Raw genomic sequence first — 71,588 nt, forward strand, 5'->3', positions numbered from 1 at the left:
TCAATTCAAGTTTATTTGTATAGCGCTTTTTACAATACAAATCGTTACAAAGCAACTTTACAGAAAATTATGTTTCTACAATATTTAGTAGTAGCTAGTAGTTTGTGCACGTTTGACAGGATTTTAGAAAAATAAAAATAATAATACAAGACGTAGTCAGCTAGATGATGAACTATCAATATTATTAATTAATAGTAATTATATGATGCAGTCACACATGTAGCAATAATTGTTAGTTCTGTTTGTTGATTCAAGGTTAGCGTCATCTGGGGTCCTCTGAGGGTCAGCATCATCTCTTCTCAGGTGTTCTGGATCCAGACCCGTGGCAAAACATAGAAACAAAATAGAGACATCATTAGCATAGCTGCTGAAACTGAAGTAAAATTAGTTTAACCCAAGCTAAAGAATAAAAATGCAGATGCAACTACACTCACAATTTAAGAGATACATTATTCGAATGCTTGGCGAAAGAGATGCGTTTTTAATCTAGATTTAAACAGAGAGAGTGTGTCTGAACCCCGAACATTATCAGGAAGGCTATTCCAGAGTTTGGGAGCCAAATGTGAAAAAGCTCTACCTCCTTTAGTGGACTTTGCTATCCTAGGAACTACCAAAAGTCCAGCGTTTTGTGACCTTAGGGTGCGTGATGGGTTGTAGCGTGGTAGAAGGCTAGTTAGGTACGCAGGAGCTAAACCATCTAGGGCCTTATAGGTAAGTAATGATAATTTGTAACTGATACGGAACTTAATACGTAGCCAGTGCAGAGACTGTAAAATTGGGGTAATATGATCATATTTTCTTGACCTGGTAAGGACTCTAGCTGCTGCATTTTGGACTACCTGTAGCTTGTTTATTGACGAAGCAGGACAACCACCTAGAAGTGCATTACAATAGTCCAGTCTAGAGGTCATGAATGCATGAACTAGCTTTTCTGCATCAGAAACAGATAACATGTTTCGTAGCTTGGCAATGTTTCTAAGATGGAAGAATGCAGTTTTTGTAACATTGGAAATATGATTTTCAAAAGACAAATTGCTGTCCAATATAACACCCAGATTTCTGACTGTAGAGGAAGTAACAGTACATCCGTCTAGTTGCAGATTGTAATCTACAAGATTCTGTGTGGTGTTTTTTGGTCCAATAATTAATATCTCTGTCTTATCCGAATTTAATTGGAGAAAATTATTTGTCATCCAATCTTTTACATTTTTAACACACTCTGTTAGCTTAGATAATTGGGAAGTTTCATCTGGTCTCGTTGAGATATATAGCTGAGTATCATCAGCATAACAGTGGAAGCTAATTCCGTATTTTCTAATAATATTACCAAGGGGCAACATGTATATTGAAAATAGAAGGGGACCTAGGACGGATCCTTGTGGCACTCCATATTTTACTGATGATAAATGAGATGACACCCCATTTAAGTAAACAAAATGGTAGCGATCGGACAGGTAGGATCTAAACCATCTTAGAGCCTGCCCTTGAATACCTGTATAGTTTTGTAATCGATCTAGGAGTATGTCATGATCTATGGTGTCGAACGCAGCACTAAGATCAATTAAGACTAGAAATGAGATGCAGCCTTGATCTGACGCAAGAAGCAGGTCATTTGTAATTTTAACAAGTGCAGTTTCTGTGCTATGGTGGGGCCTGAAACCTGACTGAAATTCTTCATACAGATCATTTTTATGCAGGAAGGTGCTCAATTGAGCAGACACAACTTTTTCTAATATTTTAGACATAAATGGAAGATTTGAAATAGGCCTATAATTTGCCAGTACACTAGGATCTAGTTTTGGTTTCTTAATAAGAGGCTTGATAACCGCCAGCTTGAATGGTTTTGGGACGTGACCTAAAGATAACGACGAGTTAATGATATTAAGAAGCGGTTCTTCGGCTACAGGTAACAGCTCTTTTAGTAATTTAGTGGGTACAGGATCTAATAAACATGTTGTTGGTTTAGATACAGTGATAAGTTTACAACCCGAATTCCGGAAAAGTTGGGACGTTTTTTAAATTGTAATAAAATGAAAACTAAAGGAATTTCAAATCACATGAGCCAATATTGTATTCACAATAGAACATAGATAACGTAGCAAATGTTTACACTGAGAAATTTTACACTTTTATCCACTTAATTAGCTCATTTAAAATTTAATGCCTGCTACAGGTCTCAAAAAAGTTGGCACGGGGGCAACAAATGGCTAAAAAAGCAAGCAGTTTTGAAAAGATTCAGCTGGGAGAACATCTAGTGATTAATTAAGTTAATTGATATCAGGTCTGTAACATGATTAGCTATAAAAGCTTTGTCTTAGAGAAGCAGAGTCTCTCAGAAGTAAAGATGGGCAGAGGCTCTCCAATCTGTGAAAGACTGCGTAAAAAAATTGTGGAAAACTTAAAAAACAATGTTCCTCAACGTCAAATTGCAAAGGCTTTGCAAATCTCATCATCTACAGTGCATAACATCATCAAAAGATTCAGAGAAACTGGAGAAATCTCTTTGCGTAAGGGACAAGGCCGGAGACCTTTATTGGATGCCCGTGGTCTTCGGGCTCTCAGACGACACTGCATCACTCATCGGCATGATTGTGTCAATGACATTACTAAATGGGCCCAGGAATACTTTCAGAAACCACTGTCGGTAAACACAATCCGCCGTGCCATCAGCAGATGCCAACTAAAGCTCTATCATGCAAAAAGGAAGCCATATGTGAACATGGTCCAGAAGCGCCATCGTGTCCTGTGGGCCAAGGCTCATTTAAAATGGACTATTTCAAAGTGGAATAGTGTTTTATGGTCAGACGAGTCCAAATTTGACATTCTTGTTGGAAATCACGGACGCCGTGTCCTCCGGGCTAAAGAGGAGGGAGACCTTCCAGCATGTTATCAGCGTTCAGTTCAAAAGCCAGCATCTCTGATGGTATGGGGGTGCATAAGTGCATACGGTATGGGCAGCTTGCATGTTTTGGAAGGCTCTGTGAATGCTGAAAGGTATATAAAGGTTTTAGAGCAACATATGCTTCCCTCCAAACAACGTCTATTTCAGGGAAGGCCTTGTTTATTTCAGCAGGACAATGCAAAACCACATACTGCAGCTATAACAACAGCATGGCTTCGTCGTAGAAGAGTCCGGGTGCTAAACTGGCCTGCCTGCAGTCCAGATCTTTCATCTATAGAGAACATTTGGCGCATCTTTAAAGAAAAATACGTCAAAGACGACCACGAACTCTTCAGCAGCTGGAAATCTATATAAGGCAAGAATGGGACCAAATTCCAACAGCAAAACTCCAGCAACTCATAGCCTCAATGCCCAGACGTCTTCAAACTGTTTTGAAAAGAAAAGGAGATGCTACACCATGGTAAACATGCCCCGTCCCAACTATTTTGAGACCTGTAGCAGAAATCAAAATTGAAATGAGCTCATTTTGTGCATAAAATTGTAAACTTTCTCAGTTCAAACATTTGCTATGTTATCTATGTTCTATTGTGAATAAAAGATTGGCTCATGTGATTTTAAAGTCTTTTAGTTTTCATTTTATTAAAATTTAAAAAACGTCCCAACTTTTCCGGAATTCGGGTTGTATTTAGCTCTTCCTGTCCTATATTTGTAATGCACTGCAGTTTATCTTTGGGTGCGATGGATGAAACTGAAGTGTTAGACGCTGTAGAATTACATTCATCATCAAAAGATACATCACCTCCAGAAATACATTCGCTATTGTATTTCTAATGTTATCTATTTTATCAGTGAAGAAATTCATAAAGTCATTACTATTTAACGTTGGTGGAATATTTGAATCAGGTGGCGTCTGGTAATTTGTTAATTTAGCCACTGTGCTAAATAAAAACCTTGGATTGTTTTGGTTATTTTCAATGAGTTTGTGGATATGCTCTGCCCTAGCAGTTTTTAGAGCCTGTCTATACCTGGAAATACTGTTTTTCCATGCAATTTTAAAAACTTCCAAGTTAGTTTTTCTCCATTTGCGTTCAAGACTACGAGTTACTTTCTTGAGAGAGTGAGTATTACTGTTATACCATGGCACAGTACGTTTTTCTCTAACCTTTTTCAATTTGATGGGGGCAACAGCTTCTAATGTATTAGAGAAAATAGTGCCCATGTTGTCAGTAATTTCGTCTAATTCATATGTATTTTTGGGTACAAATAGCAGTTGAGATAGATCAGGCAGGTTATTTGCGAATCTGTCTTTGGTGGCTGGAACAATAGTTCTGCCCAGACGGTAACGCTGAGACATATAGTTAATATCAGTTATACGCAGCATGCACGACACAAGGAAATGGTCTGTAATATCATCACTTTGGGGTACAATATCTATAGCAGTAAGATCGATTCCATGAGATATAATTAGATCTAGTGTATGATTAAAACGATGAGTGGGCCGGTGACATTTTGCTTGACTCCAAAAGAGTTTATTAGGTCAGTAAACGCAAGTCCTAATGTATCATTTGCATTATCAACGTGAATATTAAAATCTCCCATGATTAGCGCCTTATCAACTGTAACTAGAAGGTCTGAGAGGAAATCTGCAAATTCTTTTAGGAATTCTGTATACGGCCCTGGTGGTCTATACACAGTAGCCAGAGCAAGAGATACATTAGATTTCTTTTGCATGTCTGACAGTGTAACATTTAGCAGAAGTATTTCAAAAGAGTTAAACCTGTATCCTGTTTTCTGGGTAACATTGAGAATATCACTATATATTGTTGCAACACCTCCACCACGACCAGTCTGACGGGGCTCATGCTTATAACAGTAGTTCGGTGGAGTAGACTCATTTAGACCAAAATAATCATTCGGTTTTAGCCAGGTTTCAGTCAAGCAGAGTACATCAAAACTATTATCTGTGATCATTTCATTTACAATAACTGCTTTGGGTGTGAGTGATCTAATATTTATGAGCCCAAACTTTAAAAATAGTTTTTGTTCATTTACTTTACATTTTTCTGGTTTAATTACGATAAGATTTTTTCTAGATCCTACATTATATTTTGACCTCACTATTCGGGGAACAGACACAGTCTTAATAGTTTTTACAGCGCACGTACTTTTATCATTTAAGCGGGTGGAACAAAACTCATCATAATAGTTATTAGAGAATTGTCTTACTAGTCACATGGAGCGAAGTGTCCTGGAGATGTTGTCAGAGAGCAGCTCCGCTCCGCCTCTGCTGGGGTGCAAGCCATCAGCGCGAAACAGCCTAGGACGCTCCCAGAAAAGATTCCAGTTATTAACAAATAGCAGTTTCTGTTCTTTACACCATGACAACAACCATTCATTTAAAGCAAAAAGTCTACTGAACCTTTCGTGTCCTCGTCGATACGTGGGCAGTGGTCCTGACACGACGATCGTCGCCGCGGGCGTCGTGCTGCGAACCGTCTCGATCAGGCTGCTGAAGTCCCTCTTCAGCGTCTCCATCTGCCACAGCGTGGTGTTGTTAACCCCGGCGTGAAGCACGACCGCTCTGGGGCTCTCGTCGGCCTTCACGATCGCGGGTATCTGCGCAGAAACATCGAGAACACGAGCACCAGGCAAACAGTGAGTGTGCACTTTACCTTCGGCTAACGTAGCACTTACGTGTCGGACGATGGAGTCTCCGATGATCACAGCGTCGCGTCCTGTCTCGCGGAGGGGAGCGAAGCGGTTCCGGATGGAGATGTCGAAGGCAGGAGGGGGAGAAGTCGTCGCCCGGGACCCGGCTCGCGTCCTCCGCTGTGGATGCACCCAGGGTCCGTGGTGTCCCGGCGTCGCAGTGAAGGACATCTGGGAAGATCGCGTCCTGGGTGCACCGGGCCTGTGCAGAGAAACACACGGAGTAGACGTGGTGGGACTGTTAGCAGATCGCTGTATACTTACCCCGGACTTGTGAGCGTCAGCCCGGGATGATTCCAGCGCGGCTCTCCGCTCTCTCAGCTGGGCCTGCCTCACCTCCAGGTCGCGAATCTGCTTTCCCACGGCCTCGAGCTCGAGCTGCACAGAGTGGAGACATTCATCTGCCATTAAAGCAAGTAACAGTGAGTACAGCAGTGGTAATGTGTGTGAATAGAGTATTAGCAATGTAAGCGCAGTTAGCTGCAACCACGCCGCTGATGCTAACGGGCCATAAGCTAATAGCGGACCCGGGAGATCAAAATAAAACTAGTGATAGCGAGGCGCTCTGATTGTTTTTGTTGTAGAATACAATAGAGGATATATTCACACGTTATATAAACGGAAACGATGATGTATAAAATTGATTTTTGAGTTAAAAATAGTCAATGAAAAGAATATAGTGACGGTGCTCAAACGCAGTACAGCCGCCAACAACAAACAGGAAGTGAAACAGGACCTTGATAAGAATCTGTCACTCCTCTGAAGATGATAGACATGCAGGATGCTTGATTAAATAAATAAAAAAACAAAGACAAAAAAGCATCTTTACAGATGAAACTGACGTGAAACCCTGAGCAGTAGTTCTGCTTCTCTGCTCCAGCAGTCCTCTCTCTCTCTCTCTCTCTCTCTCTCTCTCTCTCTCTCTCTCTCTCTCTCTCTCTCTCTCTCGCATTGATTACTCTGAGTCTAATCCAAACCGTTTGGCGGAGGCGCGGAGAGCGCGCGAGTCATGACTAACACTTCATGATTTATTAGAGATTTAATTATCAAATGGCGGATTCGCAAATGATCGCTTTAGTATATTCGGCAGGCATTTATACAATAATGATATTAAATAGTGGGGCAAAATCGGCTGCCAGGCCACCGGGAATTGTCCCGGTTCTCCCGGTGTCCTGTTCGCGCCTGATTTCCACAGACACGCAGAATGTGCAAGTCATATATTGCATTTTTGGGGCTTAATATTCACAGACACTAGTTGATGTCATGTTTTGATTCAAGTGTACTGACCTACTTTTGATTTAGTCATCCAAAATGTGGCATATTCCGTCCATTTAAGATTTCCGTTTTTATTCTACGAACCAGACTGTATTTCCGCATCCCGGAAATTATTAGGGCTCTATGTCTCAGAATAGTCAGTGCAATTTGGTAAAGAAATCAGTTAAATCTGTATGTGGATGTGTGTAAATATTAAAATGTAATCCCCTTTGTAAAATTTCATAAGTAACTGTAATTTAATTACTCATTTTTTCGTAGTAACTGTAACTAATTACAGTTACAATAATTTTGTAATTAAATTACGTAACGCCGTTACATGTAACTAGTTACTCCCCAACACTGGTTGTAAGTAATCTTAAAGATTCCTAAATGCATCTACTTTCTGAAGGCCAATTAAAGTGCTTTTGTTTTCTCCTAGATACACACAGCATCTCCCTGACATGACTGCTTCAACACTAACTGTTACTGAAACCACGCCTTCTTTCTTTGCTGAACATTTGGGCGGCATTAAGCAAATATTTCAAGATAGTGACGTAGACACGTGGGGTGTGTTTGAGCGAGCCGTTTTAGGGGGGCATGGCAGAGTCTTAACTTTGATAAAGAATATCTCTTTGGATTTGAGACTTTAGTCTTTGCAACTTTACAGATCTTCTTTATGCATCAAGAGCTTGTAACTCTCCAAAAACAAAAAGGAAGTTTTTAAATCGCATCATATGACCGCTTTAGTGATCAGCACTCCATGACGGGTTTTCCCATGATTTCCAAGCATGTGTCGGCCTCATTTGTAGTCAGCGCTCACGTCGTGCCACACTTGTATGCAGCTTTCGCCCTTTGAGAATGACGGCTGCCGTGGTCATGGTGGATTGTTGAATGTTGACAGATGTGGTGGAGGTGTATCAATGCACAGCTATTGAAGAGATTGTCTCTGTTGTGACTTCAGTGTTTTATATTTAAAGAACTCCTGATTGAGCAAGAATCAGTGTAGTCAAAGAGTGTGTGTCGATAAAGTCCCCAGAGAAGGGAGAAGGGGGGGGTTCATGATGGTTAACCCAACAGCGGTTAAGCATTTTCATGTGGCAGAACCTTGGTGTAGTGATTGTAGATGATAATGCAATGGCAATTTGATGTGTTGTGCAAAAGTCCAAATCTGGGACTCAAAAACTAATTTAAAGGTTACCCAAAAATAAAAATGTACACAAGCTGAAGTTGTTCCAAACCTGTATTTCATTCTTCTACTGAATACACAAAAGAAGATATTTTAAAGAATGTTGGTAACCAAACAGCTGACAGTAGCCATTGAATTGCATTGTATTTTTCCATACTAATAATAGTCACTGAAAAAAAGGTAATTTCTATTTTTTCTTTTTTTCTCTCAGAATTGCATAATACAACCTCGAAGTTCTGATTTTTTTTTCTCTGATCTGTGAGGTATAAACTCAATCATTAATTATAAAGTCAGAAAATGCACAATTATGAGGAAAAAAAGTCCCAATAGCCAGCTATCATGCACTCTTTTTCAAGCCTTCTAAAGTCATATGATGCTTAGTGTGAGAAACAAACAGAAATAAGGAGTAAATCGTCCCTCAATTAGCTGTGAACCTCTTCAAGCAGATCAGTGAGTCATGTACTGAATCAGTCTGACTTGAGGACAAATCATTCAGACCTGGTTTGTGACCTGGAACAACCGAATCACTGAAAAAACTGACAGTAAATAGTGATTCATTCCTGAATTGGTTTTTGATGCCTTTCACATGAACTTTTATGAGAACTGAGCTGAATCATCAGGGAATGGCAAAGCTGGACCGCCTCAGTCATCAGTCATTTTCACTATATTGAGAAAAAAAAAAAAAAAGCTGGGGCATTCTTCAAATTCAAATTATTGAACTTTCTTGGACATACTCATGCTAATATATAATATCTATCAATGTTGCTATTGTTTATTTATGCCCATATACACTAGTTATTTTAAGAATTATATATTTTGTATTTTAATAATTATATCTATATTTATTGTATTGACATAAAACCTCCATTTACATTTAGTCATTTTGCAGATGCTTTTATCCAAAGCAACTTACATTTGGGGGATACATAAAGCGATTCTTCTTAAAGAGGCAAATAGATACAGGAAGTGCTTGTAATACCAAGTTTAAGACATTGTTCAAATAAGTACAATCTAGAAAAATAAGGAATAAATAAAGATTTAATCCTATTTTTATTTTTATTTTTATTTTTTTACAATGAATCCAAGTAGTTTCGAAAGAGATGAGTTTTCAGTTATCACTTGAAAATCATAAGGGATTCAGCATTCTGGAGAGGGGTGGGGAGATCATCCACCGGTCAGGAATGGTGAACGAGAATATTCAGGAGAGTGATTTTGAGCCTCTCTGTGATGGTACCATGAGGCGTCGCTCTAGCAAATCTCAGATTTCTGGAGGGGATGTAGATTTGTAATAGTGAGTGGAAGTAGGCAGGTGTTGAGCCTGTGGCTGTTCTATAAGCATCAATGTCCTGAACTAGATGCGAGCTGAAACTGGTAGCCAGTGAAAGGAGCTAAAGAGGTATAACACAAGCTCTTTTGGGGTTCCTTGAAGACCAGTCGTGACGCTACATTCTGAATCATTTGTAGAGTTTTGATTGTACTTGATGGAAGTCCAACCAGAAGAGCATTGCAGTAGTCCAGCCTAGAAATGACAAAACCCTGGACAAGAAGTTGTGCAGCATGATCCTTTAGAAAGGGCCTGATCTTTCTGATGTTGTGCAATGCAAACTTGCAAGATTGAGCAGTCTTTGCAATGTGGTCTCTGAAGGTCAGCTGGTCATCAAAGGTTACACCAAGATTTCTGACCGAAGTTGATGGGGTAATTGTAGAAAAGCCTAGCTGGATGGAGAAATCATACTGTAGAGTTGGAGAGTCCGGGAAGACAATAAGCTCAGTCTATGCCAGGTTGAGCTGTAAGTGATATTCTTTCATCCATCTTGATGAAAGCTACCTTTGGATCATCTGGTTGAAATGAAAGATAGCGCTGTGTGTCTTCAGCATAGCAATGGTAGGAGGATTCATGTGCCTGTATGATGGGACCCAGTGATGTTGTGTATTGTAAAGAAGAGGGGTCCAAGAACTGATCCCTGAGGAACCCCAGTGACAAGTTGATGTGCTTTGGATACCTTGCCTACCCAAGCCACCCTGAAAGACCTACCAGTAAGATAGGATTCAAACCAGTGAAGTGGAATCCCAGTGATGCCCAGTGATGAGAGGGCAGACAGAAGGATCTGATGATAGACAGTGTCAAAAGCAGCAGATAGATCCAGCAGAATAAGAACTGATGATTTGGAATCAGCTTTTGCGATCCGCAGGGCTTCCTTGACTGACAGTAGCGCAGTATATATTCAACAGATATGTGTTGTGTTCTAGTGTCCTTTTATGTTTTATCTATATATTTAATAACACACCATGAGACTGTGTAACTCTTGCGAGTGCATTCTTTTTACTGAACTTTCCAATAACAGCCCGAGACATAAGCAATCAACAGATGATGAGTCTAGCTCATCAGTCATCTTAATCAGACACAGAGAGTGTCAAACCAAATACACCACATCCCCCTTTTTTACAAAACTACAACTTAACAGTTATATTCAGATAGGTTCACTCAAATCTCCCCATGTACATGTTCAAATCTATCAAACAGAAACATTTGACTAATTTAACTAAACAAAACACCTTATAAGTAACATCAATAGTCCAAGAATACTTTGTGTCTTCTGTTTCGAAATCTTGTTCTTGTTTTCTGTTTTTTTTTTTTTTTCTGTTTTTTTTTTTTTTTTTTTTTTTTTACATGTCAACAAGATAATCATCATATTTAGTTGGCCGTTTTACTTCTCTACCACTCCTAGTATGGCTTGTTGGCTGCTCTTCCACTCTCACCGGAGAACTCACAGGTGATTGGTTTGCAGGTGGGGGTGTCTGAGTGGAAGTCTCCTCAAAATGCTCATCAGGATCAACATCTTTAAACAGACTCTGATGGACCTTCCTCAAGTGGCGTCTATTTCTCCTGAATGTCTTTCCTGCTGGCGTTTGCACAGTATAAGACCGAGGTTCATCTCTCTTGTGAACTACCACTGCAGGCTCCCATCCACGTCTCATCTGCATATGTACGGTGGATCCTGGAACAAGCTTAGGTAGTGTTTTGGCATTACGGTTGTACTGATACCGCATTCGAGATTGCAAGTCCTCCAGTCTCTTGTGTATATGTGGTGGGGTCGACTGTTGAAGCACAGCACTAGAGCATGGGAGTGTACTCCGCAGGACTCTGCCCATCAGCATTTGTGCAGGAGATTCATTCAGGCCTGTCACTGGTGTATTTCTTAGTGACAGCAGCACTAGATGTGGGTCTGTGTCAGTTTGTATTGCTTTCTTCAATGCATGTTTGACAGTCTTTATTGCTCTTTCAGCAAGTCCGTTGGACTGAGGGTATCCTGGACTGGAAAATGTGAGCTTAAAGTCCCATGATGCCACAAAAAACTTCATCTCATAGCTGGCAAATGGTACGTTGTCACTCCCTAATTCTTTCGGGATACCGTGTCTGGCAAAGACTGATTTCATCTTTTGTATTACTGAGTGGGCTGATTTGTCTGGTAAATTCAGTACCTCTGGAGATTTTTTCAAATAGTCCACTAGCAATAGATAAGACTGACCTCTCAGCTCAAAGATGTCTGCTCCAACTTTCATCAACGGGAGTTCTGTAACGTCATGGTTGATGAGTGGCTCTTTTTGATGTAATGGCTGGAGTTGTTGGCATGGCGCGCATTTCTCCACCATCATCACTATGTCTCGTGCCATTCCAGGCCAGTACAGGGATTTTCTAGCTTTGGCCTTTGTTATCTGGATACCTTGGTGAGCTATGTGTAGCTTTTCTAAGATGACATTTTTGAAGCTCTGAGGTATGATTAACTTGTCTCCTACCATCACAATGCCGTTCTGCACGCTGATATTGTGCCGCATTGGCCAGAAGCTGTGTAGGCTAACTTTCACACCGCGTCTTTTCTGTGGCCAGCCAGTCTCTACCTTCTCACGCAGATCTTGCAACACTTGGTCTGCTGCAGTGGCCTCCTTCAATTGTTGGAGTGTCTGTGGACTCTGTAGCCTCTAAACCATACACAACTTTCTCGTCATAGAGCTCTTCGCCATCATCAGCCTCCCTGCTTACAGTGGCACGGGATAGTGTATCGGCAATGTGCATGTGCTTGCCCGGTGTATATACAATGTTCAGATCATACTTTTGTAGTTGTAAGAGCATTCGCTGCAACCGTGCTGGGGCCTTGCACAGCTGTTTCTGCATGATGTTCTCAAGGGGCTTATGATCTGATTGCACTGTCACTGCCTTGCCATATATGTACTGATGAAACTTCCTTGCTGCGAAGACTATGGCGAGCAGCTCTTTCTCTATTTGAGCATATCTTTGCTCAGTGTCGGTGAGTGCTCGTGATGCATAGCACACAGGGTGTCCTTCTTGCAAAAGACAAGCTCCCAAGCCATCTTTTGATGAGTCAGCCTGTATTGTTAGAGGTTTTTTGTGATCATAGAACCGTAGAACAGGCGATCGTGTGAGAGCAGATTTCAAGCTTACTAAAGCTGTGCTATGATGTGGATTCCACTGCCATGTAGCATCCTTCCTCAGCAATTGTCTTAGAGGCGCTGTGAGTGACGCTTCATTCGGAATATACTGAGCTAAGTACTTAGTCATGCCGAGTAGACGTTGCAGGCCTTGCTTGTCCACTGGGGGTGGCATGTCAATGATCGCATTCACTTTTGCATCATGAGGTCGCAGGCCATCCGCTGTGATGATGTGTCCCATGTATGTCACAGTATTGACCTTGAACTGGATTTTATCACTGTTAAATCTCACCTTAGCCGTTTTTGCTCTCTCAGTGACCTTACTAAGGATTTCATCATGCTCTTGCTCTGATGAGGCTGCAATGATCATGTCATCGGCAATGATGTGTACTCCTTGTATGTCACCAAAAGTCTCACAGTTTTTCTGTTGGGAGTCTCAGAAAACGATATCTGCCCCATGGCGAATTGAAAGTGCACAGTTTTGAGGACGGCTCATCCAATTTGATCTGCCAGTATCCATCTTTTTCATCGAGAATTGTGAAGATAGACTTTCCAGCCAGGTTACTGCATACATCCTCAGGAGTGGGAATGGAATAGTGCTGCCGTTTTATGGCTTTGTTCAGGTCACGAGGATCCAAACATACCCTCAGTGTACCGTTTTTCTTCTCCGTGATAACGAGGCTGTTTACCCATTCAGTGGGCTCCGTAACAGGGGATATAACACCTCTTTGCACAAGATCTTTAAGTGTTTCTTTCAGCTTATCACGAACAGACAGTGGAATATTTCTGCATCCATGGATCACCGGTGTTACTGTAGGGTCAACATGTATATGATGGACGTAAGGGAACTCACCTAACCCAGTAAAGACTGATGGATGCATCTTGACCAGCTCATCTTTGGTGGACACCGACTTTTTCGCCAGCAGCTCAATTCTTTTCACTAGTTGCAGCTCCTCACATGCTGCTCTGCCCAGGATCGGCATGTCTGATTGATCGGACACATAGAACTGTAATGTGGCTGTGGCTTTTTGGGTCTTGCATTTCAGGGTCGCAACACCTTTTGGTGTGGAGCGGGTTCCCCCAAATGCTATCAACACTGTTGATGTTGGCTGTGGCTTAACGGGACCGGGGATTTTCTGGACAATGGACAAAGGTAACACGTTTGCCTCTGCGCCTGTGTCCAGTTTGAATCTTATCACTATGCCCCGGATGGTAGCTGTCGTGTACCATGCACTGTCCTTTATCTGTTCCATCTCATTCACTTGTGCGTGACTTAACGTGCCAATGTACATGGAATCAATTTCATTCACTATTTCGTGCACTGTCTTTGATCTGCTATCATTTTGACTAGCTGCGTGGCATACCTTGGCAAAATGATTACCTTTGCCGCACTTATGACATACTGCTCCGAAGGCTGGGCATTGTCGTGCCTCATGACTCTTTCCACATCTGCGACAGTTTCGTGTTGCTGGTTTCGTATAACTTTTACTCCTTTGACCAGGTTTTCTCTGTTGTGACATTTTTCTATAGCATTTACTTGAGTGTCTTGGACAGCAGCAGTATTTTGCATTGCCTGTATCTGTGTTTTAGCTAACTCAGTAGCCCTGCATATCTCAATTGCTCTCTGTAATGACAAATCATTTTCAATTAATCTTTCTTTGAGAGAAGGGTTTGTTATGCTAAATACCAGCTTATCTCTAAGCATGTCATTCTCACCTGGGCCAAACTCACAGTCTTTGCTTTTTTGTTTCAGCTCTGTGATGAATCTGTCCACTGAAATACCATCTGCCATGGGGTGAGACCAGAATTGATGCCTCTCAAACACAACGTTTTTTTTTTGGGCTGCAATAGTCTCTGAATGCTGTGAGCACGTCTTCCATCGTCTCATTTTCTTCATCTACGAGATGTATGGAGAGTGTATTATACACTTCTAACGCCTCCTCTCCAATGGTGTGAAGCAAAATAGCAATTTTAACCTGCTCTTGCTTATCATTCGCTCCCGTAGCAGTCATGTACAGCTGAAAACGCTGCTCCCATCTCCGCCAATTTTCCGCTAGATTGCCCGTCAGCAGTGGCGAAGATGGCTTGAACTGTTCCATGTCTGTCGGCCGTTACGTTACATGTAAACAGTCAATTTAAGCTTGCGGTAATCAATTCGCGTCAACAAAACTGCTCGCGGTACTTACACCACTTTCACTTCTGACACCATGTTGTGTTCTAGTGTCCTTTTATGTTTTATCTATATATTTAATAACACACCATGAGACTGTGTAACTCTTGCAAGTGCATTCTTTTTACTGAACTTTCCAATAACAGCCCGAGACATAAGCAATCAACAGATGATGAGTCTAGCTCATCAGTCATCTTAATCAGACACAGAGAGTGTCAAACCAAATACACCACAATATGCAGGTCTAATAGTTTGTTTACCGTGTCATTTTTTTTCCCTTTGCCTAGTGGACTCAATTTCCCATCATCCCGCGCGCTCATTGCACCGCCCTTGCTGGGGCGCCCCGTGTGTCGCGTCAGTGTTGCGCAGATTCGGTTTGAACCGAAAGCGGAGTGTGACCTTCCCGGGCGGCGGAGACCGGCAGGAGACCGAGCGAACGGACCCATGTCAGCACTCCCGTCCACAACCCTCGCCACGGAGATGAACAACAACACAGCTGGAGACGAAATCGGGTAAGACACGGTGTGCTGTATGACAGTGTTTGGATGTAGCGTACACGTCCCGTCCCGGCGGAGTAAGATGCGCAACGGGCCGGTGCCGAGCTCCGCACTAACGCAGGTGCACCAGTGAACTCCTTCAGTTTGACAACGACATGCTCTCGCTTCATTTAACTGATGAAATGTATGAATAAATTAGCAAAGAGCTAGACTGACAGAAAAAGCATCAGCTGTCAAACTGCAGGCTTCTGTCACTGTTTTTATGCGGTAAGTTTCTATTAAACAAACTGCAGTGTTTTATCACTCTCCTTTTAAAGAGTACGTTTTATAAAACACAAACTGGAGGTTTATATCGCTTTCTTTCTTTCATATCGTACGTTTTATACTCGTATTATAACTTTGTATGTGCTCTTTTTCTGTTAGTTTAAAATCACAAACTGAAGGCTTGTAGCACTATGTTTTAATGTCAAATCAATTTTTTCGTTTTTTTAATAGTAATCATATTGGAGGATTTCATGCTATAAGATGTATAATCAGACCAGAAGAGAAAGTCCTGCATGCACAGCCAGGTAGATCTGTCTGAGATGGTCTCGGAGTGGATCTCTGGGTTATTCAGATGTATGGTTGATTTCTGCTTTGACTCGTTAGACCGCACAGATCAGTCAGATCAGACTTTCTCTGCCAAGGGCCAATGTGTTTTCTCTCCTTCAGCTTGACTCATGTTCCTTTATGAATGAACACAAATGCATTGTGACGTTCCCTCATCGTTGTGTTGCAGGAAGCTGTTTGTGGGTGGATTGGATTGGAGCACCACCCAGGGTGAGTGTAACTGTTGTATTAACCTTCTTATAGTCTCATATGGTAACATTAGTTGCTTTTCAATATTGCAAGTGGGTGCACTACAAGTCTGTATCACCATAGTGTGTGTTGTTTCGCACTGCTGGCTTGATGCATGCTTTAATATTCTCCATTAAACTTATATTTGCTCTGCATGATCCCAGAGTAGAAACCAGGCTGTCACTCAGGGGCTGAGCTTGTCTTTTCAGTATGTGGGTGCAAGTGAGAGAGCCGGTTAGACGCGAGCTCCAGAAATCGGATAAAGCCTGTATCAAATGGCATGCGTAAAATGCAATGAGGAAATCAATGGGAAAATGATCTAATATAGTTTTTTTTCTTCTTAAATATGCATTTCATATAATGTTATACATTTCAAAGCTGTGTTAGTTGTACTTATTCCTGTCATATGATGGTTTTATGTAATGTCAGTAATTCTGAGAATACATTACTTGTATGTCATATCAGCTTGCTCAACTGAGATATGTAATGCTGTTTAAAATTCATAAACTTGTTTAAAAGTTTGAGGTTTGTACCGTTTTTTTTTTAATGTTTTTGAAACAAGTCTCAACCAGGCTGCATTTATTTGATCAAAAATAAATGTTTTTGTCAAAATATTTTATATTGTAAAATATTACCAAAATTTTAAATTGCTTTCTATTTTAATATGTCTTATAATGTTATTTATTTATATGCTGAATTTTCAGCCTCATTACTCCAGTCTTCAGTGTCACATGATCCTTCAGAAATCATTCTAATTTGCTGATTTGCTGCTCAAGAAACATGTATTTTTTTTATCAGGGTTGAAAACGGTTGCTCAATATTTATGCAGCGCAGCTAAGACATTTTAAGGCACAGTGCTAATGCTGATTTCTAATAACTGAAATAACAGTATGTAGGCAGGTATAATTTATATAATACATCTGCGCTGCATTGGGCTGTTGTGCATGTGTTGTGTTCTCAGCTGGTGTTGCTTCAAATCCCAGATATTACATTGTTTTTTTTTAAGGCTGAAGGCATGTAATGCCAAGCATTAATATGTCTGGTTTGGCTCACTTCTGCCAGTTATCAGAGACCCAGCAGCACCAGTGAAGAACCACAGTTTTAAATGTATCAAACGTTCATTATTCCTTTCTGTGTTTTATTAGAGATGTTGCGAAACTACTTTTCTCAGTATGGAGAGGTTGTGGATTGTGTCATCATGAAAGATAAAAGCACAAATCAGTCCAGGGGCTTCGGCTTTGTGAAGTTTAAAGATCCCAACTGCGTACGGGCCGTCCTGGACACCAAACCTCATAACCTGGATGGAAGAAATGTGAGGAGAATTACTGAGAAACCTATTTTTTTCCAGTTATGATAAATGCATCATATTTTTTATTTTTCACTTAAAACATCTGCATCATTTGACCTCGAAATCAAGTGTTCTAATGGCATGCTGGTTTGAGGTGTTTATTTATTTATTTATTTATTTTACTAAATAAGTGTTATGTGTTTATTCTTGTAGATCGACCCAAAGCCTTGTACACCAAGAGGGATGCAGCCTGAGAAGACTCGGGCAAAAGACGGCTGGGTAAGAACTTGAAAATGTAAAACCACTTGAAAAGGTTTTTTTTTTTTTTTTTTTTTTTAAATACAAGTATGCTCATTATACAGACGATTTCATTTATTATTGATTGTCCAGTCTTTGCTTAACTCTAAAGAAGCTCAAACTTTTTTTGTGTGTGTGTGTGTGTGTGTGTGTGTGTGTGTGTTTTAGAAAGGAAGCAAAAGTGACGGCAATAAATCTAAGAAGATATTTGTGGGTGGAATTCCTCATAATTGCGGTGAAGCTGAACTCAGGGATTACTTCAACAGATTTGGAGTGGTGAGATGGACACAGATGCAGAAATGTACCATTTTAATTTAATCAAGCCTTATTAATATCTAGATAAATTCCATAGTAATGTTGAAATGGTGTCAGAAAGGAGTCAAAAGGTTACTTGGTCATGTTATTGATAAGTAACCTAAATGTGCAAAATCATAAATATGTCCTTGCATTTGTATTTTCAGCTTTATATTAGGTAATTTTCGCACCTTTGAACCCCACTGAACTGAAATATGTTTTATATATGATGCAAGGTCGGTTTGGTCGTTCACGGTCCTGTTCTCTATTTTGAAGGTCACAGAGGTGGTAATGATCTATGACGCAGAGAAACAGAGGCCTCGAGGTAATCCACACATTCATATTCGCTCCCATTGAGTCTTTCTCTCACATCATGCACAAGACAAACTATTCCCACCCAAAGAGAAGAGAACATCGCGCAGGCCATCTGCCCCTCTCATGTGTGTAATGCTTGGTTCGGTGTGCCTCGACTCTTGCATGGTGTCAAGGCAAATCAGCGGCATCCACATGACACGCAAACATTTGCATCAAACATGCTCAGTCAGTTCAGAGTCTTGCACATCTGCTTGTGCCTTAAAGGAATAGTTCATCCAAAAAGTCCCTTTTTTACTCAATTCAAAACTGTATGATGTTTTTACTTTTGGAACACAAAGGGAGAAATTATGAAACTATCTTTGCGTTTGTGTGTGTTTTTATTATTTTTTTTTTTTATAACTGATTGCGAGTGCTGTTTTTGAATAGATGCTTGCTAGATATGTTTATTGAAAAGTTCTTAAATCTTAATCTATTCAAAAGACTTAGAACATAATGCTTGACCTGCATGTTCTGCTTTTTAATAGTGTTTTTTGGAGATTAAAAAATAGCAAGGGCCTCAATGTGCCTTTAAAGACCCTTTATAGCTGCACCAATTTCATCATTATAAAAAGAAAAACAAGAGTAGTGTGAATTTTTTCACTAGAGTCCAATTTTGTGTTCCATGGGAAAATTAAATAACTGGATTTAAAAAATCTTTATTTCAGTTTTCCAATACAGTTCATACCTGTTTTACATAACAGCACTTATTATCTTCTGAAAACACACTGTGGCCATGACATGGTCCAGCTGGAAAGTTAAAGTAGAAACAAAGCCATTAAAAACAACAGCTATTTCATTTAAAAATCCTGTTTTACACAGTTTACGGTAGGGCTGTGCAAAAAAGCAAATGCGATTTTCATGCACATCTCACCAGTAAAGACGCTCCTGTAATTAGAAGTATATCTCCAGCACGTGCGTTCGGATCAGGGTTGCCAGGTTTTCACAACAAATCCTGCCCAGTTGCTTCTCAAAACTAGTCCAAAACTAGCCCAATTGCGTTTCCAGGAGGTTTCCCGATAAAAATTGCTTCCCGGGGTTAATATACGTTTTTTTAGCAGGGTTGCCTTGGTGAAATTCGCATTTTAAGGGCTAAAAATATCACGTTATTTGTATTGGGGTCGCTTCGACCCGCGGACATGAAAAACAACCACAGACTGGTTGGCATTTACTACACAGAGCTGTAATTCACTGACAATCTACACAAAATCGATGTTAAAATCGCAGGCGATTCTTTGTCGATTTTGAAAACGATTTTGTGTTAGTTGTCGGTAGACTACGGCTCTGTGTAGTAACTGCCGCTCCACCTGTACCAGTGTTGCCAAGTCTGCGATTGTTTTTCATGTCCGCGGTTTGAAGCAACCCCAATACAAATAACGTGATATTTAGACCCTAAAATGCGAATTTTACCAAGGCAACCCTTCTAAAAAATGTATATTTTAACCCCGGGAAGCAATTTTTATCGGGAACCTCCTGGAAGCGCGACTAGTTGGACTAGTTTTGGACTAGTTTTAAAAAGCAACTGGGCAGGATTTGTTGTGAAAACCTGGCAACCATGATCTGAACGCACGTGCTGGAGATATACTTCTAATCACAGAGCCGTTTCCTTTGCATTTACTATTTGAACTTACAATGCTTTTCACATTTCACTCTCGTTGGGTAAACGTGGAATAGTTTGTCATGTGAACATTTGCAAGCGTCTTATTCAATGTCCTGAATCACTGAAATTAATCTCCATTAACCTTAAGACATGTTTAATGAACGTTTACATTTGATTGATCGGCAAAATTAGTGTGTATAGCAATGTAGTACATTTAAGTAAGCCTTTTCTATCTTTCTTTTTATGTGCCTGTTTTCCTTTGTCAAGTGTTTGAATGCATTAACGTTTTTACCTGAGATATTTTTGTTCTTTCTTGTAGGATACAATACAGATAGTGGCACCACACAGATTAAGGCATGGTGTGAAACACACTCATGCTTGTTTCTCTGGTGTAAACATGGTTAATGCTTCAATTTGTGCCCAAATACAGGCAGTGGCTTATCATCAGATTATTTCTGCAGTCACAAAAAACGGCATAAAACAAGTCTCCCTGATGTACTCTGTTTGTGTATTACTCTTCGTTATAGAGGAAGTGCACACTGTCTAGCTGTTAAGTCAGGTTTGTGTTCGCAGTATGCTGGATATCACAATGTTTTGACTGTAAAAGGGAAGGGCCAGAATGATCGACTTGTCATCCAGCAACCGTCTAGTCGACTGCTATTTTTTGGATGTAAGTGCAAACGGGAATGGGAATGAATTCAAGGAGTGCTGTGCATTACCATGCAGTACTTTCAGCATTGCAAAACCCTCTTCAGGAAGTTGTCTCTCTAAATTCATCTCACTTAAAGCAGCAGTTGTCAAAGTATCGCTTGTGCAGATTCACCGCCTTCAAAAGTAAATTGAGTTCAGATGCTGTCCAGTGTAAACGACACCTAAGCAGGACCTACTAGATGACAGATTTTCCAGAGAACTAGTCAGTTTTTAGTAGTCTGTTACAGACATGAGCGCATTGAATTGACTTTTTTCTTCTTTAATGAAACCAGGGCTGACGATGAAGGGCAGGGTGAGTATATTTAGTCCTCGTTGTGCTCCACATAGTGTACGAATTCTCAGACCTCTTCAGTCTCAAAGGACGCGCAAGTGGAATCAGGTTAGATCCCAAAGTGGAGATTCTCACAGCCCAGTTCTGCCACAGTTATCTGATCTGACGGAAACTAGTTCACACGGGTGGATCTGGCACAGCTAAACTCAGCTGCTGCTGAAGGATTGTGCTTGGTCTTCTCGTGCAAGTGACCTTGGCATCCCGCTCCGCTTCGGCGGCCCACTTCGATAGTTCTGACTACGCGACCCCTGCACGCCTTCAATGCAGATCACTGAAATTGAGCATTAACCAGGGTTACACCACACGAGAACCTGGGCTGCATTAAATGTTTCACAAATATCCTTATATCCTTGTGGTGCTTTTGTTGCAGTGTTTCAATCTCTGTTCTCTCGGTTTGCCCAAAGTACTACAGCATTTTGGGAAGCTTTGAGAAAAACCAGTAAAACCTGTAGTTGTCATGATCGTTCTTGTTATGCATTGATAACTGTTGCTCACATTTGTTGTGTAAGATTTGGGGTGGTGATGAAAGTGAGGTTCGGATGAAACTTAAAAGGCAGAAAAATAAAATCTAACCTATAATTTGACCAATCTGATACTTGTGAGGTTGCATAAGAGCTGTCTTCAGTTATTGAATGCCCTCTGTGGCTGTTAATCATTAAATACGTTCAGGGTTAAAGTATTGAAAGAAGCAAAATTATCCGTAACACTTCTGTCCTTTCGGACCTTCACCTGTGACCTTTCCTGGTGACCCGGGCCGTGATGTCATCTGAACCTCAGGTACCCCCAGCCCCATCCCTCTTATGTTCTTCTAGCTGTTCTGTCCCAACACCTTGCTGCTCTGTTGACTTTTGATCGTTGGCTAGGTTTTGGATTTATTACTTTCGAGGCCGAACAATCAGTGGACCAGGCTGTCAACATGCATTTTCACGACATCATGGGCAAAAAAGTGTGTAGTTGTAGTTTTATTTTCCCCTACAACAGAAACTAAAGCTTGGGCGACCAAACGTGTGTAAACGAATAGTTCGAAAATTAACATTTAATGTGTGAGGTACCTTTTCTCATTCGCAAAAACATTATTTCTCTCCCAGTCCGGGGAAAGTTTACAATATATTGAGCGGAACTATTGTGTTTTGTTTACCTGACTTATCCTATGATAGGGTTTAATTTTATACATTTGTACATAAATTTCTGACCATGTTAGTTGCCCAAGGCTTGGTTCATTTGGACCGCTCCTTTAGGTGCTGTAATGTTATTATATAAAATTGACTAATTAAGGGAATTTTAATTAATAAAATAAAGAAGAACTATCCAAATATTTTGCTATTATTTAACATATATATTGAACCTTAATTGTTATATCAGCACTCACCTAAAGAACCGGTTGGTTTCCTTTTTTATTTTTTTATTCAGGTTATTACTGTCAGGTCACTTACTATTTGAGTTCTATAATGATCCCAGAAGGCAAAGTGAAATCTCAATTAAGTGACCTCAATATTCAAATCTCCATACTGTGTCTGTTAGTTTACTCCAAATGGGCTTTGGGCGGGTGGCAAGCGTCTCTGTGAAGTGTAAGATTATTGTCTGATACTTAGGTGTATTAGTCTTTTTTTTGGGATAGCGCAAGACTGAACAAGTCGAATGACGTGTTATCTCACCTCACCAGCTCCACTCCCAGCATGGCCGGTTTGAGGTTGATCTGCGTTTTGCAAATAAACCACTAGCATTTCTCACAAGTGAAAACCCAATTCCAGCAAGTTTGTTCAAGACTCCAGAATAGCTCTGTAGTTTTTGTCCTACATTGAGTCTCGCTCACTGACGCTCTCCTTGACTTGGGTCTGTGTTCCTGGAGGAATCAGGTACTACGGTACCTGGGCTATTGTTCTTCACATGACATTATTTCATTGGGGCTTTAGGGGGGTGGGGTCATACCTTATAAAATTAGAAACTGGAGCATATCAAACTGTGTATCAAATCCCAGCTCTACTGTTGGACATGAAGACTGGCGCGAAGCCTCCCATCACTCTGAATATTGATGCCCGCAGGAGTGGGGGGGGGGATGTTGCTGATTCGAGGGTTGCAGACCACTCTCTCAAACTGATACGTAATTAGGTCGACAGTGAGAGAGGAGGAGAGAGACGAAAAGAGTGGTTACATACATGTATGCTGCTTTCCAACGGAAAAATATTGTCTCTCGCTCTTGATGCAAGGTGACCCCAATAACTCACACTCTTTAGAGTCTCAGCTCTATTTCTGGATCTCCACTTTAACTGGAGTGAAACTTCCTTGTGTGTGTTAACCTACGTCTATCCATTTTTTTTTTATCTGAGTGGCATGTAATAAAATGCCATTCACCTAATTGGATAATTCTATAATTAGTGGCAATTGCTAAGAGAAGCATTGCTCTGGGATGCACGATGAATCGTATTTTATTCCTGATCACGATTTATTGTTTTGGTAAAAAGCCTCCACAAGCTTTCATGTTTGCGGTTGCCAGCTTTCAAGAGTTTAAATACCCCATTTAAAGCTTTTTTTCTCAACTCGATAAATTTTCGGCCAATTGGTTTCGTTAATCTTTCCAACCTGGCAACCATGCGCACACATACTCTCTCTCTCTCTCTCTCTCTCTCTACATTACAGAAAAAGTGCAGATTAGCTGAAAACACCAGTAAATGTGTAAGTCGGATTTTTTGCCTTCCCTATTGAGATATTTTGCTCAAATAACAGCGTATTTGCGTCGTTTGCCAAATAAGCTGCGAAGAAACCATGCAAGTTGACGTTCTCTTGATTTGAGCTTATGTGGGAAAAAAAGTTTCAGTGATACTACTTCTATTATGCGACCGCAAGCTCGCGTTAAGATCTGCTTCCTTCCAATCAACAACCGTTGGATTGAACCTAGTTTACTCCCTGCATTGTTTTATTTTTTGTTAATCAGTTTCAGTTTAATGTAAATCACAATACAGAAGAAAAAAAATGGTTACTACTACAATTACATCACAACTTTAATAGAGTCCGAAGACATATCTAGAGAACAGAATATTGACATCTTTGGGGTGGGATCTTTTAATTTGGGCCTATAAGCATCGGCATAGATGTGCACTAAAATCACTAAGAAAACCTTAGCTACCGTTTAGCCACACCTTGGCAACAAACCACAACATCCTAGCATTATAAGCGAGGACAAACACCATGCTAACTTTCTTTAGAAAATGTGGAAGTCATATTAATTTCATATTTGACACAGTATGAAGATTCCTCTCTGATTAGACTTTTGTCTCTCCTTTTTTATTCTCTGCATGTTAATTATTTGGTACAATTAGATTATCATTTAAACATAATTGACCCTTATATTTCTATTGCCGTATCTAAACTGAGGTTCTTAAGCATTAGCCAGGGCGAGGTAAGTCTTAATTTTCTATCAGCAGTTTATAACTATTTAAAAGCGCTTAGATGTAAGATATATGCAGGGACAGTGTTTCTCAGGTACGTCTATGGTCATGAAAATTTTATGTTAGTATTTATTCTTAAGTTTGCTTGATTTGACATAGAGGCCCGGTTTCATAGACGGGGCTTAGCCTAAACCAGGATTAGGCCATAGTTCAATTAGGACATTTAAGTAATTTTTATAAACATTCCTTCGAAAAAAGTATTACTGGTGTGCATCTTAAGACAAAATAAAAGCACTGACATGTTTTAAGATCAGTCGGTGCAAGTTTCTTTTCTATAAAACAGCTCAGATTTACATTTTAGTCTAGACTAGGCTTAAGCCTTGTCTGTGAAACCGGGGGATTGAGTTTTAGTTAACCTATATGTCCCTTTCTTACCCAAGTACCTCAGAAACATTGGTTTTAAAAGTAATCAACTAGAAGAGACCACTTATATTCCATTCCATCTGGACTAGGGTCATGTATTTGGCCTAAGTAAGAGTATCTTTTCAGAGGTGAGGGCTAAAGTTTCTGATAGGTGAGTGGGGGAGGTAGGCAGTATGAAATTCTCCTCTTGCTAGTTACAACCTCTTGTCCTTTTGTGCAGGTTGAAGTGAAGAAGGCGGAGCCACGGGACAGCAAAGCTGCCGCCCCTGGTCAGCTGGGAGCCAGTCAGTGGGGGTCCCGAGCCATTTTAAGTGCAACCAATGGCTGGGCAGCACAACCGGCTCCGGGCTGGCAGCAGAGCTACGCGCCTCAGGGTGAGTGATGTACAGTTTAATGTATAATTCTGATTCAGTTTAATGGTCTGTTGGTTGTGAGATAAATTAGTTTTTTTGTTCCAGGTGTTTGGGTGTCCACAGGTCAACCACTTGGTATGTTATGTTTTATTGTTATGGATTGATTTGGTTATTATATTTTGCCATTCAGAGATCTGACTAAAAGACCAATTCATACCATGCCCAAATATACTTTATATGAGTGTGTTCTTCGAGCCTGTCATTCAACATTAGCATGTGGCCCATAGGCTGAGTAATGCAAGGACATTAGACTATAAAGACTCTAAGGTTTCTTGAGTTTATTATAAACTAGCACTATGACCCAGAATCTGACACTCCTAAATTTACAGGCAGAAGCTGCTGCTGTTCCACTGTGTTAGCTGATTTTTACGTTATTTAGACTTGGTGTAATTTATTTAAATTATTTTACATCAAGGTGTATGCCGTGCCTCCAACTTTCTTATTCGTTTTGCTAATAAACATTCTATGTTTCTTATTCATTTGGTTCCACAGTGCTTGCTGTTTTTTGTTTATATATATATATATATATATATATACACATATACATATATATATACATATATATATAAACTTTGTAAGTAATTTATTTTACACTAGGCCTATAGCATGGTGTATTTATATTCTGTTTAACAAAAGTTTGTTGTTGTGCTTTTTTATTGTCTATTCAAGCAGTTGATGCCGAATTGCAGATCATTTGAAAGTGAAAGTAAACTGTGCATAGGCATTTACAAGCTTTTTAAAAGAGAAGGAAAGCCAGGAAAAGAGGGAAAACCCCAGCGAACCCCACCCCTGGTGATACCTGTATTACTGGTGTTGTCACAGGGTCGATTAACTGGTGGGAAACTTTCCTCACCGTCAAAACCCTACCGTGATAAAAGCTGAATTTAGCAGTTATAACTTCAGTCTTCAGTGTAACATGATCCTGCAGAAATTATTCTGATTTGCTAAATTGAGTTAATAATTTTCTCTAAATTCCTCAGAATTGTTTGATGAATAAGAACAGCATTTATTTGAAATAGAAATCATGAATTACAATTTAAATTACTTACATTTTTGATCAATTTACTGCAGTCTTACTGAATAAATTTAATTTCTTTATTAATATATTATTTCATTTATTAATATTATTATTTCTTTATTAATTAATAAACTATTTAGTGTGCATAACTGGTGCAGAAAATAGTTTGTAAATATTTTATGCTTGCATGTTGTTCAGTGGCATCAGACTTGAAGTGAATAGGACTTGACTCGAGTGAGTTTTGACTAACCGAACCCCCTCTGTGTTTCAGGTGGGTATGGACCTCCTTTACCTGCTGGCCGTGGGGCACCCGCACAACCTCCTTCTCCATTTAATGCATTTCTAGTTGCAGCAGCACCTACAGGGGGATTTGGGGCACCTCAGGGATACCCCCAACAGGGCTTTAGCACACAACCTCAGTTTGGTAGGTCTCTTTTATATTTTTACAGTTCTAGAGTTATCATTTCTATATATGACCCAAAGATAAGTGATATTAAAACTGCAGTATTTTTTATATAAGGTATAAATATGGGTAAGTTGAACAACCTCAAACACTATTTTTCTTTTTCTACATAGGATATAGCTTTGGTACCCCTCAAGGTGACCAGTTTGTAGCACAGGGAATGCCTCCCCCTCCTGCCACGCCGGGTGCAGGGACTTTAGGTTTTGCCCCGGCGACGACTCCCTCTCAGGACCTGAGCAAAGCCCCCCAAGCACAGCCAGACTTCTCCTACAGCCAGTATGGTAAGTGTGCACTAAAACGTGGCAGCAAACCACCGCAGGGGTTCTGCTTCCTGTTCACACATGAATGGGCATGATGACATCACATACACATGCTCCCACACAGACCCTCAGTCTATTAACCCTCAACCCATGCCTCTAGATTTTTGATACATGTTCTGTGGGGGTTTCTCCAGTGGTATGTGTGAATTAGATCATCCTGTACTGCAATGCTGCTTTTGACCAGATGGCGCTTCATCTAACGCAGACAAGGGTTTTCATCTGTAGATGTTTCAGCGTTGGATGGTCGCAGTGCATGTGAGATTTCACAGATAGATTAAACTGACTTCAGACTTTGACCAAGTATAAGGTAGACAAAGATTGCCTCTTGGTGCAGGTGCTGACACCGTACGGAAATCTAGAGCATCCATTAAGCTATGGAAAATAAAACTGAACCTACAGAAATAGTCATAGACCACTAGCTCATAAAAGCCGCCAGAGCTTAAAGCATCTAGAAGTCATGTACTGTTTGTGCTACAAACCTAAATGATGCCTCCAATCATATAGCTTCTTAGGAATAGGGGTGCAAATACTTTCCCAAGTGATTGGACATTTCACCTGTGAGAAAGGCCCAATAAAATGCTTGCCCTTAAGCCGAGTTCAGACTGAACAATTTTAAGCCCAGTTTTTGGCTCGCTGACAGTTTTTGAGAAATCGCCGACAGATGGCCGAAATCACAGGCAAATCTGTGCTCGTTCACGTGAGTGACAATCACGCAGTGTGAATGAGCAAAGATGCGATCTGAGAGAATTGCAGACGAGTCACCGATGCCGTGAGATATTTGGCATGCTAAATGCGATTCAAAATCATGCTGTGTGAAAAGTGTTCTGACTGAAATCTACATCGGCGATGACCGACAGCCAATGAGAGAGCAACGGCTAGGAGTTATAAACCACAATATCAGCAAGTATGGCTTCATTTCAGAAAAAGGCTTTCTTCTCGGGCTATTTGGACCAATTAAATGGAAGATAAATTAGTATAAATTTAGCAGGAGCACCCGTGTCTGTTTGACGTTTCATCTGAGCTATCCCAGTCTCACGTGAAAACTCTGGTGTTGCACGTGTGATATCGCGTTGTTTCCTTGTCACATCTCGCGGGTGTTTGATTGTGAAACATAGTTTGCGTGCCAGACAGAGCTGTCGGCGATTATTCCTATTGTAAAGTCATGCAGTGTGAAACCTTCTGTCGCCGATCCATCGTGCAGTGTGAACACAGCAGTGACTGAATGCTGGCTAAGATAGTCATGCAGTGTGAAAAGAACAGTGAACAGACTACTTTGAAAATCGTGCAGTCTGAACTCGGCTTTACAGAGATAGTTCACCCAAGCATGACAATTCTGTCATCATTTACTCACCCTCATGTCGTTCCAAACCCTGCAGAACCCAAAAGAAGATATTCTGAAAAATGTTGGCAACTAAACAAAGAGTTTAGAAAAAAAACTATTGTCTCAAAATATTTTATTTTATGTTCCAAACAGGTCATATAGGTTTGGAATGACATGAGTGTTAATTAATGATGACAGAATATTGATCCATATCAAGGCACAATAATCGGCCATAACACTTTAGCAACTCACTAACAACCACTCAGAACATATTAGCAGTCGCACAGTAATGTCCGTGCAACCTCCCAGAACACCTCAGCATCTACGTACATAGGCAAAATCTTAGAACAACCTAGCAACAGCTTTGCATCTTACTATCAACAACTCTCATCTTTGCAACTGCGTAAAATCGTGGCAACCTCTAAGATGACCATACCAACCACATAGCAACACTTTAGCAGCCACCCAGATCACATTACCAAACCACATAGCAAAGACACCAGCAGCTGTCTAGTTTTGTTCTGGTCGAGTTTTTCCACATGCAAGCACCACTGTCATTTGCTTCAGTTTTTTATATCAGGCTTGCATTAATATCAGTCTGAGAGGTAAATGGTCAGCTTCACACCCGAATCAATACTGAAAATATCAGTATTGGGCATAACAAACTGACCGATCAGGCTATCTGTGTTGGCTGGCAGTATGTATGGGTATGTCTCATCAGCCTCTGCTTTGCTTCCATTCATCAGCACCTCGACGGCCAAGCAGCCTGATAAACATACACATTAAGAAAGAGCGTAGGCTCGATCCATCCACATGTTCTGTTCATGAGCCCTGAGAGCAGAAGAGGGCAGTGTCACCTGGGTAGGAGCTGTAAGGTAGTGGTTAAGTCAGACTCTCTTTGGGTCGAGTCAACCTGGTCTCCTCATCTCCCTGCTAGGCTTGGGTAACTATCCTCAGGACCCCTCTGCCTACGGACCAACGCGTCCTTCTCACAGTTATGTACAGGAAGAGCAGGGATATAGCGCAGGTAGGTGAGCACCTGCATCCAACAATCACTCAAACCCATCGAACAAACATCAGCCTGTGGCCCCATAAGGCTTCAGTTCTGTTTCTCATGCATGTACAATATGCATATGCCGTATGCATATTCTACATCAGTCTCTTCGGATTTTCATGGGATATACTAAAGTACAGCTACATATTATTCAGGGGGCCTCAAAGACGCATGTTTCAATGAAATAAACTACACATTTGTGCTTTCTCTTGACTTGAATCTCTCGTGAATCGACATTAGACAATATTGTAACTCGTAAGGATTGTAGCTGTAGTTTATTATATGAACAAAACTGACGGCTTGCATCTTTTTCTAGTCACTGCATTGCTTTGCTGCCAAAAGGATGATCTAATATTGTCTCTACTGGGTTTTTTGTGGATTTTGTGCCCCTCATGCAGCGTGTGACAGTCACACCTCAACAAATCTGTGCGGCAATTCAATTCTTTACTTGACTCTTAAAAGTAATCCATTTCTCTTCATTTGTGTTCACACGTAGTCTAATGTTTCACTTTCATCTAGAGACTTTCGAATAAATTTTCTCCAAAATGCATTTCTGCTTAGGTTTTCTGTTTGATTTCTGTTCAGACTGCTTTAAATGTGTTTTTCATGACCTATTTGTCATCATACTTTTGTTTTCAGCTGTTTTGGCCACGTACACACTGCAAAACTGACTGAGCAAAAAGAAACATGGATGTCAACAGTTCAATCTGCTTGTGTTGCCCATTTTCATCCAAAGTAATAATAGAGAGATGCATGGAAATTAGTAAACCACGGTTGAGTGAATTTGGTTGTACAAATATAAAATTAATTTGTCTTTGTGGACAGAACGGGACTTAACTCTCATACATCTAAAGTATACTTCAGTTTTACTGCAAATAGTTAGCGTACGTGTACAGCTGAATGCATTCCCATTAAAGTATACTCTATATGACGATCTGTGCACACTAGAAAGTTTCATCTTTGTTCAGTGTCTGCACTAATTCTCTGGAGAAGATATGACTTATAAAAATGTCAGTGTACTAGTTTAAACTAGAGTTCCAGATATCTGTTAACCCTTTAAACAACTGCTTATTAACACAGGTGTCTATTTTTGTTTGGTATGGTTTCCATTACCTAAAACTAGCAAATACAATCTGCTCTCAATATTAAGACCATGGATTTATGATAAGAGGTAGGTCCCATCCAAAACACAACCAAATCCCTGTTTCTTTACTTTTGCATGAGCGGAGCACAGATTATTTTATATAATGTGCACAAATCACCATCGTTCTGTAGAAGTGGAATAAGATTTGTGCAATGTATATGCAGTATAACAACCCTGAAGAATTCTTGTAAGAATGTGCTACTTTTAAGTTATGTATGTAGGTAGTCAAACAGTTAAAAACATCATCTAAAAAGACTTTCAGAGTGTATTTTTATACCCCACACACACACGTTTTATTGCGGATACAGTGACTAATTTGGACAAAATTTTAGAATTTATATGAAAAATTGACTATAGTGTTAATGACATATGAAAAATCAATTTCCTTAGAGGGATCGTTCAATCAAAAACTGAAAATTCATCATTTTTTCTCCCTGAAGTTATTGTACCAAACAGTTGACTGTATCCATTGAGTTCCATAGTATTTTTCTTTTCGATAATGTGGAAGCCAACATTCTTCAAAATATCTTCTTTTGTGTTCAGCAAAACAGTTTTGCAATAACTTAAATTAAAGGGATACTCCATCCCCAAAATGAAAATTTTGTCATTAATCACTTATCCCCATCTTTCAAACCCATAAAAGCTTTGTTCGTCTTTGGAACACAATTTAAGATATTTTGGATGAAAACCGGGAGGCTTGTGACCGTCCCATAGACTGCCAAGTAAGTTACACTGTCGAGCTCCAGAAAAGTATGAAAAGCATTGTCAGAATAGTCCATCTGCCATCAGTGGTTCAACCGTATGCCACAAGGATGCGCTGTTTTCTTTCAGATCAAAGTGTAAATACATGTAGAAAATGTATACTTGTGGCACGGCTGACACAGAAGAACGTACACTGCCTGCGTTCAGCTCAAATTCTCCGAAATGGTGCTACGGTGATGTGGAGAGACACAGAAGAGACAAAGTCGTTATTTTTGTTTTCTTTGTGTATATAAAGTATTCTCGTCACTTCATAACGTTACGGTTGAACCACTGATGGCAGATGGATTATTATGACGATGCTTTTCATGTTTTTCTAGACCTTGACAGTGTAATTTACTTGGTAGTCAATAGGACAGTCACAAGCCTCCCGGTTTTCATCCAAAATATCTTAAATTGTGTTCCAAAGAGGAACGCTTTTACAGGTTTGGGACGACAGGGGTGTAAGTGATTAATGACAACATTTAAATTTTTGGGTGTAGTATCCCTTTAATGATGACCTTACATTTTTTGGGTGAACGATCCCTTTAAGAAAATTCATTTTTTTATATACCATGAAAAATTTAGTACACTTTTCATACAAAAAAAATCACGTGCACTGTATGCATACCCTAGCATATGCGCAAAAACTGAAGGATAGTTTGGGTTTATGAAAAGTGATGATTGTATTTAGATGCAGTGTGTACATGGCCTGTACATCTCGAAAAGTGCGAAAATCCACCTAACGCAAAATGTTGAGGGGTTACAAAAAGACATGTCCTCAAAGCCTAGTGGCATGTTGTGCTCTAAAGTTTACTGGTGTTTAATATCACGTCCTGTGTATTCATGTCTGTTGAGACAGGTTATGGGCAGGACATGAGTGCTTTTGGTCATAGCTTTGCAGACCCCAGCCAGCAAACTGCCTCATACGCCGCAGCCCCCTCCGCACCCTCATCAGGAGCCCCACCGGCCGCCAGCAGCTTCGGACGAGGACAGAACCACATTGTACAGGGCTTCCACCCCTACCGACGTTGAGCTGCTGTCCCACCCCCAATGCAATACACATAGTCAGGGATACAGACGTTTTGAGTGCAAGAACTGGATTTGGGATGGTCTTTCTGAACATTGCAGAGCAAATAAAAGGGGTTTTATTGTGTATAAATTGTGAACATGGGCTCTACTCCAATAATAGGAGACCACAGTACTCTTCTATATTTTGTAGTAGGACTGAACTACTGAAGTATTTAGCAATAGATTCAGAATGTCTGGTCAAACATCAGCACAGGACAGATGGACCAGGCGTCAGCGACAGGGTCTCCCAATTACTCAGCTTTAATTATGTAGTGGGGAAATGTTTTTATTTTCAATTTTGTGAATTTTGTTTACTCTATGAGACTTTTCCATTTTATTTAAGTTTGAAATAGATTACAGATGTGTATTATACACCTAAACTGTGCAATTTTTTAAAGAATTTTGTACTAATATATGTGCGCTTTTCTTGATTTTTATTTAAGGACGTAGACTTCCCTCAGGTGGCTGTTGGTGCACTTTGCACTTATGCAAAAAAAGAAAAACACAAAAATAAGAGTTTATTTGAAATAAATGATTTCAAGAAACAGTGTTGTGAAAATTCATTGCTTCTGAATTGCTTTTCAAGTCATATGAACTTGTCAAATATTAAAAACTTATTTTTTTCTGCATATGAACAATAACATAACATAACAGGCTTAACAGAATTTAAATTGTACAACTTAACAGTCTGAGATAAAACAAATTGTAATACATAATACCAAAAAAAATAATAGTAATAAGATGAGATAAAATGATTCAATGCAATAGCACTGTAGGGGATTAATTCAAATAGGCTAATAAATATTTGAAATAGTCATATTATGAAAGTAATTTCTTGGCTTTATATGTTCGCATCATTTTTAATACATCAGTATATAAGGTTAGCGCTTTTGTAAATGTATTCAATTGGGGTGCAGTTTTCAAAACTTTACATTTGTGAATAAAAATGTTATAAGAAAAGGCAATTTATTAAAAAATAATAATAAAAAACAGCATTTTTGTCCTCCAAATGTACATCAAATTTTACCATATCCCAACTGATAGATGCAAAGAAGGTACTTTATGTTTGATCCAATTAAGCACCTCATTCCAAAATGGATAAACCAAATTGCATTGAAAAAAAATGTATGTTAAACAGTTTCAATATCATTCTTTACAAATCAGACAAGTATTTGACTCCACATTAAATCTTAATCTTAGAAAACCTTTGACTGGGTAAATATTCATGATTTTAAGTGTATTTCTTTATATTCGGGTCGAAGGGGAAATGCAAGATATTTGCTCCTGAATTTCTTTACTAATTTCCTACTGAGATGTCGAAAAATGTGATCTCCTCGTATACAACCAGGCAAGCTTTCCTTTATTGTATTTAACTGTAAGGCTTTAAAAAAGTCCGGAAATAAATTAATCCATCATCTTCAATTAAACCATTATATTCTAAGATGTCAAGCACCAACCAAATATTGTTAGTCTCGCTAATTATTTGTGGAAGTCCTACTTTTAGTCTATAGCAGCTATTGATCATCCCAAGTAGATATTTTGTAATCAATATTGAGAAGTGTAATAGGCCATAAAAGAAAGTTTTATTAATAAACTGCCCACAACATTTCTCTCTTGACGTCTTTTTTCAAGATTGCAAAAGTATGGACTACTGCGCCTTTTGCTCTTGACCTCACATATGCACAATTGCCTTACTTATATGAAGTTCATCCAATAAAGAAAGTCAATTAATAAGTTTATCCTTATCCTCATTTGTTAAGATAGATTTACAACATCACTTATTGATCTCCTGAATTAGCTGAATTTCCTTTTCTTGTCTTTCTCTTTTTTTAAGATTAGTTGAATAAGTTATTGAGTATTCTCTGAGTTAAATTTTTTAAATTTCCATTTACTGCATCTAGACATACATTTCTTACCAATATCAGTTATAATCTTCTTTATATATATTCCAGTCTTCCTGAATCAATAATTTAGCATTAAAGGGTTAGTTCAGCCAAAAATTTACATTTTTCCATCTTCTACTTACCCTTGAAGCATCCTAGGTGTGTGTGACCTTCTTCTTTCAGAATTGCTCTTCCAAACCTTTCTGTGGTGGTAAGCAGGTGTTTGTTGTCAACAGTTCAGAAAACGTGAAATAAAGTGCACACATCTGTATTAAAACGTCCCTCACACGGCTCTGGGGGTGAATAAAGGCACCCTGTGGCGAATCCATGCATTTTTGTAAGATAAATATGCTACAGGACAAGTCACCTTCCCAAATGTGTTTTTTTTTTGTCAACTATATGTTATTTAAATATAAATGGATTCATATTTTCATCAAGACTAATATATAGGTGCATCTCAATGAATTAGAATGTCAAAAAAGTTTCATGTAGAAAAGTTCATTTATTTCAGTAATTTAACTCAAAGTGTGAAACTTGTGTATTAAATAAATTCAATGCACACAAGACTGAAGTAGTTTAAGTCTTTGGTTCTTTTAATTGTGATGATTTTGACTCACATTTAACAGTGGTCAGTGGTATGGAAGCCCAGGTTTCTTTGACAGTGGCCTTCAGCTCATCTGCTCCTCTTGACAGTAGCCCATATATTCTCTCTGGGGTTCAAGTCTGGTGAGTTTGTTAGCCAGTCAAGCACACCAACACCATGGGCAGTTAACCAACTTTTGGTGCTTTTGGCAGTGTGGGCAGGTGCCAAATCCTGCTGGAATCAGCATCTTCAAAAAGCATGCTCCAAGATTTTTGGTTAAAAGGGTGCAGTGACTTTGGTTTTCAAAAAACCCAATCGACCAACACCATCAGATAACATTGCACCCCAAATCATCACAGACTGTGGAAACTTGTCTGGACTTCACTGTGGAAACACTGGACTTCAAGCCACTTGGGCTATGAGCTTCTCCACCCTTCCTCCAGACTCTAGGACCTTGGTTTCCAAATGAAATACAAAACTTGCTCTCATCTGAAAAGAGCACTTTGGTCCACTGGGCAACAGTTCAGTTCTTCTTCTCCTTAGCACAGGTAAAATTCTTGAATCGATTTTGCTTGACAGTCCTCAGAAGGCTGTGATTCTTGGTTGGTTGTGGATCTTTTTCTTCCAAACTTTTTCGTTCCACTCAACTTTCTGTTAACATGCTTGGATACAGCACTCTGTGAACAGTCAGCTTCTTTGGCAATGAATGTTTGTGGCTTACCCTCCTTGTGAAGGGTGTCAATGATGGTCTTCTGGACAACTGTCAGATCAGATCAGATCAGTCTTCCCCATGATTGTGTAGCCTAGTAAACCAAACTGAGACCATTTTGAAGGCTCAGGAAATCTTTGCAAATGTTTTGAGTTGATTAACTGATTGGCATGTCACCATATTCTAATTTGAATATGTGCATTGAATTTATTAAATACATGAGTTTCACAATTTGAGTTGAATTACTAAAAATAAATGAACTTTTACTCAACATTTATTGAGAAGCACCTGTAATGAATACATTCCATAAAACAACACTGAACTGAATTTACCACCTAAAAAGTCTAAGGTTGGTAAGATTTTTAAAGGTGTTTTTGTAAGTCTCTAATGCTCACCAAAGCTGCATTTATTGGATAAAAAAAAGTAATACTCTGAAATATTATTTCAATCTAAAATAATTTTTGTATCTGAATACATTTTCAAATGTAATTAATTCCTGAGTCAAAGATGATTTTTTTTAGCCTCAGTTTAGTCTTCAGTGTCAAATGATCCTTAAGAAATCATTTAATAAGCTGATTTGTTGCTCAATAAACATCTCTTATTATATAAATATTAAAAATTTGATTTTTGCTGTTAAATATTTTTGTGGAAACCATGATACACTTTTTTACGAATTGTATAAGGGAATGTGGATGTTTCTTTACACTTATAACCACAATTTCAGCTTCACTGGGTTTGCAACATTAAGTATGAATATTCTGTGTAGCTTTAAAGATAAGAGGTCACGAAAGCTGAATGCATAATAACTATATATATATATATATATATATATATATATATATATATATATGTGTGTGTGTGTGTGTGTGTGTGTGTGTGTGTGTGTGTGTGTGTAAACAGTTTCAAATTGCTAAGAGAGCTTAAAAAAAATGCTTAAATCAGCCTGCTGACCAGCTATGACCAGCCAACCACCTTAGGCTGATTTTCGCAGTTTATTTAATTATTTATTTATTACCAGGGGTAACGTTAGCATTTATTTTTTTTTATTTTTTTTTTTGTTTGTTTGTTTTTTACTATGTATTTACGGTCACTATCGTTCAATTGATTGCCTCCTTGCTGTATCAACGTATTTATTTATTTACAAAAAGAAAATCCTGCTGACCTACATAGTGCCACAGTACGTTGATTTAGTGTTTGAACCGATCGATTAAATAAAAAAAATTAGTTAAAATTAACTCATCGATTTGCTGTTAATAAAACCTCATCGTTTGGCTTCAAAGTAAACTAATTCCATCCTCCTCCTCTCCGCTAGTCCGCGACATACATCCCCTTAAGTCTTCCCTGAACTCTCGCGATATTACCGCGTCTGTCCTACTCTCTTCCTTTTCCGGGAGTCTCTCAAGATGGTAGGTTCACGTCTCTTTAATATCCAAGAATCCAAACGAATCTACTGTAAATATGATGCATGTCAGAGGAGAGAATGTGAATAAAGCTCACCTAAGAATGGATGTACGCTCTCAGACCGTTATTTTTTCCGCGGGATGCCAGTTTAAAAGGTCGTTGGCGGTTTTAGAATTTTGGTGTTTACTAAATCAAGCGCAATGGATTCTAATCCCTGCATTCTTTTTAAATCAAATCCAATAAGCGTGTTTTGTCTTATGACTCGCTGTGTATGTGTTAGTTAACACGCTAACCGTTAACGAGCGGCCCGTGAACAGTGGTTGACGGTGTTTGTGATCTCCGCAGGCGGACGCCGAGCAGAAGAAGAAGCGCACCTTCAGGAAGTTCACCTACAGAGGTGTGGACCTGGACCAGCTGCTGGACATGTCCTAGTGAGTCAAACCTCTGTCCTCTCAACCTGTGAAGAGTGAGTGAGGAGAGAACCGTTTCCTTTAGTCCCAGTGTCACGGCAGTCTCCTGAAGGGAGTATCCGAGCTTATCTGTCAGATGAGACCGTTTCTGCAGATTCATGAAGGAAAAGTTTGACTTTAAATACCAAATAAAGATATCTTAAAGACTAGATTGATAAGAAAACGTAAGTACGGTCTCTAAATGTCTAAGACTTTGAAAATAAGACCGCAGATTTTCATTACTTATCCAAACAACTCGAATATGGAAACAACTCAACTTTTCGTCAGTATTGTTGTTTTCCAGTGCAAAATCACTTAAGTGAAACTGAATGAAGTGAGGAACAAAAGCTGCCAGTGGGTTTAGAAAAATGAACTTAAAACAAGAATATCGGTCAGTTGTAAACGAAAACACATGAATTAAGCGCAAACTAAAAATGTTTTAATTTCTCAGAAAAGGCAACTTCATATCAAGTAAATGTTTGCTGATTTAAGGATTTTGTATTGGAAAACTTGAGTGTCTTACAGTGCGTGTAATATTTAGACTTAAGATTTTTATTCATCACATACACTTTTATATAGAGTATATGTAACCAGCAGTGATACACACAGAATACAACACAGATGAAAATATACATAAATATAGCAATGAAAGAGTTAACTTCTTTTGCCATGAAAGAATTTTCACGCCAATGTAGTCCATGTTCCTATGCCATTAACATTGTACCATTAACACATTAAATATTACATATACATGTTTCCATCACAGGTTTAGGTCTAAAATTTAATGTAAGGTGGTATTAAAAAGGTCTTAAATTCTACTTCATATACATAGGAACTCTGTTACTGTAACCTGAGCTTACACAGGTTACGCTCTTTTCCAGTCTTCTGAATTAAGGTTTCATCCTCTGCTTGTGTAGAAGTATTGAATAAGTCGGTGTGTGTGTTCCTCAGTGAGCAGCTGATGCAGCTGTACTGTGCCAGACAGAGGAGGAGGCTGAACCGTGGCCTCAGGAGGAAGCAGCAGTCTCTCCTCAAGCGCCTCCGCAAGGCCAAGAAGGAGGCGCCTCCGATGGAGAAACCAGAGGTGGTGAAGACTCACCTGAGAGACATGGTCATCCTGCCGGAGATGGTCGGATCCATGGTCGGCGTGTACAACGGCAAGACCTTCAACCAGGTTGAAATCAAGGTAGGCATGAAGCACATCGTTAAAAGATTTGTCAAAAATAGAGTAATAATAGATCATATTAGTTCATTTTTGCACTTCATCCTACAAAGCCGTTAGATCGGCTGTGTTTATATCGAAGAATGCATTGTGAATGAATATGCAGTGGTTTTGGATGGCTAATGATTGGTATAATTTCGTCTCTTTCCAGCCTGAGATGATTGGTCATTACCTTGGAGAGTTCTCCATCACGTACAAGCCTGTTAAACACGGCCGTCCGGGTATTGGAGCCACTCATTCTTCCCGCTTCATTCCTCTGAAGTAAAAAGTAATTATGTAAATAAAAGTCTCCAAATCAGCCTCTGATCTTCTCTTTCTTTGTGTAAAAGCTTGTATTGCTTGGCTTTTCCTTTCATATGCCTGTGAATCCAAGCTGGAGATAATCGGTTTAACTCTTATTAAAAAAATAATAATAAAATCGATTTAGTCTTAAAATGGTTTATAATCAGTTAAAATGCACATTTCATGAACCTGCCGATTAATCTGAAATGCCAACTGTTTCACAGCATTCAATCAGGGTTTCTTAATTATAGTCTTAACTCATGCCTTCAAAATTAAGGCCTTAAAAGCCTTGTATAGATCGTCATGGCATTACATGTTGCAAACGCTGTGTAAAATGTGTTGGAATTTGCATCTTCAGACTTTGAAGTTTTTTAAAACATTTACTTGTAGAGAACATATTGATGTATGGTATGCTATTACATTAATTTTTTTACTTTTTCATTGCTTGGTCTTAAAAGGTTGTAAATTTACCGTAAAACCTGCAGAAAGCCTGTCGAAAAGACTGTGAGCTTTACATTAAAAAGTATGTGGACTGTAGTAAGTAGGCTGATATGTAAGAATGTGAGGCAGAAGCAGATCTAGCTCTGTATTTTAGACAATTTCAACAATGGCTGGAATACTTTAAACAAAAAGATGTAACCTAAACCTTATTATGAAAGTAAAAAAAAAAAAAAACTTTTTTCCAAGTGAGCAGTAACAATATTGGCCTGTCACGTTACAGAATTTTGAATAATATTTCATTGAGGTTATTACTTTGTGTTTGACAACATAGTATTTATTAATCCCATTTAAGCACAAATATCCCACAGTAGACATAATGCAAATCGTTTATTCGAACAGGCTGGTGTTATCTGTGGTTTTTAACCTTTAAAAAAAGGACTTGGAAGTCGTGCTCTGCATTTAACCCATCCAAAGTGCACACACACTGCAGTGGGCAGCCATTTATGCTGGGGGTTCAGTGCCTTGCTCAAGGGCACTCGTGGTATTGAAGGTGGACATAGCGCTGTACATTCACTCCCCCCACCTACAATTCCTGCTGACCCAATACTCGAACTCGCAACATTTGGGTTACGAGTCCAAATTTAACATCTTATACCATCACTTGTTCATTGGTAGACCAGTTATTTCACGCCCTTATATCTGATGTCCACTGGAGCGTCTGTACCAGTAGTGATGCTTTTTAGTGCAGTTGTTGGTCTTGTTAAGTCTGGCTGAGAAGTGGATGGTAACTTGGGGGCTGTTTTTGGTCTCGTTGTGTCCTCTGGAGGTTTGGTGGTGGTAGTCTTTGTGGGGGCTGATTCCTGTTTAGGTTTTGAGGCAGTTGCTGGCTGCCACAGGAAGAATTCATGTAAGAGAGTATTAACCACATCAGGGCACTCCATCATGACCATGTGGCTTCCGTCATCAATGATCTTCAGGAACCCCAGCAAGAGGATCTATAAGGATGTGAACACAGGAGCAAAACGTTTGTGATATGTTTGCGCACCAATATCTGTGATCAACTGCCACTAAAACATAAACAACTTTATAGATGAGGCCCAAAGCTTGGGACATAAAATAACTACCTCTGCCATACGTTGGTCCTCTTGTACCGGTACAAACTTGTCGTACATGCCGTGAACCAGCAGAACAGGCACTGTGATTTCAGCATGGTAAACCTCGTCGCCCTCCGGCCAGTACTGTCCACTCATCATGGATTGCAGAACAAAGGAAGACACGTTGAAGGCATTGTTCTCTTTTAGTAGTTTCTTTTCTCTCGTTCCCTGATGGGCAAATCCAGCCCTTGAGGAAAGAAAAAAGACATCTTTATTGGAAAAAAGTACTATAAGCACAAGGTAATTGCCAAACAGAGATACTTGTGTTCAAGCTGGCAAAGGGAAAGGAAAGGACAAATGTAGGTTACACTTTATTTCGACGGTCCACTATTGACATTCCACTAATTGTACGTAAATTTGCAACTACATGTTAACTAAAGGCTAGAATATACTACACAACTTTTGCCTATATACTTACCCAAATTTACAGCCCACTAGTTGCCGAAATTCATAGAAAATCATATGATGATCACAGACTCCAACTTTTTAAACTGTGCCCATCATGCACTACAGAAATAAACTCAAAGCTGCAGATTGCCGTTGACTTTTGGCAACTAGCGTCCATACTGTAAATAGGGTCAAAAATCTCTGGGCTAGTGTGTAGCAAATTCCAGCCTTCTGTAAAAACTATTATATTAAATGGACAAGTTACCAAACATAGACACTCATGTTCAAGCTGGTAAAGGGCAAGGCCAGGACAGATGTGTCCTGTGGATGATTATTCTTACATGAGAAAACTCCAGGTGAGGCACGGGGACAGGAAATTAAGGACACACGTGGGCAAATTGAAGACAGAGCAGAGACTTGGCTCGAGTGCTGTGGGACCTCCACCGTTAATCATCACAACTTTATGAACTTGTTCCGGATACTCATGAGCCAGGAAGGTACAAAATGAGACACTGCGAGACAAGAAAGAAAATGCTAAAATGAGAGGAGAAAATGTATCCGCATTTATCAGGCAAATGAGTAAACCTCCTTACCCATAAGAGTGTCCTACTAAAATATTCCTCCTCTTTGCATATCGCTTGAAGATGATTCTAATATCCTCAGCCAGAGCATAAAAGGTATAGGCAGCGGGAATCTGTGGAGATGAACTTGCACCATGGCCAGCCAGGTCCGGGGCAATGACCTCATAACCAAGTTGGGAGAAATAGTCCAGTTGGCTTCCCCAGATATCCAGCGACCCCCCGACTCCATGTATGAAAAACAAGGCCACGTCAGGGTGGGTACCTTTGCAGCATGTGATCTTCCGCTCACAGTCAATCACAATGGAGCGTTTGGGTTTGCGTCGTCTGCGCTGCACTTGCTGCAGGTCCTGCTGGGGTGCAGGTTTGGTATCTGTAGCCTGCCCTGGAGCTGCCGACCCCAGTGTGGGTTCAGCTGCCTGGCCTGCTGTGGGTGCCTCACAGTTGGAAACATCAGTATCCACAGTGTTGTCTCCATTCTGATAGCGGACCAGCTCTGGATGGGTGGCCTCACTGACATTCTCAATCAGAAGCTGTCCGTTTCGGTACACCCAGATTTTGCGCTTGCAGCTGACCGTACCCCCTTCCCCAGTCCCTGGCTCCTCAACCACTGGTCTGTCTGGGATAATATGTCGAACTCTCAGAACCCTTCCTGGCTTTACCTCAACAAATTCAAAACCATCGGTGGGCTCAGAGGACTCGAGAGGTACCACAACGTTAGTAGACTTCCCTGTAAAGCAACAGAATATTCCATCCACAAAACTGGTGAACATGGTGAACACCTGGGGAAATAAGAAGTGCAATTGGCTTCTCAAAGATTCAGTGCTTTAGTACATGGGCAAATTTGGATTGGCACATATCAGTTTGGCTGAACAATTATACACATAATGTGTTACATGCGACAAGCTACCCATTGTGTCTTGCCACAAAGTACCCATAGAGCACAATGTTGCTTCAAACTATTTTAATTCATATCAAATTCAGTGTGATGTCTAACCTGACTGTGGTCTATTAGGTTAAGAAGTTAAGTAGCATGTTGGTTTGTTTTTACACCAAATATAGTCGTTTTCAGTCAGCGATATTAGCTATTCTCACAGTACCACAGAATAATGGCACCAACCAGCTTCTCCATGAATTGTATTCCATTTCGGTGCGTGAAATATAGGACACCCTTCCCAAAACTCAATCACCAGGACAAATTTTGTTAGGATCATTACTGGACAGTAAAGTAACATTAATACCATAAATGTAATTATTCATCAAAATGATCTTTTCATGTATAGCAAACGAATTGTGCCTCAAAATTTCCTTACAAGCATTATGAATTGTATATTTATAAAAGCTTTAAAAATACATGGCAACCAAACTATGAATCTATTTTTCCCCTCATAATGGTTCTTAATGCTTTGGTCTTCATAACATTGGGTTGGATTTTGTCCTATTTTAATTGAGATGTCAGTGTCACTGGATTTTATAATGCAAATAACTGAACACTTAGAATCAAAATGAACACGGTGTGTACTTTGTGACAATCTACTTATGCAATACTGCATGTTTTTTATGAACAGTTAAAAAGGACTAATATTGAAATTCAAGTACATAATAAATTTTTTTTTTTATGTATACAGCTGCCAAGCAAAAATCGCATGTAAAAACTGAGTGAATACTTTTCAAAAGGATGTATATTTCGTTGTTTACAGTTCGGAACAACCTTTCCTCTCGTTGACCTTTTAGGTTGCATCTAATTTTAGCTATGTAAATACATTGACATTTTCTGTCCCCCGCATACTGTAGAGAGAAATATCTTACCAGATTATCGATGTTCCCGATACATGAAAAAGATAGGCTGTTGGCTCCAGCAGCTTCTCTTCGGATGGTAATCTGCTACCCTCAATCCAATAATCGAATAGAAATAGAATCTCTTTCCACGTGATAAAATTACTTTAAAGACAAATTGAAGACTTCGTTTGATGTAAAACTTACAATAATAATAATAATCAAAAGAGCAACAACAGGTCAGTTTTTTTGCTTTCATTAAATCCCTATCTTCCAAATCTACATGGTCACAGTAAAAAAAGTCCAGATTAAAGCGGATTACACCTGCTGAGACAATGTTGTTACATCCTCACTGAAAACATGCACCGGCTGTTTCACATCATCTATTGCATTGAATTTATTAAGAATTATAATTAAATGTATATTCAATTTGGCTTGACAAAAAAAAAAAAAAAAAAACACGTTTAGTCTATTTTTTATTAAGTCTCAAAAAAAAAAGATCTCAAACAGAAGTTGGGAAGGCTTAATAAGAACAAGAACATACAGATGCAGGTGTAATTGTTTTAAGTAATGCTGTATCTCTTTCAGCTTGATCCTTCTCTCTGCACCCCCCCCCCCCCCCCCAAAAAAAGCATCCTTTACTTAGCATGATTTTTTTTTCTGTTAATGTCTTCAGTATATTTAAATCTTTTCATCAAGAAAGAATTTCGCAAGGAAATGGATTGAAACAGCGGACTTAACCTCACATCATGTCTCCAGCCAAAATGAAACCAGTACGTGTTGGACTCGGAGCACACTTGTGTTCGTGTATAGACCCTTTGCAAACACGTGACCACGACCACGTGACGACGCCATGCTGGACGGCAAAATCACTGGACGCGCAGGCTGAGCAGTAGTAGACGAGCGGGAAATTTGAATAGTTTTAAACAGATTAAAATAGATAACGTTAACATTACCACTAAACTTCATGGCTTCTTCTATTGAAGAAGTTGTAGTGCCGTTATCGGTCGAGGTAGGGCATCTGGTAGGTGCTCACAAAGAGCGATATTTGGAGAAGTTGGAGATAGCAGGTTTGGATACAGACCCTTACCTTCTTCATCCCTCGGTTTTCACGGACCTCGTTAAATCGCCGAGTCTGCCTGACTTCGGCCCACACGATTTGTACCACTATGTGGTAAACGGGGTATCCCCATACACTGGTGCTGATCTCAAAGCTTTTAAAAGTCTGGATGCTTACCAGTTCTTCGTAGCTGGCTGGGTTATAGCTACGCGATGCTACGCTAACGGCGGGGGGAGGTACCTCATAATGGCAAAGGTAAGACATCGATCTATGGTTTATTTTGTATTATTACATGGCTTAGTTGAATTCTAATGTAGAATGCAGTCTGTTATTTCTTGATAAATATTTATATAACACGTAGCCTATGATTTTAGAGTACATGGTCGGCCGTGGCTTTTTAATGGATGCCTGGACGCATCCCAGCTCTGGGAAGTGCAGTCATTAATTATCGATCACACGTTAATCCATGCAGACAGTAAATCACGGTGTGTCTGTGATCCGTAGTAACCACATATAATTGTAACATCTAGACATCTTCTTATCTGTGATTATATTCGCAGTAGCCTATGTTAAGATTCTACCAGTTAATCACAGCAAAGTATTCACAATGTGCATTTATTGTGTTACTGCAGCATTAAACAATAACATCACAATAACATTCATGTAAAAATAATGTATCTATGCCACTTTCTGTATTTGTAGGTGCATCATAGCCAGTAAACCACGGAGTGTCTGTGATCAGTAGCCACACATAATTTTTACATCTAGCCATCATCTCATCTGTGATTATATTCGCTGTAGCCTATGTTAAGATTTGACTATCACAGTGATTAAGATGTATTCACAAGGGGCATTTATGGTGTCACTGCAGCAGTAAATAATAACATCACAATAACATTCATGTAAGAATAATGTATTTATGCGACTTTCTGTAATTGTAGGTGCATCACAGTCAGTCACTGTCTGAAACCCAACTACAACCATGGGTATCTTTGAAGAAGGATGGGACAATCTTGTGCGGCCACTGTACATGTAAAGCGGGCCTGGGAGAGGTGTGCTCCCACGTGACAGCTCTGCTATACGCAATAGACTCTGCTGTTAAACATCTGGAAGACAAAAGCTGCACTGATGGGCCCAGACAGTGGGGACTTCCTCCTTTGAAAGCGGGCAAGGCTTTGTACGAAGAGGGATCAGGAATTGATTTCTCACATCCTGCCAAAAAGCGTTGTGGTGTAAACAACCAAAGCCATTCAGGTTGTCCATCTGTGAAAAAAGTGGGTGTGTCTGCAGCAGCTATAGAACAATTCTACAAGGCTCTGGATAATGCAACTCCAAACCCTTCAGAGAAGAGTGGTATCCTACGCATATTGCCACACTACTGTAAACAGTTTCAACCAAAAGTGGTGTCTCTGGGTCTACCACAGCCCCTGACTGAGTTATACAGTGCTCAGAACCAGAAGCTGTCTGCCTCGGACCTTGAGAAAAAATGTGATGCGGTATTCAATGATATGGAAGTCACACCAGAGCAGGTATAGTCATCCCTCTTAATCTCATATGACTAAAATGTGCTTTAAGGTGTCATGTCATTAATTTCATCTTCTATAATTTACAATGTTGTAGGCAGTAAAAGTTGAGGAAGAGACACGACAACAGGGAAAGTCAAGGCTATGGTTTGACATGAGGGCTGTTAGGGTGACAGCATCTAGGTTCAAGTCAGCTGCAAGGACAGACCCTACAAATCCTTCCAAATCCCTAATTAGGCAGATCTGTTACCCTGACCTATGCAGATTTTCAACAGTTGCAACCAGGCATGTGTGACATAATGACATAAACATACAGTTACTGTTTTTAATTTCACCATAGTGTAAGTGAGTAAAGAAATTAGATGTTCTTTGAACTTATGTTTCAACTATGGAAATGTATGCAATACATGTTGTGTTCTAATGTAGAGGGCCCCTGCTCACAAAAACATCAAAGAAACAAAAACAAGACAAAGAAATGCATTTATCATTGGAATATTTATTATAGTCAGTATTACAAATTATCAACATTAAATTACAAACATGATGACAGATTACATCCCTCAATCTCTTTGAGTGCCCTTATCTATTTTTAATCCCAGGTGTATGGTGTAGGTCCTTTGCCTATTTATTCCTAATGTTCCTTTTAAATGGTTCCTGTTATATTTAATTTACACCTTTTTAAACTACTCTGTGATATCTGTGATAGAATATGATACAAGAGAATATTATGTGCTATTAAGATTAGGCCAATTTTGGGTACTGACATCTATAGTACTTATAGTTCTTAGGGAAATGAGAGAACAAATCCAATGAAAAGGACACTCAAAGAGCTACGATGACTTAAAGGAATAGTTCACTTTAAAATGAAAATTCTGTCATCATATACTCACTCTCATGTTGTTTCAAACCTGCATGAATTTCTTTCTTCTGCTGAACAGAAAGGAAGATATTTAGAAGATTATCAGTAACCAGACAGTTTTTGGATCCCATTGACTTCCATAGTATATTTTTTTCTACTATGGAAGTCAATGGGACCCAGAAACTGTCTGGTTACTGACATTCTTCTAAATATCTTCCTTTCTGTTCAGCAGAAGAAAGAAATTCATACAGGTTTGAAACAATATGAGGGTGAGTATATGAAAATTATCATTTTAAAGTGAACTATTCCTTTAATAACATTATTTTTCTCATTTTCAGATGGGGATGTGAACATGAACAAAAAGCCAGAGAGACATATGAGGCTTACGCTGCACAACATCATCAGGACCTAAGTGTTCGTGATGCCGGTCTCCATATTGATACCTCCCGTCCCTACCTTGGAGCATCTCCAGATGCCTTGCTGTCCTGCTCCTGCTGTGGCGATGGTATTTTGGAAATCAAATGCCCACACTGTGCCAAAGACACCGGAGTCCTCAGTGCCACTGAAAAGAAACATTTCTGCATTGAGAACACAGATGGTACACATGCACTTAACAGAGATCATCAATACCACTACCAGGTGCAAGCCCAGTTGTTTGTGACGAAGCGGAAGTTTTGTGACTTCATGGTGTGGTCTACATCCGATTTTTTTATACAGAGAATTTTGCCTGATGCTGACTTTTTTACAGAAGCAGTGCAGAATGTTGAGGCCTTCTATAGGTCAGCCATTTTATCTGAGTTATTGGCCAAGACATATACATGCCCAGATAGACTGCTGTCAGACAAAACACAGTCCACAGACTCATGAAGTGAATTACTAGAATTGTTGGGTCTTTGTAAATTATAGTGTGGTCTAGACCTACTCCATTTGTAATGTTTTTCTTTTAATTTCTTATGATGTGATACTATAAATAAAATGTAATTGAATTATTAGTAAGATTTGCCAGTGTGTAATTCTACATACATTTAATATCCTTTTATAAAGTACAACAGCATAGTCAAAAGTTTGAGGGCTGGTTTATTTTACAAAAACATCTTTCAACACGTTTATAAAAGCCAACCTAAATTACATAATGTACACTCATATACAACTTTTATAACGTTTGTCCTGCATGTTTCAATTTAATACAAAGTGTGAATGTGTTAAGGGAACTGACACATGACAATTTTAAGAGGTTTATAAAACAGTAGAGTGATACAGTAGCCACTGTAGTGTACACACCATCTTACATTACGCAGCCACTAGCCTGGCATAACTTCAATAATAGTATACAATAGATGGTCTTAAAAGAGCTCTCATCCACAAATATGGGTTCTATGCAACTACTAACTAATAACTCTGTTACATTTCAGCTGATTTTAATGGATAAGTAAACAATTGATTGTTAAAGGGATACTCCACTTTATAATGAAAATTCTGTCACCATATAAGTTGCCCTAACGTTGTTTCAATCCTTTATGAATTTGTTCAACTATTTACACTTGAAATTGTAATTCAAATAAATGTGTTTAACTTTGAAACTTCTCTGTTAAAGAATAACAGTTTTTTTAGCTAATCAATTGGCACCACTGAGGGGCACAGATTCGTCAGGGCACAAGCCACTCTGACTATTTTGTCAAGAGAGGTGAACTCTTCTTCTTCTGACGACTTAATCAGAAGACTAATGGGCACAGGTCCATGCAACATCCTGTACTTGGATCGTGCTTGACCAATTACCCTCTCAACATGTATGCGGACTGCTGCAAGTTTTCTGGAATCTTCCAGTTCAACAGCGCCCAGCTGTTTTTTTCCCCCGTGTAAAGGCAGGAGTTTCAACCCTTACACAGTACAAGCCAACTTGTTCCTGAATCCTAAAGCCACGGTCTGCTAGGATCAAGTCTCCAGGTAGGAGATTATCCAAAAACCCACTGTTTGCTGTAATGTGAGCATCAGTTGACCGCCCACCCCAGCCCTTGGAGATGAAGGAGATTATCCCTTGTGGAGTTATACCTATTAGGTATTTTATGGTGTTGTGCGATTTATACTGAGAGTATGTCTGGGCCCTTGCCTTCAAATCTTTAGGTCTGTCAATGGTAATTTCAAAACAGTCTATTACTGACATGCAATGCTTGAAAGACTTTCTGAAACACATTGGCAGAGATGTTTGGACATCATTTCTGTCAGGCCATACCACACACAGAGGTACTAAGTTGTCATTTAGTATATTAATGACATTTGTAAACACTCTTGAAATTGTAGACATATGAACACCAAACAGATATGACAAAAAAGCAATCGGAAGGTTAAGCCTGATCCTCATTAATGTCAACAGTAGCTGGTGGAAGATGGTGATGTTTGCCGTATCCTTAAGTAATGGAGTTACCAGATCAATCATTGCCATAAACACTTTATAGTTGGGCAGTCCTGTAAATGTTTTAAGTTTGTCACTGTTTTCAAAAGTGCTCTGTTCCAGATCTGAGGGCTTCAGCTTCTCCTTCAGAGCAAATGTATCACCCCGGAGTTGCTGACACTCAAATTCAAGAGACTCAATGTAGTCTGAAGTGAGGTTGGTTTGGCACATTGCATCACATTTGCCACTAGTTTCACTAACACTAGCCTCTTCTACAATCGCCTCTTCTACAATCTCCTCTTCAACCTCACATAACACATTCATCTCAGCTGACAGATTGAGGAGTGCCCTGGCAGCTTCACGTTTGGACGACGCCTGACGCTTTTTTTTCTTCATTGCCTCTCTGACCTCATACTTCCCTAGACTTCCCAGGGCTCGCCGCTTCTCAGGGGACTTTGTGTGCGCAAACACTGACGGCACATAATCAGGGGATAAAGGGTCATCACTCTTCTGTCCTGATAAAACAAATCATCTGCCTGAGTACCACCAAGAGGGAGCTTAGAACCATGGTCCCAGCCTATAACTATCCTCCTGAAACATCATCCATTTTCTATTTGTAAAGTAAATTGCAAAAACAACCTCTGGATGGGAAAAGGGTAATTTACAATCACTTTGAATGCAGCATGAGGTCTGCTCTGTGTTGTTTTTTCAACTTGAGGGTAAGTATATGATGACAGAATTTTCATTTTAAAGTGAACTATCCCTTTAAATAGCCTCACATGTGTCAATGTTTACATTGCGTCTAACGTAAATTTATGAGCATCAGAGAAGCATAGACATTTAAGTGGCACCAAAATCTGCTATTCCTGACATTAAGCTAACGTTAGCTACCTTTGTGAATGGGTAGCAGTAACGTTAACGTTAGACTGCACAGCCCTATCACACTAGCTGGCACTTGCTCATTACATAGCTAACTTAGGTTACTCATGTTACAAATGACAATTTGACTGGGTCTCCATCTGGACAAGGATGGCGATATGGTATTACACAAATTAAGTAAACGTAACTGGGAAATACATGAACCTTACCTTGTAAAAAATGCTCGCTGCAAATCCTGGAGTACTTGGAGGGCTGCCAGTCCTTTCGGCTGATAGCAGCAACCCATCGCTGCCTTCTCTCCCCATCAAATGGTATTCGATAAAAAGATATATTGGCTTTACCCTGTCTATTAGCACAGCCCACGGCACAACACGAAATAACCATTTTACAACTAGAACTAACTCAAACACGAACTCATTTGGCTTGCCGTCCGTCTACAGAATAGCTCTTCCGCCGTCCGTCATGGCGTTCAGAATTCGCGCGAGTAGAGCGTGACGTCACGTGCAAAGGGTCTATTGTAGTCTATCACCCGAAACCACAGCTCACTGACTCCCTCTGCAGGTCAAGAGAGGAACTGCTGCATGGCTGCACCTTTAATCTCAGAACTCCAAAATAAAAGCACACATCCAGAGAAAGAAAACACACTATTAAACTCGAACCTGGGGAAATCCCATCATGTTTAGAAGGCAAACAGACTGCAACTGAATCAGTAAAGAGCGATCAAGTCAGATCTTGAACTAGGCATCTAAAGGCAAGTGATCCGTTCATGATTGTGGAACGAACAGCACTGAAAACCTATATAACAAGGGGGAAGTGAAAGAGAGCGACATCTGTATTTGTTTACATGGCCAGAAATGTTATCCTCAACATATGACAAAAGAAAAACAGTCCTACCAGTGCTTTCATGCACATGTATACACCTGCTAGGAAGACCGTCACATTACCAACACAAAATACTATATCTAAATCTGCAGAACGTGGCTGTACATTTCCCTTTTTGGACACTGAAGAGAGATCCTGTGTGTTTAGACCCTGTGTTTGGAGTAGATCTTGAAAGCAGTAATTCACAGCTGAGATTATGATGATGTTTTTAAACTGCATTAATAGTCTCCTAACAAATAAAATTTCACACACGTCTCCGTAGCAGAAATTCGTTATTATGTGCTTGTTGAATATCACAATACCCCCACCCCCCCATTTCATATTTCGCCGCTCAGAGTTCAGCAGAATCGTCAAAGCTGGCAGTGAAAGCCGTCGTGCCCCACATGTTCAGAACCGGGCAGACAGGCTGGGCGAGGGGCTCGGACTGCATCAGGAAGCACTCAGTAAAATAAAATACAAAAAGCACACTAAGAGAAGTGTCCTTCCATTTTTCTTTCTGAGATGAAACTCCTGTGTGGTGTGCAGGTGTCTGGGCTTGTTGTGTCCGTTCTTGTGCTGTTGGATTCCTCTAAGAGTCCTCGTTCATCTCCTGGCTGTCTGTCCGGGCGATTTTGCGTGGAGGCGCTGGGCTACCGCCCTCCCCTTCTGCTTGCTCCTGCTCTCGCTTTTTAGCTGCATTCTGCATGACATTTAAAAAAAGAAAACAGAGGTTTAAAATCATCATTCCTGTAGCTAGAGGTTTCTATCACATTCTGGGTGGGTTCAGGTGGGAAGCATGCTATCTGCAACTGCAAGCAGGCAATGATGTTCACAAAAACATGCAATCTCTTTCGTATGTGCGTGGTTTCTTTCGCTTTGAAATCAATCAAGTTTGGCAAATAATGTCTTAGTAGGGTAGAACAAAAAGGCATTTCACCCAGAATTCATCAATGTATTTTGTATGTGTATTTCATGTACAATAATGAAGCACATACATAATTTGTTCATACACAAAAATGCGTGCATGGCCCCTAAAGTCTGAGTTCTCCCTGGACACAATGACAAAACCAAGATTTTTGGTTAAATTCAACACAAACACACCTTAAAAAAAAAAGAGGAACTCGGACACACATCAAATGGATTGATTTTCTATATAGATTTATAAACAAACATTGCATAGGACAAAATGACATGAATCCCAAAGTTTTGAATTAAATATTTCTAATTAAAATATGTAACATAGGGTTTTTTTTTTTTTTTTTTTTTTAAGTCCTTAAGTATTAGGGATGCACTGATGGCTACAACTACAACTATCAGCCACCTGACCCTTCACCAGGAGTTTGATTTGACATGCGATCTGACCAATCACAATGCAGAATCTGGCATTTCGTCCAACAAACAAACAAACCAGACGGACCTATTTTTCACAGCGCGAGATTATGATGTGTGGCGTGAGAGCGCCACGGCTTACCAGACGTAGCAACAATAATGAAGGGGGGCGGGTTTATTGCAAAGGGTCAATTCTGATATTTGTCACTTGCTAACTTATTTAAAGTTTTGCCATTAAAATAGAATACAGTTTTGATCATGTTTTAAATTAGCAAAGTTAATGCATTCATGTATATTAGCTTATTTAGTTTATTGCCGCGTCATCAAATCATTTTCACTGAACATAGATTGGATCCATTTAACTTTCAACAAATACATTAGGAACAATGATACATATGAAATAAACTGCTTTCAGTAGTAAGACCTTCACAAAGTTAATTAATAAACTATAGACCTTTTTCATGCATTTTTTTCCCAATTGATCAAAAACCTTTTTGTGCATTTTTGTGCACCATTACACCCCAAATCACACATGAGGGAGGCAGTTGCTTTGTCAAATGAGATCTTGAAGAACACTTGCCTTTTTGTCCCACTGTTGGTGAAGATAACGCAAAAGGATGTTTGTCTTCTCTGTGACGATGACTGCAATGAGAGAAAAAAAAACTAAAATTAGGCTTCCAAAAGTGTTTTATGAGAAACATTAAGTTTCACTGTCAATGTAGCACAGATCTACATGTTTAAAGGGCATTGATCCCAGCACTCACTCTGTTCAGAGGGATACTCTCGTATGGGCAGATACACCGACGGCCTTCTGTTCTGTGAGACAAATAGAAATGAGCTGTTAATGAAAATGTAATTCACAGCTGCAGCGTGAAAAGAAGCTCAATGAATATTCAGAAAGATGATGGCGAACATCTCACCGATGCTTTACATACGGAGTCCGCGTGAAATCTGCTGAAGTTCGTCTTGTTGTACACAGGTAGACCTTTTAGGAAATCTGCCTTCGAAACATTCAGTCAAAAAGAGGTTCAAATCAAACGATTACTAGTTTAGCTCCAGCTCCAATCAAACACACCTGAACAAACTACTCCAGGTCTTCAGGAGTACTAGAAAGTTACTGGCAGGTGAGTTTAAATAATAAAATGTACAACACAAATGCTGTATCCCAAAGCCTCCTTTCAATCTCTAGAGATCTACTGAGACAGCATTATTGCACATGATATAATCCCAGACAGAAAGCATGATTTATTTAGCCAGCAATCAATGACAAGAGGGGACATGTAAGCTCTTATAGAAATGCACAAATAATAAACTCATGTAAATCAAACGTCTCATTAGCAAACATCTGCTGGGAGTCGATGAAGGGTGCTGTATGTCTGTCTTTGGGCGTCGCCAGTCTCAGAGTAGGTGTGTAGAGGATATAAGCTTTACCGTTTCGGTTTTTAATTATATTTAATCAAACAAACTAGTAAGAAGAACACATTCAGGTCGTGACTGTTGAAGTAAAGCTTTGGCAAGTCTCGCTCGCGCGTCTCTGTGTGCTAACACATTAGCATGACATGTGTTAAAGTGATTTGGAGATCGTTCAAACACCAAATCATCTGATAACCACGAATTAACGTCTTATAACCTGATTTAAACATGCCAATGTGTTTATTTCAGGCTGCTGTTGTAATAAGTGTATATGAACGGTGTTATATGAAGCGGCCTAGCATGCTAACTCAATGAGCGGAGCAGCCTGTCAGCTGAAAGCGACCGAAATATCAGCGATATAGTTCAGATTTCAGCATTTGAGATGATATTTCAGCGCCCAGTGTTTTTAAAAGTGCAGTTACTCAGCTGTGACGCGATTAAATTATGAGTGTTAAACTTACTTTGTCCATGGTGAAGTCGGTTCAGTCCTGAAGGTGTGTTTGTGCTCAGACAGGCCTGAACACTGACAGAAATCAGAAGCCGGTAAAACACTCTCTCTCTCTCTCTCTCTCTCTCTCTCTCTCTCTCTCTCTCTCTCTCTCTCTCTCTCTCTCTCTCTCTCTCTCTCACACACACACACACACACACACACACACACACACACACACACACACACACACACACACTTGCTCACTGGACAAGACACTAAAACACAAAGAAATATATTTGAACACAAATATACAGCCTCTGCTAAGGCTCACAGCTAGCGTTTCAGACTGACAAGCGTCTCTATCTCTCTCTCTCTCTCTCTCTGTGTGTGTGTGTGTGTGTATTGTAATGTGTAGAACATAGTAGCTGACGAATAATCTTAACCTGGCATTAAACACAGCTGTTATCCAAACAAGAAAAAAAAAAAAAAAAATTTCATTAATGAAAATTACATTGTTTGGCCTGTGCGACGGTTCTGACTATGGTGTATTGATTTTATTTTTATTCTAGGGTAGCGCAGTTTAATTATGTCTAATAATATACTTGATTCTCTTCATTAATCCTGGTATTATATAAAAAAATTGGGTAGGATTTTATGGAGGAGGGTCCGATTGACCCTAACTGGATTTTTCTTTTATTTTTTTTTTCTTCCATAAACTATGAATATTATAAACAATAGGCCTACTGTAACTCGTTTTTCTTCTTCTGAAGCTCAAACAGTACAGCACTAGTACTGCCAAGTGATACTAAACATGCATGAACTGATAAATATATGCTTTTAATGCAGTTTCTGCAGATAAACCATAAATGCATTAATCTAAATATCTTAAAAGGGTAGTTGAGAAAGTTACATAAAATAATTAATAAATACAATAATAAATAGATGTATAAGGGTCTCTGTAGCTGCCTTTTACAATGAAATATGATGTTCATATTGACACACAAACATATAGAGTGTAGAGTGGGGTAAAATGCCCCTCTTGTTTGTTTTCCTCAAAATAACCAGCTAAAGTCAAGATACATTTTAGTTGTTGCTTAGCTAATCTGAACATATTTGACTATAGTTTCCAGAAAAAAAAACAGTCCTTTAAGGGGGGAGTTTTCCTCCACTCTACCCTATAACCGTAAAATAAATGATTTCTGCACATTCCACAACACATCAGTATCAACATTTGCAAGCATTTTTATGCCCCTAAATGAGAAAAATATATAAATAAATAAATTCAAGAAAAATTCAAGAAAAACCTATTAAAATAAATTAATCTGTTTTTCCAAAAATGAGTCAAACTGACCCACAACATAATAAAAGCATGAAACAGTTTTATTTTACTATCAGATATGCTATTATAGTAATAGTTAATATTAATATTTTAAATCAACCTTTTTTTATATTTCCCGATTCATTATACACTTTGTTAAAGGTTTAGATGTTTTGCTGTTTTTGTCATTTTTAGTAGCTTTTTAAAAATATATATCTAGTTTTATTAATTTTTATTTCAGTTTTAGTGAACTAAATTCATATTCTTAAAGTAAATTCATATGAATCAGCCACCAGTTTGCCAAAATGTAAAATAGCTATGGATTATCAGAGCCTGTTGACCGTAATAAAAAATAAACTACTTTCTAACTAAAAGAGAAACTGAAAGACAACTCAGAAAAACAATAAAATTAAATCTGTTTATTATCCCATTTCAAATTTTACAAAATATATGACAAAAGAAAAGAAAGAAATAATCCCATTCCCTAATGTTGTTGTTGTTGTTTTTTAATAAAGAACAGTTTTACAGTGGAACATTGGAAGAGCTCATGATAGGTTTGTGAGGTTGCCTCATCACAATCACTTCATATTTCACAGTTCAACCCAATGTAAAGCAGTTCCTTGATAACAACCCAGTGCAGCCTCATAATACTTGCAGATATTGGTAGCTTAACTACTCAAATTATTCAATTAAACAACAACAGAAACATGAATGTTATGAGGCCAGAGCAGATGATCTGAGATGATGTGGCCTTGATGTGGACAGATACTGAAACACTGCAGCAGCCTCACAGTTTCTAATATGCCAAGATCTGTCACATCGCAGAGTTCAGTTCAACCGAAAAATGCCTCTTACTTCCAATTCCTCACCAACTATTGACTTTTTCTACTCATCTATAATAAAAAACATTCTTACAGTCCATCAATCAGTGGACCTGAGTTACTCTATCAAGGGAATATCAGACCAAATAAAAGAGTGAAGAAAAAAAATACTGTTTTAAGTGACATACTTCCTTCCCAGATTATAAACGCTCTAATGTTATAATCAAATCCAGTTTTTGCATATGCGATGCAATGCATATTGGATGTAAGAATATAATAAAATAATTTAGTTTCAGTTGTTTCGAGAAAACCAATTCATATTTGGTAAAAAAATATTTAAGGAAGTATATTGTTGTTGGTTGTTGTAGTAATGCATGAATTTTTCAATGAAATGGAAAAACAAAATCAACAACAACTGAAAACTGGCCTATACAACCCGATCTCACGGCAATTCGTACATTTTTTCACGAGGTGGCTTATTCTTACGAATTCGTACGACAACACTCGTACAAATTCATATGATTTTTGCCAAATCGTACGTATTTTACGAGTTGCACAATTCGTATGAATTTGTACGAATGACCTACACCTAACCATCACTGGGGTTTAGACAAATCGTACGAATAAGCCACCTCGTAAAATACGTACAAATTGGTCGTGAGATAGGGTTGGCCTATAACCATAATTAATGGCTTGGTAAACATGTACTAAACAAATTCAGAACATAAAACAGAATCAAATTATCGTTCAGGCCAAAATATTATTGCAACAACTTCTGTTGTGCAAATCATGTCAAGCAAATAAAGAACTAAATACATAGTTTGTATTGTTTTCTATGAAAGCTAGAAGTAAAAATGTAATAATCCATCACTCGAGGCACCTCTCGTTTCTTCATGACCTTACACTGGAATATAAACAGCTTTACACAGATTCGACTGCTTCATAGAAACCCTTTATAGGGTGTGACTGTGACACTCTGGCTTCTGTAATTGGTTTTGATAGCAACAACTGAGCACATTGTGTTAAGATAAGACCCTCCCTTAGTTGCTCAGGACAAACTTTCTTTGAAAAACACAAATTCAAAAAACAGCCTCTAAAGACAGAGACATTTACGGCCTCCTACACATTTACAATCCCAAGCACGTGCTTAGCAGCTGTACACAAACACAATACGTACACTAAAATAATGTGCAAAGAGGAGGCAAATATTTTGCTTCAGTAAAAAAAAACTTGGTATTAGGTAGGCATGAATAAATTAAAGTTGGCAACAAGTAGATTAATAGTAGTGACCGGATTATTTCAGTAGTGTATTAATACAAATAAAATTCATTCATAATTATTATCATATGCTACCAGTCAACAGTATGGAAACACATTTGAAAAATGTGAATTATATGAAAAAATACAAATGGAAATACCTGAACTATATGTATAATTTATATACATAATACATAATAATTACCAATAACAACCAAAAATGTTAACAAAATGATCTTATATTTAAGCTCCTTCAAAGTAAGCTTTTTTCTTGTTTTTATTAAAATGTTAGTTTTATATAAAAAATATAATAATAAAAATATGTAAATAAAAATGTCTGCAAAACTAATTTGAAGTATTAAAGCAGAAGCCTTTTTTTATGACAAAGTTTTTCAGTATGTCCAAATGTTTGACTGGAGGAGTATAAAATGTCTGTTTTCCTGCGGGTTATACACTTCTTGCTAAGTTTAGGGTAGTTCTTAGCACATCTTGCTAAGTTTAGGGTAGTTTCAAATCTGATGTGATGCAGTTACAAAGGGTTAAAGTCCGTACAATATGTAATATATCAGCTTGAAGTTTCACAGCCATGATATGGTTATTGGTGGCAATGCAAACACGATGACCATCAACTTCAGGAGAAGACTATCTCTCCTGCCCCTCATGCTGCCTTTGTGTACAGCGCTTCACAATAGTGTGTAATGGATAAATGAATTTCAGACAAATAAATAATCAACATCACACACCTCTTTGCATTTGTTTCATTGCAGTTTTCATTATTGATTTTCACTTATTAATTCATAAGAGAATATTGCCATTTGGAACTTTTATTCAGCATGAACTAAATCACCAGTAGTATTTGCTTGTAAAGTTGCTATTGCTCTACTAAACCAGCTGTTTTAAACACATACAAAAGTTTTCATTAACCATATTTGGAACTGCTGCTTGTGAGATCTGTCAGTGTTTGTCTGGAAATAAGGTGCAAGCATCCTCAGCACTACTAGAGGTCGACTGATTGATTGTTTTACAGATTAATCGGCATAGATACACGATGGAATAATCGGTTACTGGCATAAATCCATCGTTTTTCAGGGTTGTGTCATAACCCTCTCACACAAGCGCTTGGCAGTGTGGGTGTTTTGTTGTTATAGTCTTCATATTTTGTTGTTGTTGTTGTGCTGTCTCTTCAGTTTCATTTTCTGTGAAACAACGGCCCGGGACATTGTACGTATGGCTACAAAAATTGGATGGTGCATATACAATACGCGCTTACTATTTGGTGATGAAATGTCTGACCCAAATGTTTAATGTCACGATTTCTATTAGTTTATCTCCGGTCACTTTTATGTATTTGTTAGTCAGCAAAGTTGCATATTTAAAGCTACTGACGTACAGTAAGAAATCAAATTGTTGTTCATGCAGCCAACATATAAACAACACATTTTAATCCAAATTATAAAGGGGATTTCCCATTAAATTACATTATATTTGACCCAAATCGTTGTTTTTTAATATATAATTTAAAAAGTACAGTATATTTTCATTGTTCAGTACAGTGTTTTTTTCTGTTAGAAAGGTCTGCACAGTTTTATTACAATTTTATAACGCTGTCATCTCACGATCAAGTATTGGTTAAGTATTTAATTAAGTATTTTACGAGGTGGCTAATTCATATGAATTCATACGGCTTCACTCATATGATTTTGATCGATTTGTCTAGAAGGTTTTGGGGCGGGTTAGGTATAGGTAAGTCATACAAATTCATACAAATTGTGCAACTCATCAAATACAAACAATTTATCAAAAATCACAAGAAGTTCATATGATTTTGTATGAATTAGCCACATTGTAAAACATGTACAAATTGCTGTGAGATCAGGCTGGAGTGTTATGGTTTTTTTCCTTCAGTGTCCATTTTAAAAACTAGTGGGTGGTTATCGGCCAGTGTGGTCCAACCTAAATAGTTATCTTTAAAATCCATTATCAGTCGACCTCTAGTACTGACTATTACCTGATACGCTCACTTCAGTGAACTGGATGCTAAAACAAAGCACGCAACACGTGCAAAATACACAACGTTAATCTGTGGACCCAGTGTATTCTAAAGCCAAGAATAAACTTCTCTAGTCCGTGTTCTGCTCTGGCTTGAGAACAGTCCACATGACGCAATTTTCATTATTAGCCATGCACACCGTCTGCTTGCAGCCCAATTTTTGGACTTGTGTGTGTACAACAGTGCATGTGCAAGCGATTTTATTACTCCAAAAATAGACGTCAGCTCATTTGTGAAAAGAAATTGTCTGTTGGAAAATTAAGTACACCCGGGCTTTTAGTGAATTCCCCATTATTTTACTAAACAGCTTCCAGGTCAAGTCGTGCACAGCCTCAAAAACATTCCTACTCTCCTGCCCTCAGTGTTACTAAGTAGTTTCTCACACTGTTTTTTAAATCATTTTCTTGTTACATCTTAGGGCCTGATGGATCAGCATGGGATGAGAATCCATTATCCCCATTCTCTCCACAAGGGGATGGGATTTCGTCAGGGACCCCATTGAGGTCGGACTTTGTTGGGGGCTTGTCCTGCAACTGTCCTCCATCCCCTGGTTTTGAAGACTGAGCCCCATTTACACATGCCCCTCCTTCTGATTTCCCAAAGTTAAACAGTTTCCCAGGATTGAAGGACTTGTTAGGTGATTGGGACCTTTCTGCCCTCTCCTGGACTGGAGGAGCTGTCGACACACTGGCCGAAGCCGCCGCTGCCTCCTTTTTGTTCTCAGGTGACTTTAGGAACTTAAAACTGAGGAAACCCGGTAGCTTGGGTTCGTTACCCGTGGGTGACTGCGGGGAACGAGCTGTGCCAGAAGAAAACTTGTTCTGCAGAGGGATGATCTGCTTCAGTTTCATGACATTATTGTTTCCAAGAAGTGAGCTGGGACGTTTGGGTTTTTCCCCACCACCCCCTGGTCTGGATTTGCCACTGTGGCTCTTGTCGTGGTGGTGGTCTCCACCCGAGGAGTCCGAGCGGCCGTCGTCTCGATCACGCCGGGCCTGATAATCTGCCTGGCGCTGCCGCTCCTCCTCCTCACGCTTCCTCCTTTGCTGCTCCTGGAAATGCTGCTGTGCCTGACGCTCATGCTTCTGGAAACACATATACACCAGCAATGAATCCAGTTGCTACCAGAAGGCTAGATGTAGAACGTGTTGTACTGGTTCAACTCAAAAGAGTCTATACCACAGTCCTAATAATATTCAGTTAACTAAATATTGTTTCGGTCAACGGTGGATGGGGGATTACCTTAAACGCCTCTTTGCGCTGAAATTCCAGCTTGGCCATTTCCTCTCCAACCCAGTTGGGGATGTCTGGTATTGCCATATGAATTATATACTTCAGTAGTACTGCAAAGTGCTGTTCACGCGCGGAAAGAGAGTAAGTCAGTTCATTGTCATTCGTGTGCTAGGTCACTGAAAACTGAATACAACTGTTAAAGAGGTCAGTTCAGGAGGAACTTCAGACTTCAGGCATGATTTGAGAAGTGAATAGATAGAGCTACGCTTTACGATTGTACTGGAAGCATAGAAGTAATAATGATAACACTTCTGAAGTAAGTGCAAATGACAAAGCTAATCTCATGTGATTTACTGAGGAATCATTTTTGCCCTGAGGGTCTTATAGAAAGAAGCTTTTCTTCTAAAGGCTGGAATATACTACACGACTTTTCTCTAGATTTGTGCCTGATTTGCAGTCTGGTGCTGAAGTCTGAGCTTTATTTTGGGCAATCAGAACTGACACATTTTACAGAAAATCATGTAGTTTAAACTATACATTGATCTCGAATTGTCTTAATTGAAGGTAAGCATTTCATTCATCCATCCAGTGTTGCATTTTGCTTTGTAGCACTTTAGTCAACTTCTGTAGTATTTCTTACCTCACTACTGTTAGTCAGACTTACCTGCACAATTGACTTCATTTGTATCATGCTTATTTGTTCTAGTGCTTGCTATTTGTTTACATCTCTTCAATAAGCTTGAGAGCTTTTTACTTATATTAGCTGTACTAGTTTTTACTGCTGAGTAACTTAAGCATAAAAATTGTTTATGTTTTTTGCCATATAACCCACCCCTAATAAAGAGCTCTATCAGAGTTATTATAGTAACTCTGATACATAACTAAAGCTGAAACTAAAATTAAAACCCTTAAAAAAAACGTTATAGTCGCCAGGTAGTGTTATTACGTTCGTGAACGAATCGTTCTTTTTGAATGGATCTTTTAGGTGAACGAATCGGTTTTTTGAATGGATCTTTTAGGTGAACGAATCGTTCTCATTCACGTAATCCATTGACTCATATTTTCTCGTACACTGCAATTCCTCCCTCCACAGCAGCGCGGCGCTATAAGCAGCACATGCGCAGATCAGTGAACCGGGTATCTGTGATCTGTTTCATCCTGTCAAAGAGTTACTCAACCTCGAACCAATAGCCTTTAAGTATGAGATGTGACGGAGCATGTGATTTGTTGAATGTAGTGAATGAATACGCCCTTCACTGAACAAGTTTCTTTGAGAGATCTTCTCGTTCGTGAATTTATACATAACTCGTTTGTGAAAGAAATGAATGAGAGTGTTCCGGCGCAGTCAGTCATTTGAATGTCTATCTCGATCAGCAATCAGCCGAAAGCAGATACAATGTGCCGTTTTATACTGTGCTATACTATTTTATATATTCATATTTAGCGTACAAACACAACTCTACGTTTAATCACCGATTTTTGAATATGTAAATGTCTGACCAAACAATTAATTCAATTCAATTCAAGTTTATTTGTATAGTGCTTTTTACGATACAAATCATTGCAAAGCAACTTTACAGAAAATTAAGTTTCTACAATATTTAGTAGTAGCTTATAAGTGGTGATCAGTTTGACATTTTAATTATGCAAGAAAACCTTGCGCTTTGCTCATCTGAACAACTTATTTATACTTTATTTATGTAAATAAGCAGATTACGCATGCATTTCATTAAAGCCAAAATTAGTTTTTTGTCACAAGTAAATATGCTTGTTGCCTTAAGACATAACACATTTCGCTACCTGTTGGTGTATTTATGTAATATGAAGAAATGTCACTGAACGAATCTGAATGAATCATTTTGGTGAACGAACTGAAAATGAATGAATCTCTTGAAAAAAAATCACAATTTCCACTGATTTGCTCATCTGAACAACTTATTTATACTTTATTTATGTAAATAAGCAGATTACGCATGCATTTCCAGGTTGCATGCGTAATCGCAACTTTTATTGAATGTTTTAGCTTAACTTGATTTACTTAAACAACTACAACTAAAACTGAAATAAAAATGGCAAAAACTCTTATAACTTAAGAAAATATAAAAAATATAAACTGATTCATCAAAATAATAATAAAAAACTTACATTATTTGTCTCTCAGTGGTACTAAAATAACACTGGTGTGTATGTACTTGTACGCACCTCTAGGATGACGATGGAGATGATGGCCATCTCAGGACTGAGCCAGGGAAACAGTCTTTGTAGCTGCCCACACTGACCAATCAGATAGCAGTTCACTATGATGGCAATCAGACCCATGGCTTCCATCACTGTCTGTGCAATGACACAGAACTTTTACACAACCTTGTTGTATAAAGACACTCTTTAGAGCAGCATCAGATGAGTATTACAATGTTTTTGAGAGTGCTCAGTGTAGTCTAACCTGCCATTGCCCGATGCTCTGCACCCTCAGGCTGAACGGTCTCTGTGCGCTGGTGCACAGTTTAAACGCGTCGCTCCGGATCTCAATGATATTGTTAATGAGGGCACACATGGCGGCCAGTGGAAAGGCAGAGGAAAAGAGCACCACATATCCAAACTGAACAAACATCTCCTGGTAGTCCTGGAAAGTGTCCTGGAAAGCAGTTTAGGGACATTTTATTCTAGAGGTTTAGAGAGAGTATGTCAGTCAGAAGGATCTGCTTGGCTACTCTCGAACACACATACATTACAGAGACATCTGTGGTAGAGTGCTCTGCTTTAATGTTTAAAATACTACAGAAATGGTATTTTACACTGCTGTTGAAAAATGTGAAAAAATCCTCAAAAACCTTATCAATTTTGAAAACGTCGTGGGGCTTCATTTTTTTATTTTTTTCAATCAATACATTTCAATTCAATAGATTTTTCACATCAACTTCAAAAGAACAGCATTTATTTAATTTATTTATTTTACAATATCAAACCATATAGTCACTTTTGAGCAATTTAATGTGCCCTTGCTATATAAAAGTATTTATTTATTTATTTTTTCTTATTTGTGAACAATCAACTGCTAAACAACTTGGATACACATTCTGAGCATAAACTCAATGTTAGTTTCAGATCCAAATGAAAACATTTTAGCGATGTATTATGTATTAGCAAAAATGTTTAGTCCATTTTAATGGACGATAAATAATTAGGCTTGTTTTAATGATGATGAAGGTCAACCTTGATTTTTTTTTGAAGACATAAAAATTAAAGTGACAGGTCACACAAAAATGAAAATGTTGTCATCATGTACCTCACAGCTCCTTGTCCAAATTGATATTTTTAGTATTTTCTCTCCATACTATATAAGTCAGTGGGGACCTGCATCTGTTTGCTTACCCACATTCTTTAAACTATCTTTTGTTATGTTTAAAAGAAGAAAGAAACTCATTTTTGTTTTGTGGGTGAACGATCCCTTTAAATGAGATTTGAACACTTTCTCATTAAAATGTTAGTTGTTGCTTGTTTTACATTGGGGCTCGAAAGTTTGGGCACCCCTTGCAGAATCTGTAAAAATGTGAATAATTTTCAAAAAATATGCGAGATCATACTAAATGCATGTTATTTTTTTATTTAGTACTGTCCTGACTCGTGAGTAAGATATTGTACATATAAGATGTTTACATTTAGTCCAAAAGACAAAAAAATTGCTGAAATTATTAAAATAACCCTATTCAAAAGTTTTGGAACCCTTGGTTCTTAATACTGTGTGTGGTTACCTGCATGATCCACGACTCTTTCTGTTTTGTGATGGTTGTTCATGAGTCCCTTGTTTGTTCTGAACAGTTAAACTTTTGAGATAAATCTTTTCACACTGAGGACAATTGAGGGACTCAAACACCACTATTAGAAAAGGTTCAAACGTTCACTGATGCTCCAGAAGGAAACAAGATGCATTAAGAGCTGGGGGGTGAAAACTTTTGGAATATGAAGATCAAGGTAAATTGTGCTTCATTTGTGTACCGGGAAACATACTAGTATCTTCTGTTGCTTACGAAGGGCAGAACTAAATGGAAAAAAATTATATTTCAACAAAATAAGAAGATTTGTAAAATAAAATTTGGCCATCTGCATTATGTTCAAAAGTTTTCACCCCCAAGCTCTTAATGCATCTCGTTTCCTTCTGGAGCATCAGTGAATGTTTGAACCTTTTTTAATAGTTGTGTTTGAGTGCCTCAATTGTCCTCAGTGTGAAAAGATGGATCTCAAAATCATACAGTCACTGCTGGAAAGGGTTCAAATATGCAAAGATGCTGGAAAACTGAAGAATCTGCACGACCTTAAAGATTTTTCTGAACAGTTCTCAGTTTAACTGTTCAGAGCAAACAAGGGACTCATGCACAACCATCACAAAACAGAAAGACAGTCGTGGATCATCCAGGTAACCACAGTATTAAGAACTTTTGAATGGGGTTATTTTAATATTTTCAGCAATTGTTTTGTCTTTTATGTACAATATCTTACTCCGGAGTCAGGACAGTACTAAATAAAAAATAACATGCATTTAGTATGATCTCTGTTATTGTTTTAAATTATTCACATTTTCACAGATTCTGCAAGGGGTGCCCAAACTTTCGAGCCCCACTGTAGATGTTTTAATACGAAGGGCAAAAAAAACTTGATTGAGTGCCATGGGCCAAATGTCAATGCTGCATTGTATCCAACTATTTAATATTCCAATGTATTTTACTTTGAAAAATAATTAAGTAAAATATATATATTTTTGAAAATCAAATTCATTTATTGTTTTTACATTTCAATGCAAGTCTAAACAGGAAAGTGAAATCAAGTATGTAAGTAGTAAGTATGGTGTGCCGTCTGACCTGGTATGTCTGCATGCAGCTCTCCATCTCGGCCTGTGTTAACGTGGTGCTGGTTTCTTGCTCCTCAGGAGGATCCATCCACGAATCTCTCTTGGTCTTACTGTCAGCCCTCTCTAAGCTCCGCCCCCTCTTCCTGAGTCTGACTGACGTGTTGTTGTCCACTCCCGCTGGCAGCGGCTCGGCTGTCAGCTCCGCAACCCCGTTTTCATCATCATCATCATCATCACACATCTCGAAAACTGAGGTGGGATCCATGTCCCTCTCCACCATGGTGGGGCTCCCCTCCTCCAGGAAGCTGTCATGCACCGGGCTGACGGTACTTGCAGACTTACGCTCCACCTTCTTAATGAAACTGACCTTCCGTAGCTTCAGGCCGCAGTCGATGAGGCTCTCCGATTCGTTATCTTCTTCACTGTGCCTCTCGCCAGGCTCCTCGTCCACATCCTCATCTGGGACGCCGCAGCCACCGTTCAGACACTTGGGTTCCCGTCTCTCCTCACCCATCTGTGACCCGCGCAGGCCTGTCCCGAGCACGGTGGGATCACTGGGCCACACTTGTGCTCGTCCTGCTGCAAGCCGCCCGTACTTGAGCAGCGCAGACACCAGCAGCTCCCAAATGGCCCTCAGCGTGAGCTCACCCAGTCGGTGCCGCTCAGCCAGGTAGGGCTGCAGGACTTCCTTCATGTTCTGCACAAACTGCCGGATTATCAGCAGTGTGGCCAGCATCTACAGCAACAGGAACACCATCACCTTACAAGACTGAGCAGTGATACAAACTGACTCAGTGGGCCATTTAAAATGTGTTAATATATATATATATATATATATATATATATATATATATATATATATATACAGTATTGTTCAAAATAATAGCAGTACAATGTGTCTAACCAGAATAATCCAGGTTTTTAGTATATTTGTTATTGCTACATGGCAAACAAGTTACCAGTAGGTGCAGTAGATTCTCAGAAAACAAACAAGACCCAGCATTCATGATATGAACGCTCTTAAGGCTGTGCAATTGGGCAATTAGTTGAAAGGGGTGTGTTCAAAAAAATAGCAGTGTGGCATTCGATCACTGAGGTCATCAATTTTGTGAGAAAAAAAAAACAGGTGTGAATCAGGTGGCCCCTATTTAAGGGTGAAGCCAGCACTTGTTGAACATGCATTTGAAAGACTGAGGAAAATTTGTCATTCAAGACATTGTTCAGAAGAACAGCGTACTTTGATTAAAAAGTTGATTTGAGAGGGGGAAACCTATAAAGAGGTGCAAAAAATGATAGGCTCTTCAGCTAAAATGATCTCCAATGCCTTAAAATGGAGAGCAAAACCAGAGAGACGTGGAAGAAAATGCAAGACAACCATCAAAATGGATCAAAGAATAACCAGAATGGCAAAGGCTCAGCCAATGATCAGCTTCAGTATGATCAAAGACAGCCTGGAGTTACCTGTAAGTACTGTGACAGTTAGAAGACGTCTGTGTGAAGCTAATCTATTTTCAAGAACCCCCCGCAAAGTCCCTCTGTTAAAAAAAAGGCATGTGCAGAAGAGGTTACAATTTGCCAAAGAACACATCAACTGGCCTAAACAGAAATGGAGGAACATTTTGTGGACTGATGAGAGTAAAATTTTTCTTTTCGGGTCCAAGGGCCACAGACAGTTTGTGAGACGACCCCCAAACTCTGATTTCAAGCCCCAGTACACAGTGAAGACAGTGAAGCATGGTGGTGCAAGCATCATGATATGGGCATGTTTCTCCTACTATGGTGTTGGGCCTATTAATCGCATACCAGGGATCATGGATCAGTTTGCATATGTCAAAATACTTGAGGAAGTCATGTTGCCTTATGCTGAAGAGGACATGCCCTTGAAATGGTTGTTTCAACAAGACAATGACCCCAAACACACTAGTTAACGAGCAAAGTCTTGGTTCCAAACCAACAAAATTAATGTTACAGAGTAGCCAGCCCAATCCCCAGACCTTAATCCAATCGGGAACTTGTGGGGTGATATCAAAAATGCTGTTTCTGAAGCAAAACTAAGAAATGTAAATGAATTGTGTTGTTAAAGAATCATGGAGTGGAATAACAGCTGAGAGGTGCCACAAGTTGGTTGACTCCATGCCACAAAGATGTCAAGCAGTTTAAAAAACTGTGGTCATACAACTAGATAGTGATTCACAGGATTGCTAAATCCTAGAAACAAAAACGTTTGTGCAAAATAGTTTTGAGTTTGTACAGTCAACGGCAGACACTGCTATTTTTTTGAACACACCCCTTTCAACTAATTGCCCAATTGCACAGCCTTAAGAGCGTTCATATCATGAATGCTGGGTCTTGTTTGTTTTCTGAGAATCTACTGCACCTACTGGTAACTTGTTTGCCACGTAGCAATAACAAATATGCTAAAAACCTGGATTCTGGTTAGACACATTGTACTGCTATTATTTTGAACAATACTGTATATATAGACTAGCGATCAAAAAAGGGTTATTATAAACAACAAAAATTAAAAGCATAAAGAACCTTTGTTGCTTGATATAAAACACATTTTAACTTGACAAACAAAATATACATAAAAAATGTTTTTAGCTAGTTTCTCATTTTCAAGTTGATGTACTGAACTAAAACTGAAATAAAATAAAATGTAATAAAAACTATATAGACCGAACATATCTCAGTGATACTAAAATAACACAAGTTCAACACTTTGTGGTCATTAAGATAATTTTTTTTTTAAAGAAATGTATACTTTAATTCAGCAAGGACCCATTACATTGATCAAAAGTGACAGTAAAGGCATTTATAATGATATTTCAGATAAATACTGTTGTTTGAACTTTATTTTCATCAAAGTATTTCTGAATAGAATAGAAATCAGTTCATTTAAATTCTAATATTATTTAAAAATAATACAGTTTTTACTGTATTTTAGATTGGTGAGCAACTCTTTTCAGAATATGGTGAGATACTGTTTTTAAAATATTAAATATTAAAAGTGAACCCATATTTTGAATGGTAGCATAATATAAATATGCTTTAAATTTGAAGTTTGAAATATATCTATACAGAATGCCTGCAGCTGTGATCTGTGTTTCTGTGGTGTAGTTGTAGTAAGAAGCTCATATGGTCATATATCACCTCTTTCAGACGCTCCATGTCTTTGAGGTAGAATCCAATATAGAAAAGGCTGAGATAAGAATTTACAAACTGAAACTGAGAAAGACAGAGAACATTTCAGGAACAAAACTTGAAATGCCAGTGTAGGTTTAGTAAAAGTTGTTGAATATTTAAAACCCAGTCTGGTTATTAAACATTTTATATATAAATGATTGATTTATTTTTCTCTTGATACTCACAAGAACCATTTTGATGATGAGATTTTTCTCATAGGCACTCTGGAGTCTGTAGTTTTCTGTGGGAAACCGAAGACTCGGACATTAGTATTCACCTCACAGGGGCCTAACAGCTAGCCAGTGTTTATCTTAGCTTCTAGAGGGCTGAGTTCCCAAAATCCAGACCACGATCCATTTCGGCTTTGTTACTTTTTACTACTGACACACTGTGAACCAAAACTTCCTGAGTTTGATGCAGAACTCTGTACTAAAATTCAGTTTTGTTGAATATAGTGTTAGTGAACACTTCAAATAATAACCTCCCACATGTCCTGACTCACCCATGTCATTTAGCCAGCAGGCGATCTTTCTGTACACCTCATCGCACGCCGTCACAGTGATGGCCAACATGATTTTAGGGATGAATCTTGCTACACGTGGAAGCTCCTTAATCCCCATCACAAATTCCTGCCAAACATCTGCTCGTTATAATTGGCATTTCTAATGGCACTGAAGCAGTTGCAATCACTAATATGTAAATCCATTTATTTTTTTAAATCATATATTATGGTCAAACATATGGAAGATCATTTCTGCCACAGGGTATAAAAAAATGCAATCTCACAATGGAGACCTTTTTTTTTGCAATTCTGAGTTTCTATCTCACAATTCTGACTTATAATTCTACATTATAAGAAAAACATCTGAATTGAGAGAAATCACAATTGTAAAAGATAAGCTAAGCTTGCAATTACTTATTTGTTATTCTGTGGCGGAAAATAAATCTGAGATATAAAATCAGAATTGAGAGAAAAGTTTAGAATTGTGTTTCTATTTATCTTCATATCTCATATAAACATTTGTATTTATTTTTATTCTATGGGCTTTAATAGAAACATCATATATACCATATGTTATTATTATTATTATTATCATCATAATTGTGTTTTGTTCCCATGCCATGATGATCATTTATAATGTTTAATGTTAATGTTAAATGTTTTTAACTTTAAAAAAAAATGCTATTTAATGACCTTTTTTTCCTTTCTGCATACCCTTGGCATTTTTTGCAGCAAAGAAACAATGATGTATAATGCACAATGTGTTTATTATTACATCAGCATAACAATATTAGGTTAAAATTTGATATATGAATGTATAAGGCATATTTTGGGTCCTGTTACTTTTCATAATTTAATTATTTTAATCTGCATACATAATAATTAGAAAATGTTGAAAAATAGGCTGTCTGACGGCAGGACACGTCAACTACCAAAGATCAGTGTGTGTGAGAAAGTGTGTAACTCACCTGAAGCTCAAAGCAGACAAGCATGGCCAGAAATACAAAGCAAAGGCATAATATACAGACAGGAAAGCTGACCAGCCATCTGAACACCCTCCTCCTCCACGGTGGGTAATAAAACTCTTCACAGCCCGTCACTGGGCTGCACCGCTTTACACCCTGAGCCGAGGAGCAAGAGAGAAAAATCATTTAAAGAGCATGCATCAGATGCCATTACTAAGGCCAGCGATTTAATGCTGCAATTTAGTGCAGTTAATTTAGGAAAAAATAAAGCATTCAAAAGATTAAGACCTGTACATCATGTTACACTGCATGCAGTAGCTTAGTGACGAACATGATGCTGGACGACGACTGACTGAGCCTTAGAAAGCAATTATATGCTCCTAAAATTCAAGATAACAAGGTAAAATGTATGGGTTTTTGTCTTTATTACTGGTTTTGTCTTTTTGTATGTTTATTACAGTATATTATATAAATTTGCAATAGCATATGAGCAAAAGAGCATTTTTTTTCTCTCAAATATCTGAACAAGATAAAATATCTGCTAAAAACTGTCTGTTTTGCGATCAAAATCAATGGTTTTCAACAAAACGAATGAGCGAATGATTCAGTGACCCATTCCTAAAGACTGTCACTTGATTCATTTCTGAATGAATCAGCAGTTTGAACGAATCATTGGAATGAAGGACTCACTTACTATGGGTTTTAGTCTCATATTTAGAGTATCATTTCTTTTTTTATTTTTTAAACATTAAATGGTTAGTTCATCCAAAAATTAAAATGATGTCTTTAAAGGGATAGTTCAGCCAAAAATGAAAATTGTGTCATTAATAACTCATCCTGATGTCGTTCCAAACCCATAAGAACATCGTTCATCTTCAGAACACAAATGAAGATATTTTTGATGAAATCTGAGAGCTCTCTGACCCTCTCATCAACAGCAACGCAACTGTAATATTCCCAGGTCCAGAAACATACTGTAGTAAAGACATCGGTAAAACAGTCCATGTGACATCAGTGGCTTAAATTACATTTTGCGAAGCTACAAGAATACTTTTTGAGCAAAGAAAAAAAGAGATAATGACTAGATTCAACAATTCTGCTCCCCCGAGTTACCGTCCTCTGCCTTTTTAGAGAGTATCACAGTGCATATGAACGCTTTCCCTTAAGTGTAAACAACACTTATTACGCAGATTACGTTCATGTGCGTGATGTTCATGTGTTCAGATTACGTTACATGCGTTCATGTAATCTCCAAAATGGCAGAAGATGTAACTCAGAGGAGAATTATTGTTGAATAAATTACGTTATTTTTGTTTTCTTTGCACGCAAAGTATTCTCGTAGCTTCGCAAAATTGAATTTGAGCCACTGATGTCACATGGACTGTTTTACCGATGTCTTCACTAAGTTTCAGGATCTGGGAACTTTAGTTTCGTTGCTGTCTGTGGAGGGTCAGAGAGCTCTTGGATTTCATTAAAAATATCTTAATTTGTGTTCTGAAGATGAACGAAGATCTTAAGTGTTTGGAACGACATGAGGATGAGTAATTAATGACAGAATTTTTTTGTGGGGGGGGG

General features: G+C 38.8%; 5 protein-coding genes across 7 annotated transcripts in view; 2 read left to right on the forward strand and 3 right to left on the reverse strand.

Moving 5' to 3' along the window:
- The first annotated feature begins 14,975 nt into the window (after window positions 1-14,975).
- LOC132119291 (DAZ-associated protein 1-like) lies at window positions 14,976-32,772 on the forward strand. Of its 3 annotated transcripts, XM_059529128.1 has the most exons (13): window positions 14,976-15,182; window positions 15,946-15,986; window positions 17,150-17,316; window positions 17,506-17,571; window positions 17,758-17,865; window positions 18,160-18,208; window positions 21,740-21,822; window positions 24,906-25,059; window positions 25,144-25,173; window positions 26,388-26,540; window positions 26,693-26,860; window positions 29,158-29,247; window positions 32,019-32,772. In XM_059529128.1, exons 1-13 carry the CDS (start codon window positions 15,115-15,117, stop codon window positions 32,189-32,191), a joined length of 1,350 nt encoding a protein of 449 aa, XP_059385111.1. In that variant the 5' UTR covers window positions 14,976-15,114; the 3' UTR covers window positions 32,192-32,772. The 3 variants fall into 3 exon arrangements, with proteins under 3 accessions (XP_059385111.1, XP_059385113.1, XP_059385112.1); XM_059529130.1 differs by lacking the exon at window positions 29,158-29,247 and having other exon boundaries at window positions 14,978-15,182; window positions 32,015-32,192; XM_059529129.1 differs by lacking the exon at window positions 29,158-29,247 and having other exon boundaries at window positions 14,981-15,182.
- A 3,966-nt stretch (window positions 32,773-36,738) lies between these two features.
- On the forward strand, window positions 36,739-38,772 carry LOC132119000 (small ribosomal subunit protein uS19). The gene is made up of 4 exons (XM_059528740.1): window positions 36,739-36,808; window positions 37,149-37,234; window positions 38,204-38,438; window positions 38,626-38,772. Exons 1-4 carry the CDS (start codon window positions 36,806-36,808, stop codon window positions 38,737-38,739), a joined length of 438 nt encoding a protein of 145 aa, XP_059384723.1. The 5' UTR covers window positions 36,739-36,805; the 3' UTR covers window positions 38,740-38,772.
- Window positions 38,773-39,640: 868 nt separating this feature from the next.
- On the reverse strand, window positions 39,641-42,838 carry LOC132119001 (protein ABHD8-like). The gene is made up of 4 exons (XM_059528742.1): window positions 41,332-42,838; window positions 41,080-41,250; window positions 40,322-40,538; window positions 39,641-40,192 (listed from the first exon to the last, which is right to left on the reverse strand). Exons 1-4 carry the CDS (start codon window positions 42,087-42,089, stop codon window positions 39,878-39,880), a joined length of 1,461 nt encoding a protein of 486 aa, XP_059384725.1. The 5' UTR covers window positions 42,090-42,838; the 3' UTR covers window positions 39,641-39,877.
- A 7,624-nt stretch (window positions 42,839-50,462) lies between these two features.
- LOC132119292 (DET1- and DDB1-associated protein 1-like) lies at window positions 50,463-54,032 on the reverse strand. The gene is made up of 5 exons (XM_059529131.1): window positions 53,867-54,032; window positions 52,913-52,993; window positions 52,757-52,808; window positions 52,573-52,634; window positions 50,463-51,363 (listed from the first exon to the last, which is right to left on the reverse strand). The coding sequence occupies exons 1-5, from the start codon at window positions 53,873-53,875 to the stop codon at window positions 51,253-51,255; spliced, it is 315 nt and encodes a 104-aa protein (XP_059385114.1). The 5' UTR covers window positions 53,876-54,032; the 3' UTR covers window positions 50,463-51,252.
- Window positions 54,033-59,048: 5,016 nt separating this feature from the next.
- Window positions 59,049-71,588, reverse strand: part of LOC132119293 (anoctamin-8-like) — a 22,953-nt gene continuing 10,413 nt past the window's right edge. Inside the window, exons 9-17 of the mRNA XM_059529132.1 lie at window positions 70,017-70,169; window positions 69,049-69,175; window positions 68,732-68,787; window positions 68,514-68,588; window positions 65,371-66,096; window positions 62,958-63,149; window positions 62,717-62,848; window positions 60,524-60,634; window positions 59,049-60,366 (exon numbers count right to left, since the gene is read on the reverse strand). Coding sequence (XP_059385115.1) covers window positions 59,689-60,366; window positions 60,524-60,634; window positions 62,717-62,848; window positions 62,958-63,149; window positions 65,371-66,096; window positions 68,514-68,588; window positions 68,732-68,787; window positions 69,049-69,175; window positions 70,017-70,169 — 2,250 coding nt within the window. The 3' untranslated portion in view covers window positions 59,049-59,688. The remainder of the gene's footprint in view (window positions 60,367-60,523; window positions 60,635-62,716; window positions 62,849-62,957; window positions 63,150-65,370; window positions 66,097-68,513; window positions 68,589-68,731; window positions 68,788-69,048; window positions 69,176-70,016; window positions 70,170-71,588) is intronic.

The sequence above is a fragment of the Carassius carassius genome, chromosome 38 (genome assembly GCF_963082965.1).
Source record: "Carassius carassius chromosome 38, fCarCar2.1, whole genome shotgun sequence".
Taxonomy (NCBI): Eukaryota; Metazoa; Chordata; class Actinopteri; order Cypriniformes; family Cyprinidae; genus Carassius; species Carassius carassius.

Coding starts and splice junctions, on each gene's coding strand:
- LOC132119291 (XM_059529128.1), top strand. CDS start 15,115: ATGTCAGCACTCCCGTCCACAACCCTCGCCACGGAGATGAACAACAAC. Junction 15,183..15,945: donor ACAGCTGGAGACGAAATCGG/GTAAGACACGGT, acceptor GTTGTGTTGCAG/GAAGCTGTTTGTGGGTGGAT. Junction 17,866..18,159: donor ACTTCAACAGATTTGGAGTG/GTGAGATGGACA, acceptor TCTATTTTGAAG/GTCACAGAGGTGGTAATGAT.
- LOC132119292 (XM_059529131.1), bottom strand. Junction 52,635..52,756: donor AGAGTATCCCTCTGAACAGA/GTGAGTGCTGGG, acceptor CTCTCATTGCAG/TCATCGTCACAGAGAAGACA. Junction 51,364..52,572: donor ACCAACAGTGGGACAAAAAG/GCAAGTGTTCTT, acceptor AATGTCATGCAG/AATGCAGCTAAAAAGCGAGA.
- LOC132119001 (XM_059528742.1), bottom strand. CDS start 42,089: ATGTTCACCAGTTTTGTGGATGGAATATTCTGTTGCTTTACAGGGAAG. Junction 41,251..41,331: donor TTAGTAGGACACTCTTATGG/GTAAGGAGGTTT, acceptor CTTGTCTCGCAG/TGTCTCATTTTGTACCTTCC. Junction 40,539..41,079: donor CTCACCTGGAGTTTTCTCAT/GTAAGAATAATC, acceptor TCTTTCCTCAAG/GGCTGGATTTGCCCATCAGG.
- LOC132119000 (XM_059528740.1), top strand. Junction 37,235..38,203: donor CAGCTGCTGGACATGTCCTA/GTGAGTCAAACC, acceptor TGTGTTCCTCAG/TGAGCAGCTGATGCAGCTGT. Junction 38,439..38,625: donor TCAACCAGGTTGAAATCAAG/GTAGGCATGAAG, acceptor GTCTCTTTCCAG/CCTGAGATGATTGGTCATTA.